Raw genomic sequence first — 72089 nt, forward strand, 5'->3', positions numbered from 1 at the left:
TCAGCCGGGAGGCACAAGACGGCCATCAAGCCATCCGGCGTAGATCAGACAGTACCAAAATAAAATAAAATCGTGTGACCCCAATTTAGTCTTCAGTCAACAGATGTGTGACCCCTCTCGTACCTTGTTGTTGATCTCTTAGTGTATTTCTTCGGATCAAAGAGATATGTCGTTCTTAACATTATGTGTTATCTGCATCTTCAAACACACCGTCTTCTGACTCACCGCAGTTGCTCCAACAAGGGAAGCATACACCAGAAGGGAGCTACAGTCCCCACTCAACAGTTCATTGCATCAAATGCGCGTGCCCGACATGGACAGCCACAACAACTGCAGGGCCATCGACAAGTCAGCACATGATGCTCACTCCTATGGATGGCAGCCAGATAGGTTGTACCCTCATCTTACTTGTGTGTAACATTTATGGCTTTGTTATTCATCTAAGCACGGAAAATAGATCATCACATTTCACTGTATATTCATGCTGATCTCTAACGGGTCTTGTTTAGGAGTTCATGCTATTCCATAGTTCAGCTAAGATACTTGTTCTTTAGGTAACGATGTTCCATAGTTATCATCCATCAGCCAATGCTATCCCACAGGCTGGTGATTATAGTATTATACCACTTATAGTATTACCTTTGTTGTTCTTTAATACTTTTGTGTGCCATCTAGTTAATCTCGAGTACAAACGATACATATTCTGTAGCTTTCATCTCTGTTCTCCCTTTAGTTTATGAGACTTGTTGATGCTAGTTAACCCCAGTCCTACTATTTATGTCGTCTCCTACAGGCACTCATTTACATAAATCTAACTACTAGTTGTCTTCCATGCATGGCAGATATAATTGCACACACTGATATATCCACAAGAACCTCACGGAGCAATGTAAAGGCCAATAAACTTGTTGTCAATGATACCCAATATGATGGAACATGTAAAGGCAGTTCTTCAAAAGACTTGCAGAAAGATGATGAATTCTCTTCACCCCACAACGTCCTTGCTGTAACTTGGCCTGTGATATGGGTACAACATGCATATAATGTCCTGGAGTGTATCTACTCTGTTGCAATGCCATGTGCTTAGCATGCTGATCATGCATGTAAATTAGTCATGCCTTCCTGTTTTTCAGTACCTATTCCATTCATGATAACTTGTTTTCAAATTCAAGTACTGTCATTCTACTCTATCGCAATGCCATCTGCTTAATTTGGACATCATGCTTCTGAATATCTTATGCATTGTTATTCATCAGTATGTACTTCATCTGTCTGCCATACCATGTTTTTTTACATTGAAGTGATGTTCTAGTGCTCTGTTGCAATGACATCTTAATTTCCCAATCATACACGTGTATGTTGCCTTAGTTATTTCTGTACGTATTCCGCTAGCATATAGTTTTACATTCAACTAGTTTCTTTTGCTGTGTTGTCCTGTCGTATCCCTAGCTCTTACACCATACTCCCTCCGTCCGGATTACGTGTTGCCGAAATGGATAAAAAAGGATGTATCTAGAACTGAAATACGCCTAGACCCATCCATTTTTTCCGGATGGAGGGAATACATGACAATATGTCATGCCTTTCTATTCTTCAGTACCTATTCCATCTCTCTATTGTCGCATGTTTTATAATTAAAGCACCATTCTTCTATACAAGGCATGCAAGGGGAAGACGACTATGTTAGAATCTGAAGGGTTATAGACAAGGCCTTTGCAAAAGATCCAAACGCCAGGAGATAATAAACCAACTCCAGTTTTTATAGATACTGCTCCAGTACAGAGAAACCCAACTCGTACTGATAATAAGCAGACTCCAGTGGCCAAAGAACTAGTCCGCTCCAATCCAGCAAAAATATGTCAACTCAATTCTAAGAAGCATGTGCGTATCCTTGCATCATGAAATTTTATAGCATGCTGATCATATTTTCTACATGTTTCTTACCCATATCTCTTTTAGAAAATAAGCTTAACAGATAGAAGAATTTCTGCAATGGTATCATTTATGAGGAAAGATTCTTGCAGGAATTCTCTGTGCTCCAGTGTAGATGTAAGTACCTGTTGTATATCACTATATTTTTACATCAGCATGTATTTTGTTAATCAGCGTGAATCCAACCTTTATTTGATCTAAATTTAGTTGTAGCAAAATGTATGATTAAAGGCCACAATGTAGATTTTTGTAAGGAAAACTGCCTGGTAGTTTTGCATCCTGAGCTGCATGAGTGTACTATCTCATATCAGTGGGTTTGAATACTTTGGTTCCGCAGTGGGTTTTTCAGTGTTTTTTTACTGTGTTGTCCTGTCGTATCCCTAGCTCTTACATCATACTCCCTCTGTCCGGATTAAATGTTGCAGAAATGGATAAAACTGGATGTATCTACTCTGGATGGAGGGAATACATGTCAATATGTCATGCCTTTCTATTCTTCAGTACCTATTCCATCTCTGCTGTAGCATGTTTTATAACTGAATCACCATTCTTCTATATAAGGCATGCAAGGGGAAGACGGCTATGTTAGAATCTGAAGGGTTACAAACTAGGTCTTTGCAAAAGATCCAAACGCCAGGAGATAATAAACCAACTCCATTTTTCATAGATACTGCTCCAGCACAGAGAAACCCTACTCCCACTGATAATAAGCAGATTCCAGTGGCCAAAGAACTAGTCCGCTCCAGTCCAGCAAAAGAATGTCAACTCCATTCTAAGAAGCGTGTACGTATCCTCGCATCATGAAATTTTATAGCATTCTGATCATATTTTCTATATGTTTCTTACCCATCTCTCTTTTAGAAAATAAGGTTAAACGATAGAAGACTTCCTCCATTGGGATCGTATTCGAGGAAAATATCTTGCGGGAATTCTCTGTGCTCCAATGCTGATGCAAGTACCTGTTGTATATCATTATATTTTTACACCAACATCTATTTTGTTAATCAGCGTGAATCTAACCTTTATCTGATCTAAAATTAGTTGTAGCAAAATGTTAAAGGCGCCAATGTTGATTTTTGTAAGGAAAACTGCCTGGTAGTTTTGCATACTGAGCTGCATGAATGTACTATCTCATATCACACACATTACTGAATTGTAGTGCTTCTCTGGTTGCCCATTCATTCATTGTGTCAATGTTGCTTTCGTACTACCTTACCTGGCTGATGATAGCTATGCCATATTGTGTTAATTTGGTTAGGCTAGTTGCCCAAACGTTTGTTATGTCAATGTTGCTTTCCTATTATCTGACTTGGCCAATGATAGCAATGCTAGTGTGTTAATTTTGTGCAGGCTGCTGAAGATAAGAAGACAAACTCTGAAAACAGCAAGGCAACCCCATTGTTTCTTTCCAGTAAATCTAGGCCAGGTAATATGGCAATAAATCATGATTAATCTGTTTGGTTCCCATCCTAATTTATGTTATGATGCAGTGGTCGAGACACTCTCCACTATTAATAATTCAAGCCTGCCAAAATCGACATCTAAATCTGTTCAATATCCTCTGTCTCGACTGCAACAGAATAAATGTATGTTTGTGAACCAATTAATTGCTGAAGCAATGATGGAAATGGTGGATGAATCAGAGGTGCAGAGTCGTGCAACACAACAACTGATCATTGTTTTCAGAGACAGTGTAGCAAAGCAGAAAGAACTTGCCCACATGCTTATGGGCGTCATCTGTGCTGAGGTTGCAGATTGTGACATTGTAGATGGTTAGGTTCTGCTCATTTATTTGCACTGGCATCAATCTTTGATTGCCCAGTGGATGTAATTTCCTGTAATATATGGTGGATGTGCAATGTTATTCCCTGTATGCCGTACCTTTGCATGATCGGTTTTGGTCCTGTGCATAATTGCTCGTCGTAATGGGCTCAAATTATCTAATTTGGCCTAAAGACATGTACGAACTTTAGTGGGCCCATTAAGTTAATGGGCCGTTACTAGGCCGAAAGTTAATGGTCGTCCCTCATACCTCCCGGGTCGTTAACAGGCCGACATCGAAGCGGGCAATAGGTGGCCCCAGTTTATTTCACGGGCCGTTAGCAGGCCGTTACTAAGTTTGGGCTACATATGGCCCAACTATACTATAGGCCTTTAGCAGGCCGAAAGAGACATTGGGCTTGTACTGGACCATGAAGACCATGGGCCGCTAAGAGGCCGAAAGTCAGGTCGTATTGTAAATGGCCCAACTGTGTTGTGGGGCTTTAGCAGGCCGAAAGAGAAACCGGGCTGGTATTGGACCATGAAGGGCATGGGCCGTTAAAAGGCCAAAACTTAGGTCCGACTACAAATGGCCCAACTCATTTATGGTCCGTTAATGGGCCGAAAGGCACACAGGGCCGGGAATTGGCCCAACACTTAAATGGGTCGCTAAAAGGCCAAAACTCAGGTCCGACTACAAATGGCCCAACTGATTTATGGGCCGTCAACAGGCTGAAAGTGACACCGGGCCAGAAAATTGGCCCAACACTTAAATGGGCCGCTAAAAGGCCGAAACTTAGGTCCGACAACAAATGGCCCATCAGATTTATGGGCCGTCAACAGGCTGAAAGACACACCGGGCCGTAAACTAGCCCAACATTTAAATGGGTCGCTAAAAGGCCGAAAGATGTACATCCTGAAAATTGGCCCATCCATTAAATGGGCCGTTAACAGGCCGAAATCTCATCGGGCCGATATTGCACCCAAATATATAGCGGGCTGTTAACGGGCTCGAACTAGCGATGGGCTGCAATGGTGTCAAATCTTTAACGGGTCGTTGACGGGCCAAATTGGCACATCTCGTATGGGCCGTGGGCTTAAATGGACCTGACACAAGTAGGCCTAATATGGGCTGGCCTGCTAATTTTTACTGGGCCGGCCTTTTCACAGGAATGGGCCTCTGTTGGGCCGTGCCACATGTCGACATATCATAGATGCCTTCCGTCCAATGAGTGGATGACATCTGTCCCAACGATGAGCCGACACGTGTTTCCTCCAGCCAATGATGATTTTACACATGGAAAATCCCCATTGGTCGGGGTTGTTAACGGGTTATCGGATCCAAAACCCGACCCAATAGCTTAACGGCGTTCCATTACGGTGGATGCCACGTGTCAGTCACCCTTGTCGAAAGCACTTCTGTGACGCGCGATTTATCGTCATGGAAGTGGACACTTCCATGATGATAATTTTGGTAATGTCATGGAACACTTCTACAACAGCACAGGTATGACTATCTTGATTATGTCATAAATTTGTCATGGATGTACATGCATGACAAAAAACGCGACCTATTGTGACAAACACGTATCATCACGGAAGTGTATTTTTTTTTGTAGTGTAAGTGCATATGATCCAAGTAGAGAAAGTATGTTAGCTCATGCCTCTCCCTCATATAAAATTGCAAGGATGATTACCGGTACTTGTTATCGATTGCCTAGGTACAAATGACTTTCTTGTTGACAAAAGCTATCCACTTTTACTACCTTGCATTTTATTCATGGTTTTATTCTCGCAAAGTACTCGTAGTTTTATTCTCACAAATTAGTTTCATACTTGTTTTCGGTAAAGCAAACGTCAAGTGTGCGTAGAGTTGTATCGATGGATGATAGAACTTGAGGGAATATTTGTTCTGCCTTTAGCTCCTCGTTGGGTTCGACGCTCTTATTTATAAAGAAGGCTACAAATGATCCCCTATACTTGTGGGTTATCACAACTTCAGTTGTTTGGTAGTCTATATTGTTGAGACATTCCATACCGTAACCATGAGGCTTGTTGTGAGATGCTCTGCTTTGTGAGGAGCTTATACCCCAACCTGCCCCAAATGGGAAAATATTTTTACCACGGCATGTTGACGCCGTTCCATGATAGCATGTCAAGTTTCGTAAATTTCAGATGCATTTTCGATTTACTAGAATTTAAAAACCATGTATCTCAATGTTAGAGGCTGAGCGACGGTGTAGCAAGGTGTTTGACATTCATTCCCATTTATTGCATGGGACTTAAGAATGCAACCAAGGACACACATTTGAATTTTGAAACCATTTATATGTACTAGAGCATGTGCATGTAGTTCAAATTTTAATTATGCACATAAAAGCATAGAAAACTCAATTAATGTATAAAAATGTCCAAGCGGACCCCAAAAATCCCAAAAATTGACACAACACTCCTGTTGTTCTATGTTGACACTAGAAAAATTTTTGAAAGCAAGAAGAGGCAATGAATATTGTTTCGTCCCCAAAGGTGGCACGTTCCCTATCGAAACCATCACGATTGTTGTGAGAAGCTCTGGTTTGCGAGAAGCTTATACCCAAACATGCCTCAAATGGGACAATATTTTTACCACGACATGTTGATGTTGTTCCAGGATATCATGTCAAGTTTCATGAATTTCAAACGAGTTTTTGATTTATTAGAATTTTATAATCATGTATCTCAATGTTAGCGGCCGAACAACGGTGGCAAAGGTGTTTGACATTCATTCTCGCATGGGACCTAAGCTTGCAATTGTCAGTGTCAAAACTGGCGGATCTCGGGTAGGGGGTCCCGAACTGTGCATCTAAGGCTAGTGGTAACAGGAGGCGGGGACACAATGTTTACCCAGGTTTGGACCCTCTCTATGAAGGTAATACGCCACTTCCTGCTTGATTAATCTTAATGAATATGAGTATTACAAGAGTTAATCTACCACGAGATCGTGATGGCTAAAACCCTAGAAGTCTAGCCTATATGATTGTGATTGCCTCTACGGACTAAACCCTCCGGTTTACATAGACATCGGAGGGGACTAGGGTTATACAAAGTCGGTTACAGAGAAAGGAATCTACATATATGAATCACCAAGCTTGCCATGCACGCAAAGGAGAGTCCAATCCGGACACAGGAAGAAGTCTTCTGTCTTGTATCTTCATAGCCCGACAGTCCGACCCATGTTAATAGTCCGGCCGTCCGAGGACCCCTTAATCCAGGACTCCCTCAGTAGCCCCCGAACCAGGCTTCAATGATGAGGTGTCCAGCATGCAGATTTTCTTCGGCATTGCAAGGCGGGTTCCTTCTATGATTACTTCAAAGTACCTGACTTAAAGAGCAGTATCCAGCTTATCATTTAATGTCGCGCTCATCGGCTTCTACACCTTCATGATTTCAGCTTCCATGTGTCGAGCGAATACGAGAGGTCGGGGCATTTTTGCACATACCACCCTGACCATGTGAGAAAGTTGTCTATTTAAAGAGATGGGGATCTTCAGATCCAGTCCATACCAAGCGCGGAATCCTCAGAGCTTGCCAGCAGAAACCACCCCAACATGGTTAGCGCTCCTAGCTCTTCCTCCCACCCTCACGGCCCCAAAAAAGGCGACTAGGAAAAGTGTTCCGTATCCCACAATCAGCTAGTGAAGCTGCAGACACAGGAATTTCTTCCTCCCATAGATCTAGTACCCATTCGAGCCGGATTGGCTTCCTTCGATGGCGGGGCGCAGGCGGAGAATTTCCCCAACCCATCCAGGGGGGAACGAGTATTCCTTGTTCCCTACTTGTTGAGAGGTGTCGGATTCCAATCCATCCATTCCTCCGAGGGCTTCTGGAGTATTATGGCCTCCAACTGCATAATTTCACTCCCGCTTCCACCTTGCACATTGCGGGTTCCATTGCTCTTTGTGAGCTTTTCCTGGGTTGGGAGGCCCATTTTGAACTATGGAGGAAACTCTTTTGCCTCGTCCCTCGTAATCAAGAGGGATCATTATTTCAAGTGGGTGGTGCCGAGGTATGGCGCATCGCCGGGACCGGATACCTGTCCGGCACGCCAAAGAAGGCATCCGAAGAATGGCCTTCCGAATGGTTCTATATTGAGGACGTCTCCCTTCCTGACCTAGTCCGAAGGGGTCTTCCCGAATTTTGAAGTGCTCCGTTGGAGAAACGCTACAGCTGGCGCCCCCAGAGCCTCAGGGAGGAAGATAGCACGGAGGTCCGTCAATTGATGAGCAAGACAAAGACACTCGCCCGATCCGTATTGTTAATAGTGGAGGTTATGACGACATCCATAGTCCGGGGGGGGGGGGTTCCAGCCACTCCAATACAGAGGGCATCCCATGTGGCACTATAACGGAGAAGATGACGCCACCCGCTGCGGTCGGAAGGGGTCATAGTTGACAATGGATGCACATCGGTAATATATACCGGGGTATGCGTGGAAACTAGGCGTAGGGGTCATAGTTGCTTGAATAGACAAGTATCCGGTTAGCTATGTTATATTACATTTTTATCATAAGAAACATCTTGCAGAGAGAATAGTTCCGTTAAGGGTTCCTTTCCCTGGGTCAGCATGCGTTAACGTGCATGCCCGAACTGCGATTGAAAAATCATAGCACACGTATCATCTGGGGATTCATAGTGTAACGAGTAAAAAACATATTTAGTCCGCCGATCGAATATTCCCTTAAGAACACTAGCTTTCGGTTTCACCCAGTCTGAGGTACACATTTGGATGACCCGGCAGTAACAATCGCAGAGGTGCTCCCTTAATGCCCTAGCCGAACTAACGGGAACGTAGGGCATAAGCACAGGAGCCATGCAACCCAGCTTGGCCAAAACTTAAGTCATATTGATGCATATAATGGCGAAGAAAAGGTACATACGCGGAAAAGGCACATATGTGGTGAGCTTGATTCTCGAATAATAATAATAATAATATGCTTCTGTATAAGAAGCCCCGAGGTACAATTGACAAACATATTTGAGAATGTGTGCGTCGTAGGTGTACGGGTTAGCCGCACGATAGCTATAAGGCTAAAGAAAAAAAAGAAAATGTGAAAAGAGAGGAAAATAAATAATGGAAACAAAAGGGAAAAAGGAGACGAACGAAGAGTCTAGCGCTAGGCATAGAATCTTCGGAGTCTGGCCGCGTTCCATGGGTTCGGCTCTAGGAGATTGTCTTATGCATCCCGCAGGTGGTACGCTCCTCCGGTGAGGACTTCGTCAATGATGAAGGGAACCTCCCACTTGGGCTTGAGTTTGTCCTTTTTCTTCTCCGTCAAGCATAGAATGAGTTCACCAACATTATAAGTCTTGGCCCGTACTTCTCTGCTTAGATATATGCGGGCCTATTGTTGTTAAATTGCGGAAAGGGCTTTTGCGATGTCACACTCCTCCTCCAGGGCATCTATGCTATCCTGTCGATCAAGCTCGACCTCTCTCTCTTCATACATGCGCACTCGAGGTGAATCATGAATAATGTCGCAGGGTAACACAACCTCTGCGCCGTACACCATGAAGAAAGGTGTATATCTGGTAGAGCGATTGGGCGTTGTCTGCAGCCCGCAGAGTACAGAGTCGAGCTCCTCGACCCACTGCTTGTCTGATTCTTTCAAAGACCGCACTAGTCTGGGTTTAATTCTGCTCATAATAAGACCATTGGCTCGTTCGACATGGACGTTGGATTGTGGGTGATAGACGGAGGCGTAATCGAGCCTAATGCCCAGATGAGCACACCAGGTTTTCACCTCATCGGCTGTGAAATTGGAGTCGTTATCGGTGATGATGGTGTGTGGAATACCGTAATGGTGCACAACACCGGATATGAAGTCTATCACTGGTCCGGCTTTGGCCGTTTTAACTGGTTTGGCTTCTATCCACTTAGTGAATTTATCCACCATGACCAACATATATTTTTTTCTTATAGCTTCCTCCTTTAAGGGGTCCGACCATATCAAGCCCCCAGACCACAAAAGGCCAAGTGATGGGGATTATTTGTAGAGCGGTGGGTGGCATGTGGATTTGGTTGGCAAAAAGCTGGCATCCGATGCAATGTTGGACAAGGTCCTGTGCATCTGCTCGGGTCATCGGCCAATAGAAACCTATATGGAAGGCCTTGCTTACAAGGGCCTGAGCTGCGACATGGTGACCACTGAGACTGGCATGAATTTCAGCCAAGAGCTGCCGCCCTTCTTCCTCGGAGATACATCTTTGAAGTACTCCGGGAGCACTTTTCTTGTAGAGTTCTCCCTCGTGAACCTTGTAGTCTTTAGAGTGCCGCATAATGCAGCGCGCCTCATTCTGATCCTCAGGGAGTTCTCTCCTGTTAAGGTAGGCCAAGAAGGGTTCGGTCCATGGGGCAATGACTACCATGATGAGATGTGCCGACAGTGTAATTTCGGTGGCTGAGCCCCCGATGATGTCGGTGTGTTCGGAATCTAGGGTTATAGTCGGATCCGGATTGGTGTTGCCGCTCTCCCCTTGCCACACCATGGATGGCTTGAAAAGCCTTTCCAAAAAGATGTTAGGTGGGACAGGGTCGCGCTTGGCGCCGATGCGAGCCAGAACATCCGCCGCTTGATTACTTTCTCGAGCCACATGGTGAAACTCGAGCCCCTCGAACCGAGCCAACATTTTGAGAACGGCATTACGGTAAGCAGCCATCTTTGGATCTTTGGCATCGAAATCTCCATTTATTTGAGATATTGCAAGGTTTGAATCCCCGCGCACTTCTAGGCGTTGTATGCCCATGGAGACGGCCATCCGAAGACCATGCAATAAGGCCTCGTATTCGGCTGCATTGTTGGAGTCCGTGTATAATATTTGGAGTACATACTGAACTGTGTCTCCAGTAGGGGACGTCAGGACAACGCCTGCTCCTAAGCCTACCTGCATTTTGGATCCATCGAAGTGAATGATCCAGTTGGAATATGTGCCGTACTCTTTAGGGAGTTCGGCCTCTGTCCATTTAGCGATGAAGTCAGCCAGTACTTGGGATCTAATGGCCCGGCATGGTTTGTATGTTATGTCGAATGGGAGGAGCTCAATGGCCCACTTAGCAATTCGGCCCGTGGCGTCGCGGTTGTTTATTATGTCATTGAGTGGTACCTCGGAGGCCACTGTTATTGAGCACTCTTGAAAGAAGTGTCATAGCTTCCGTGATGCCATGAAGACCGTGTACGCTATTATTTGGTAATGAGGGTACCGGGATTGGCATGGTGTGAGGACAGTGGATACGTAGTATACCGGCTTTTGAAGCCGGAATTTATGTCCGTCCTCTTCCCGTTCGACGGCGAGCACCGCACTTACGACTTGGTGTGTGGCCAATATGTATAATAACATGGGTTCGCCGATATTCGGTGCGGCCACGATTTGGTTGCTCGCTAGAGGAGCCTTTATTTCTTCCAGTCCGGCTGTTGCCGCGTCCGTCCACTCGAAGTGATCACTGCGTTGGAGCAGGCGATAGAGTGGCAATGCCTTTTCTCCTAGTCTGGAGATAAAGCGGCTTAAAACTGCCACACATCCGGATAGTTTTTGGACTTGTTTAAGATCTGTTGGCGTGGCCAACTGTGACAAAGCTCGAATTTTAGACGGGTTCGCCTCAATTCCCCTATTGAAAATGATGAAGCCCAGCAGTTTTCCAGCGGGAACGCTGAAAACACACTTTTCCGGATTGAGCTTAATGTCATATGCACGGAGATTGTCGAATGTAAGACGCAGATCATCTATTAATGACTTGACGTGTCTAGTTTTGATGATGACGTCATCCACATATGCTTCAACTGTCTTGCCGATTTGTTTCTCAAGCTATGTTTGGATCATGCGTTGGTAGGTGGCGCCGACATTTTTAGCCAAAAAGGCATAGTGTTGAAGCCGAAAGGCCCGCATGGGGTAATAAATGCTGTTGCGGCTTGATCGGATTCCTTCATCTTGATCTGATGGTATCCGGAGTATGCGTTGAGGAAACACAATGAGTCGTGTCCTGCAGTAGTGTCAATAATCTGATTGATGCGGGGGAGGGGAAGGGATCCTTAGGGCAGGCCTTGTTGAGGTCTTTGAAATCGACACACATGCACCAGGATTTATCCTTCTTTGGTACCATTACCAGGTTTGCTAGCCAGTCCGGGTGTTTTATTTCTCTGATGAATCCGGTCTCGAGTAACTTGGCTAGCTCCTCACCCATGGCTTGTCATTTGGGTTCAGAAAAGCGCCGCAATGTTTGCTTGACCAGCTTCTATCCCTTCAGTATGTTTAGGCTGTGTTCAGCCAGCCTGCATGGGATCCCTGGCATATCAGCAGGGTGCCAGGCAAATATGTCCCAGTTTTCTTGTAGGAATGCCCGCAGTGCGGTGTCAGCTGTGGGGTCCAGTTGTGCCCCGATGGATGCTGTCTTCTTGGAGTCCGTTGGGTGGACTTGGAATTTGACTATTTCGTACGCTGTTTAAAGGAGGTGGATTTGGGTCGCTTATCAAGGATCATGTCGTCCCTATCCACCGTGGAGCACAACACCGTTAATTCTTCGGCCGCGAGGGCTTCAGACAATGCCTCAAGGGCCAGGGATGCGGTTTTGTATTCGGCGCGGAGTGCTATGTCCGGATCACTGGCAAGAGTGATAATACCATTGGGCTCAGGAATCTTGAGCTTCATGTACCCGTAATGGGGTATAGCTTGGAAGCTTGCAAATGCATCTCGCCCTAATAAGGCCTGATATCCACTGTTGAAAGGGGCCACTTGAAAGGTTATTTCTTCGGACCGATAATTCTCCGGCGTGCCGAATACCACATCAAGTGTGATTTTTCCCGCACATCGCGCCTCCCGACTGGGAATAATTCCTCGGAAGGTCATGCTAGTTTGCTCAATGCGGCTCCTGTCTATTTCCATTTTGTTGAGAGTCTCCTCGTAAATGAGGTTTAGTCCGTTGCCGCCGTCCATGAGCACTTTGGTAAGCCGAAAGCCGTCCACGATTGGACTAAGGACCAATGCGGCTGGTGCACAGACTGTCCTGAATTTTGGTTCGTCACTGGCATTGAAAGTTATGGCCATGTCATTCTAGGGGTTTATTGCTACGACTTGGCAGACCTTGGCGAGGCTGCGGAGTGCCCTTTTGTGCCTATTGTTTGAGGCGAAAGTCTCGAAGACCGTCAATACTCTGAAGTCGTCGTTCTCCGTGGGATGTTACTCTGCGGTATTTTTGGTGAGGAGATCCTCGCCGCTCTTGGCCACTTGCCGGAGTATCCAACATGTTCTAAGGCTGTGGGTTGGTGTGGTATCCGACGTTGTATGTATTTTGCATGGCCTATCGAGCCATCCCTCCAGAATGGTTCCGCGCCCCGTAATGGGCTTTGATTTCTTTACTATTGGCTCGGTCGACCGATGAGGGTGCGTCCTTTTTGTCCGGACGAGGGGTTGAGTGGAAACCAGTGGCTCCCAAGAAGTTGCCTGAGTTTTCTAGGCGCTTTCCATTGCGCAGTACTTCTGTAGTATGGTTGCCAGGTCAGCGGTTGATGGCATTGAGGATTCCCTTGTCCGTGCAATTTTTGCAAAACAATGAGATTGCGTCTTCATCGCGGCAGTCTTTGATCTTGTCTTTGAAAATGAGGAATCTGGCCCAAAAGTGATGGACTGTTTCTTGAGACTGTTGTCTGATGTGGATAAGATCGCATGTATCTGGGTGGGTGGGTGGATTTAACTTCGAACCCTAACCCAATCTGGGATCCGGAGTTTGAGAAACGTCCAAGCTTAATTGTTCGGGCTCCGGGATATCAACCAATTTTTCAGGCCCACAGTCCGACTCTAGGTTCGGAGTATGGAGCACGTCTTCTCGCGGATAGGTATCTGGCTCTGTGAGCTCGGAAATCCGAACATAGTTCATCCTCAATATAGAGGAAGAGTTGTTGTATTGATACTGCTATCTGATGGGTGATCGATGGAGATTCAATTTCTCTCTGATCGGGTTTAAGCCCAATCCGACCGTAGTCTATAGCGACTGATACATCTCCAACATATCTATAATTTTTGATTGTTCCATGCCATTATATTACCCATTTTGGATGTTTATGGGATTTACTTTACACTTTTATATCATTTTTGGGACTAACCTACTAACCAGAGGCCCAGCCCGAATTGCTATTTTTTTTGCCTATTTCAGTGTTTCGAAGAAAACGAATATCAAACAGAGTCCAAATGGAATGAAACCTTCGGGAGCGATCTTTTTGGAACAAACGTGATCCAGGGGACTTGAAGTGGACGCCAAGCAACAGAGGAGGAGGCCACGAGGGTGCCCGGCATGCCCCCTAGTGCTGGGCACACCCCCACCCTGGTGGGCCCCTCGAGCGTCCACCAACCTACTTCTTCCTCCTATATATACCGACGTACCTCGAGAACATCAGAACAGACCACGAAAACCTAATTCCACCGCCGCAACCTTCTGTATCCGCGAGATCCCATCTTGGAGCCTTTGTCGGCGCTCCGCCGAAGGGGGAATCAACCACGGAGGGCCTCTACATCATCTCCAAGGCCTCTCCGATGAGTTGTGAGTAGTTTACCACAGACCTTCGGGTCCATAGTTATTAGCTAGATGGCTTCTTCTCTCTCTTTGAATCTCAATACAAAGGTCTCCTCGATCTTCTTGGAGATCTATTCGATGTAACTCTTTTTGCGGTGTGTTTGTCGAGACCCGATGAATTGTGGGTTTATGATCAAGTTTATCTATGAGAAATATTTGAATCTCCTCTGAATTCTTTTATGTGTGATTAAGTTATCTTTGCAAGTCTCTTTGAATTATCAGTTTGGTTTGGCCTACTAGATTGATCTTTCTTGCAATGGGAGAAGTGCTTAGCTTTGGGTTTAATCTTGCGGTGTCCTTTCCCAGTGACAGCAGGGGAAGCAAGGCACGTATTGTATTCTTGCCATCGAGGATAAAAATATGGGGTTTATATCATATTGCATGAGTTTATCCCTCTACATCATGTCATCTTTCTTAATGCGTTACTCTGTTCTTTATGAACTTAATACTCTAGATGCAAGCAGGAGTCGGTCGATGTGTGGAGTAATAGTAGTAGATGCAGGTAGGAGTCAGTCTACTTGTCACGGACGTGATGCCTATTGAAGGAAATATGCCCTAGAGGCAATAATAAAGTTATTATTTATTTCCTTATATCATGATAAATGTTTATTATTGATGCTACAATTGTATTAACCGGAAACATAATACATGTGTGAATACATAGACAAACAGAGTGTCACTAGTATGCCTCTACTGGACTAGCTCGTTAATCAAAGAGGGTTATGTTTCCTAACCATAGACATGAGTTGTCATTTGATTAACGGAATCACATCATTATGAGAATGATGTGATTGACTTGAACCATTCCGTTAGCTTAGCACTTGATCGTTTAGTATGCTATTGCTTTCTTCATGACTTATACATGTTCCTATGACTATGAGATGATGCAACTCCCGTTTATCGCAGGAACACTTTGTGTGCTACCAAATGTCACAACGTAACTGGGTGATTATAAAGGTGCTCTACAGGTGTCTCCGAAGGTACTTGTTGAGTTGACGTATTTCGAGATTAGGATTTGTCACTCCGGTTGTCGAGGAGGTATCTCTGGGCCCTCTCGGTAATGCACATCACTATAAGCCTTGCAAGCAATGTTGCTAATGAGTTAGTTATGGGATGATCCATTACGTAACGAGTAAAGAGACTTGCCGGTAACGAGATTGAACTAGGTATTGAGATACCGATGATCTTATCTCGGCAAGTAACATACCGATAACAAAGGGAACAAACATATGTTGTTATGCGGTTCGACCGATAAAGATCTTCGTAGAATATGTAGGAGCCAATATGGGCATCCAGGTTCCGCTATTGGTTATTGACCAGAGAAATGTCTCGGTCATGTCTACATAGTTCTCGAACCCGTAGGGTCCGCACGCTTAACGTTTGTTGACGATATAGTATTATATGAGTTATTTATGTTGGTGACCGAATGTTGTTCGGAGTCCTAGATAAGATCACAGACATGACGAGGAACTTCGGAATGGTCCGGAGATGAAGTTTAATATATGGGATAATGTTGTTTGGTCTCCGAAAGGGTTCCGGAATTCACCGGAAGGAGTTCCGGATGTTTCCCAAAATGTTTGGGTATGAGAACACGTTATTTGGGCCAAAGGGGAAAGCCCACAAGGTTTTTGGAAAGTGCAAAAGGAAGTTTTGCGGAGTCCAGGGGCCAGACGCCAGGGTCCCTGACGTCTGGGTCTAGACGCCGGGAACCCTGGGGTCTGGCCCTGGAGTCCAAGAAGGACTCTTGCCTTTCCGGGGAAACCGACTTTGTGGAGGCTTTTACTCCAAGTTTCGACCCCAAGGCTCAACATATAAATAGAGGGGCAGGGCTAGCACCAAAGACACATCAAGAAACACTAAGCCGTGTGCCAGCAACCCCGTCCCCTCTAGTTTATCCTCCGTCATAGTTTCCGTAGTGCTTAGGCGAAGCCCTGCGAAGATTGTTCTTCACCAACACCGTGACCATGCCGTCGTGCTGCCGGAACTCATCTACTACTTCGCCCGTCTTGATGGATCGAGAAGGCAAGGACGTCATCGAGCTGAACGTGTGCAGAACTCGGAGGTGCCATGCGTTCGGTACTTGGATCGGTCGGATCGTGAAGACGTACGACTACATCAACCGCGTTGATAAACGCTTCCGCTTAGCGATCTTCAAGGGTATGAAGATACACTCCCCCTCTTGTTGCTATGCATCACCATGATCTTGCGTGTGCGTAGGAATTTTTTTGAAATTACTACGTTCCCCAATAGTGGCATCCGAGCCTAGGTTTTATGCGTAGATGTTAAATGCACGAGTAGAACACAAGTGAGTTGTGGGCGATACAAGTCATACTGCTTACCAGCATGTCATACTTTGGTTCGGCGGTATTGTTGGATGAAGCGGCCCAGACCGACATTACATGTACGCTTACGCGAGACTGGTTCTACCGATGTGCTTTGCACACAGGTGGCTGGCGGGTGTCAGTTTCTCAAACTTTACTTGAACCGAGTGTGGCTACGCCCGGTCTTTGAGAGGTTAAAACAGCACTAACTTGAAGAACTATCGTTGTGGTTTTGATGCGTAGGTAAGAACGGTTCTTGCTAAGCCTGTAGCAGCCATGTAAAACTTGCTACAACAAAGTAGAGGACGTCTAACTTGTTTTTGCAGGGCATGTTGTGATGTGATATGGTCAAGGAAATATGCTATATTTTATTGTATGAGATGATCATGTTTTGTAACCGAGTTATCGGCAACTGGCAGGAGCCATATGGTTGTCGCTTTATTGTATGCAATGCAAACGCCCTATAATTGCTTTACTTTATCACTAAGCGGTAGCGATAGTCGTAGAAGCAATAGTTGGCAAGACGACAAAGATGCTACAATGGAGATCAAGGTGTCGCGCCGGTGACGATGGTGATCATGACGGTGCTTCAGAGATGGAGATCACAAGCACAAGATGATGATGGCCATATCATATCACTTACATTGATTGCATGTGATGTTTATCTTTTATGCATCTTATCTTGCTTTGATTGACGGTAGCATTATAAGATGATCTCTCACTAAATTTCAAGATGAAAGTGTTCTCCCTGAGTATGCACCATTGCCAAAGTTCGTCGTGCCCAGACACCACGTGATGATCGGGTGTGTGATGACCCACAAGTGTAGGGGATCAATCATAGTCCTTTCGATAAGTAAGAGTGTCGAACCCAATGAGGAGCAGAAGGAAATGATAAGCGGTTTTCAGTAAGGTTTTCTCTGCAAGCACTGAAATTGTAGGTGATAGATAGTTTTGTGATAAGATAAATGGTAACGAGTAACAAGTAAATAAAGTAAACAAAGTGCAGCAAGGTGGCCCAATCCTTTATGTAGCAAAGGATAAGCCTGGACAATTTCTAATAATGAGAAAGGACCTCCCGAGGACACATGGGAATTATCGTCAAGCTAGTTTTCATCACGTTCATATGATTTGCGTTCGGTACTTTGATAATTTGGTATGTGGGTGGACCGGTGCTTGGGTACTGCCCTTACTTGGACAAGCACCCCACTTATGATTAACCCCTATTGCAAGCATCCGCAACTACAAAAGAAGTATTAAGGTAAACCTAACCACAGTATTTAACATATGGATCCAAATCAGCCCCTAACGAAGCAACGCATAAACTAGGGTTTAAGCTTCTGTCACTCTTGCAACCCATCATCTACTTATTACTTCCCCATGCCTTCCTCTAGGCCCAAATAATGGTGAAGTGTCATGTAGTCGACGTTCACATAACACCACTAGAGGAAAAGACAACATACATCTCATCAAAATATCGAACGAATACCAAATTCACATGACTACTAATAGCAAGACTTCACCCATGTCCTCAGGAACAAACGTAACTACTCACAAACCATATTCATGTCCATGATAAGAGGAGTAATAATATGCATAAAGGACCTGAACATATGATCTTCCACCAAGTAAACCAATTAGCATCAACTACAAGGAGTAATCAACACTACTAGCAACCCATAGGTACCAATTTGTGATTTTGATACAAGATTGGATACAAGAGATGAACTAGGGTTTTGAGAGGAGATGCTGCTGGTGAAGATGTTGATGGAGATTGACCCCCTCTTGATGAGAGGATCGTTGGTGATGACATTGGTGATGATTTCCCCCTCCCAGAGGGAAGTGTCCCCGATAGAACAGCTCCGCTAGAGCCCTAGATTGGTTCCACCAAGGTACCGCCTCGTGGCGGCGGAGTTTCGTCCCGTAAGCTTGCCCATGATTTTTTCCAGGGTAAAAGCTCTGATATAGCAGAAGATGGACACCGGGGGCCCACCAGGGGGCCCAGGAGATAAGGGGCGCGCACTGTAGGGGGGGGCTCTACTCTCCTGGATAGGGTGTGGGCCCCTTGGTGTATTTCTTTCGCACAAAAATTCTTATTAATTCCAAAAAGTTGTTTCATGGAGTTTCAGGACTTTTGGAGCTTTGCAGAATAGGTTTCCAATGTTTGCTCCTTTTCCAGCCAGAATTCGAGCTACCGGCATTCTCCCTCTTCATGGTAAACCTTGTAAAATAAGAGAGAATAGCCATAAGTATTGAGATATAATGTGTAATAACAGCCCATAATGCAATAAATTTTGATATAAAAGCATGATGCAAAATGGACGTATCAACTCCCCCAAGCTTAGACCTCGCTTGTCCTCAAGCGGAAGCTGAATCGAAAAATATGTCCACATGTTTAGAGATAGAGGTGTTGATAAAAATAAAATAAGGACATGAGGGCATCATTATCATTCTTATAACAACAACATATATAGATTTTATCATATGATTTCTTATGCTCAAGCAACAATCAATTCACAATGTCATGTATGGTTCAAAAACTTCATTGGGAACTAACAAACTATAATCTCAGTCATTGAAGCAATTTCAATTTATCGTAACATTGGAAAGAGTCAACAATAGAGCTTTTCAGCAAGCTCGCATACTCAACTATCTTGTAGTCTTCTATAATTGCTAACACTCACGCAATACTTGTGGTTATGGAGTTTCAGATGGACACTAAGAAAGATAGGGGCTTGTTGTGTTGCCTCCCAACGTATTCACCTTTAGGTGATGTCAACAATAATAGCCCATGCTAACTAACATCCAATTGGATATATATATGTCATGATCTTTCAAACACGAGGAGCTTGCCAAAGGATAAAGTGAAAAAGGGAAAGGTGAGGATCACCTTGACTCAAGCATAAAGTAAAAACATAAAGTAAAAGATAGGCCCTTCGCAGAGGGAAGTAGAGGTTGTCATGTGCGTTTAGGGTTGATGCACAAAATCTTAATGCAAACGAACGTCACTTTATATTGCCCCTTGTATGTGGACCTTTATTATGCAGTCCGTCGCTTTTATTACTTCCACAACAAGATCATACAAAGCTTATTTTCTCTGCACTAATAAGTCATACATAATTAGATAGCAATTTTTATTGCTTGCAACATGACAACTTACTTGAAGGATCTTACTCAATCCATAGGTAGGTATGGTGGACTCTCATGGCAAAACTGGGTTTAAGGGAATTTGGAAGCACAAGTAGTATCTCTACTTGGTGCAAGGAATTTGGCTAGCATGAGGGAGAAAGGCAAGCTCAACATGTTTGGAAGGTCAATGACAATATACTTTAACTAAGATGCGTGAAAACATAAACCATTACGTTGTCTTCCTTGTCCAACGTCAACTCTTTTAGCATGTCATACCTAATGAGTGCTCCCAATTATAAAAAGGTGTCCAAGATAATATATTTGTATGTGAACCCCTCTTTCCTTATCACTTCCTATTAATTGCAACGATGACCAAAACTACATTCATCAACTCTCAACAATTTTTATGCCTCATACTTTCTATGTGTGAAGTTATCACTATCCATAAGATCAATATGAACTCTTTTATTCTTTCTACTTTCTGAAGATCATAGTAACTTAGCAAAGCCCTTGACTCAACACTAATCTTTATTATAGATAGCTCACGGACTTGATTACAAAAAGAGATCACAAAGCAAAATTCAAACTACTTGATATCAAAACTTCAATCTACTAGATCGAGATACTACTAAAAGGATCAAACTAAATAAAGCGGTAAAGATAGGAGTGTGATGGTGATACGGTACCGGGGCACCTCCCCCAAGCTTGGCAGTTGCCAAGGGGAGTGCCCATACCCATGTGGTTTTTTCTTCTTCACGGTTGGTGTTATGATCTTCTTGGCGATGATGCCCTTCAGGATACGGTTCTCCTCCTCGAGCTTGTTGACTTGTTGTTTGAGGTCCATAATTTCTTTACGGAGCTTGCCCGTAACGGCCAAAGCTCCTTTTACCCAAGGATGCTGCATAGCTTCTGGAGAACAAGTGAAACTCTTTTTCATATTTTCATAAGAAAGAAATCTGAAGTTGGAAGGGGTGACTGAAGTAGGGATAGCCAGGCTAGGTTGTTCTCCCATGGAGAATTCTTCTTGGAGACGAGAGGTAACTTCTTGATCCTCCTCCATGGCATCTATCCTTTTCAAATCAGCCTCCATCTCATCCCCCGTTGATGGTCCAAAGTCATAGGCATCACTATTTGCTCCTAAACCCGGTGTTGGGTGAGACACCCGACTCTCCCCGACGGACTACTGAGAAGAAATCTTGCTTTATTCTGCAACAGGAACAGCTCGAAACGAAAACAGAGGATATTTACATGGTACGATGGTCAAAATCTTTGGGAGTATATATAATGAATTTTTACCGAGCAAAATACGTAACATGCAAGAAAACGGAGTCTGGGAGGCACACGAGGTGCCACGAGACAAGGGGGCGCGCCCAGTAGGGGGGGGGCGCCCTCCACTCTCGTGGGGGGCATTGGAGTTGTTTTGGAGTCGGTTTACTTACCGTACCACATACCTATTCCTTTTCGGAGTCTGGAACATTCTGGAAAGTGTCCCTTATGTATTCCTCAGGGGTTACGGTTTTAATGATATTAGTTTCAACATTGATAGGATTACCTGAAATATAATGTTTAATTCTTTGACCGTTTACAACCCTCGGACTCGTGCCTTCGAAGTTGTTGATTTTTATGGCACCAGAACGATAGACCTCCTCGATAACATAAGGACCTTCCCATTTTGAGAGAAGTTTTCCTGCAAAAAATCTTAAATGAGAGTTGACTAATAATACACAGTCTCCTACGTTAAACTCACGCTTTTGTATCCTCTTATCATGCCAGCATTTGACTTTTTCTTTGAATAGCTTGGCATTCTCATACGGTTGGGTTCTCCATTCGTCAAGTGAGCTAATATCAAACAACCTCTTCTCACCGGCAAGTTTGAAGTCATAATTGAGCTCTTTAATAGCCCAATATGCCTTATGTTCAAGTTCAAGAGGTAAATGACATGCTTTTCCATAAACCATCTTATATGGAGACATACCCATAGGATTTTTGTATGCAGTTCTATAGGCCCATAACACATCATCAAGTTTTTTGGACCAATTCTTTCTAGATCTATTCACAGTCTTTTGTAAAATTAATTTGAGGTCTCTATTGCTCAACTCTACTTGACCACTAGACTGCGGATGATAAGGAGATGCAATTCTATGATTGACATCATACTTAGCAAGCATCTTACGGAAAGCACCATGAATAAAATGTGAACCACCATCAGTCATAAGATATCTAGGGACTCCAAACCTTGGAAAAATAACTTCCTTAAGCATTTTAATAGAAGTGTTATGATCAGCACTACTAGTTGGAATAGCTTCTGCCTACTTAGTAACGTAATCAACAACAACTAAAATATGTGTATAACCACTAGAGGCAGGAAAAGGTCCCATATAATCAAAGCCCCAAACATCAAACGGTTCAATAACAAGAGAATAATTCATAGGCATTTCTTGACGTCTACTAATGTTACCTATTCTTTGACATTCATCACAAGATAAGACAAACTTACGAGCATCTTTGAAGAGAGTAGGCCAATAAAAACCAGATTGTAGTACCTTGTGTGCAGTTCTGTCTCCAACGTGGTGTCCTCCATAGGATTCAGAGTGACACTTGCATAGGATATGTTCCTGTTCATGCTCAGGCACACAACGTCTAATAACACCATCTACTCCTTCTTTATAAAGGTGTGGGTCATCCCAGAAGTAATGTCTTAAATCATAAAAGAACTTTTTCTTTTGCTGGTATGTGAAACTAGGAGGTATAAATTTAGCAACAATGTAATTAGCATAATCAGCATACCAAGGAGCAGTACGAGAAGCATTAACGACCGCTAATTATTCATCAGGAAAGCTATCATCAATAGGCAGTGGGTCATCAAGAACATTCTCTAACCTAGACAAGTTATCTGCAACGGGGTTCTCAGCTCCCTTTCTATCAATAATGTGTAAATCTAATTCTTGGAGCAAGAGAACCCATCTAATGAGTCTAGGCTTAGCATCTTTCTTTTCCATAAGATATTTAATAGCAGCATGATCAGTGTGAATAGTAATTTTGGAATCAACAATATAAGGTCTAAAATTATCACATGCAAACACAACTTCTAAGAACTCTTTTTCAGTAGTAGCATAATTTCTCCGGGCAGTATCAAGAGTCTTACTAGCACACTGGATAACATTCAATTTCTTATCAACTCTTTGCCCTAGAACAGCACCTACAGCATAATCACTAGCATTGCACATAATTTCAAAAGGTAAATTCCAATCAGGTGGTTGAACAATAGGTGCAGGGATCAAAGATTTCTTAAGTATTTCAAATGCTTCTACACAATCATCATCAAAGACAAAAGGAATATCTTTTTGCAATAAATTAGTCAGAAGCCTAGAGATTTTAGAAAAGTCCTTAATGAACCTCCTATAAAAACCGACATGACCAAGGAAACTTCTTATACCTTCTATGTCCTTGGGACATGGCATCTTTTCAATAGCATCAACTTTGGCTTTATCAACTTCAATACCTCTCTCGGAGATCTTGTGCCCCAAGACAATTCCTTCATTAACCATAAAGTGACACTTTTCCCAATTCAGGACGAGACTAGTGTCTTCGCATCTCTGCAAAACTCGATCAAGGTTGCTCAAACAATCATCAAAAGAGGATCCATAAACGGAGAAATAATCCATGAATACCTCACAAATCTTTTCACAAAAATCATAGAATATAGCCATCATGCATCTTTGAAAGGTAGCAGGTGCATTACATAAACCAAAAGGCACACGTCTACAAGCAAAAGTACCAAAAGGGCAAGTAAAAATAGTTTTAGATTGATCCTTCGCTGACACAGGTATTTGAGAGAAGCCAGAATAACCATCTAGAAAGAAGAAATGTGTGTTTTGGAAAGTCTTTCTAGCATTTGATCAATAAAAGGTAAAGGGTAATGATCTTTCTTAGTAGCTTTATTTAACTTACGGAAATCAATTACCATCCTATCACTTGTAATAATTCTTTGCAGGATCAATTCATCTTTATCATTAGGAACAACGGTAATACCTCCCTTTTTAGGAACACATTGGGCAGGGCTTACCCATTCACTATCAGCAACAGGATAAATAATACCTGCCTCAAGGAGCTTTAGTATCTCCTTTCTTACCACTTCCTTCATCTTGGGATTTAATCGTCTTTGAGGATCTCTAACTGGTTTGGCATCTTTTTCCACTATAATTTTGTGTTGGCATAATGTGGGACTAATGCCCTTAAGATCATCCAGAGTATATCCAATAGCTACTCGGTGCTTCTTCAGAGTTTTCAATAATCTTTCTTCTTCTTTCTCTAAAAGGTTAGCACTAATAATAACAGGATATATTTCCTTTTCATCAAGATAAGCATACTTAAGATTATTAGGTAATGGTTTGAGTTCAAACACGGGATCACCCTTGGGTGGAGGGGGATCCCTAAGAATTTCAACAGGAAGGTTATGTTTCAGCATAGGTTCCTGTTTAAGGAACACTTCATCTATTTCCCTTCTTTCCTTCATAAACATATCGTTTTCATGGTCTAGCAAATATTGTTCTAACGGATCAGTAGGAGGAACAGCTAAGGAAGCAAGACCAATAATCTCATCCTTACTAGGTGGTTCCCTATCACGAGGTTGTCTATGAAAGTTAGCAAAATTAAACTCATGAGACATACCATCTATGCCAACTGTGATAGTATCTTTTTCACAATAAATCTTAGCACTAGCTGTATTCAAGAAGGGTCTACCAAAAATAATGGGACAAAAATCATCTTGTGGGGAACCAAGAACAAGAAAATCAGCAGGGTATTTAACCTTCCCACACAAAACTTCAACATCTCTAACAATCCCAAAGGGTTTAATGGTATCCCTATTAGCAAGCTTAATAGTAACATCAATGTCTTCTAATTCAATGGGTGCAATGTCATGCATAATTTCTTGATATAAGGTATAAGGTATTGCACTAGCACTGGCACCCATATCACATAAGACATGATAACAATGATCTCCTATTTTAACAGAAATAACAGGCATGCCTACGACAGGTCTATGTATCTTAGTATCTGGTCTAGCAATATTAGCAGATTCATCGCAGAAATAAATAACATGCCCATCTAAATCATCATCCAAGAGATCTTTGACCATAGAAATACTAGGTTCAACATTGATTTTCTCAGGAGGTGTATAAGTCCTAGTATTACTCTTACGAACAACAGTCGAAGCTTTAGCATGATCCTTTATCCTAACAAAAGATTCACATAAAGAAGCTACTATCTCAGAGTCAAGTCCATACTTAGCGCTAAATCCACGGAAAGCATCGGTATCCATAAAAGATTGAACACAATCGAACTTAGGTGTTATACCTGAATCCTTACCATCGTCCGAACCCCAATCTTTAGAGTTGCATTTAATTCTTTACAATAAGTCCCATTTGAAATCAATAGTCTTCAGCATATAAGAACCAGCACAGGAAGTATCGAGCAGGTTGCGATTATCAAAAGAAAGCCGAGCATAAAAAATTTGAATAATCATTTCCCGGGAGAGCTCATGATTGGGGCATGAATATAACATTGACTTAAGCCTCCCCCAAGATTGAGTGATGCTTTCTCCTTCGCGAGGCCAGAAATTATATATGTAATTACGATCACGATGAACAAGATGCATAGGATAGAACTTCTGGTGAAATTCCAACTTCCATCACTTATAATTCCAGGATCCCGTATCATCACATAGCCTATACCATGCCAATGCATCTCCCTTCAAAGATAAAGGGAAGACCTTCCTTTTGACAACATCATCGGGAATACCTGCAAGCTTAAATAATCCACAAACTTCATCCACAAAGATAAGGTGTAAATTCGGATGCAATGTTCCATCTCCTGCAAATGGATTAGCTAGCAGTTTTTTTATCATACCCGAAGGAATCTCAAAGTAAATATTTTCATAAAGTTCAGTAGGTTGAGGAGCAACTCTTTGCTCTTCTGGTCGGGGTGAAGATACCCCGAACAAAACTCTCAAAGGATTAGTTTCCATAGTGACAAGTAACAGAAAATTTCAGCACACTATATAAATGTTTCCTTACCAAGTTCCACCCACCAAAAGCGCTACACTCCCCAGCAACAGCGCCAAAAAAGAGTCTTGATGACCCACAAGTGTAGGGGATCAATCATAGTCCTTTTGATAAGTAAGAGTGTCGAACCCAACGAGGAGCAGAAGGAAATGATAAGCGGTTTTCAGTAAGGTTTTCCCTGCAAGCAGTGAAATTGTAGGTGATAGATAGTTTTGTGATAAGATAAGTGATAACGAGTAACAAGTAAATAAAGTAAACAAAGTGCAGCAAGGTGGCCCAATCCTTTATGTAGCAAATGATAAGCCTGGAAAATTTCTAATAATGAGAAAGGAGCTCCCGAGGACACATGGGAATTATCGTCAAGCTAGTTTTCATCATGTTCATATGATTCGCGTTTGGTACTTTGATAATTTGGTATGTGGGTGGACTGGTGCTTGGGAACTTCCCTTACTTGGACAAGCATCCCACTTATGATTAACCCCTATTGGAAGCATCCGCAACTACTAAAGAAGTATTAAGGTAAACCTGACCATAGCATTAAACATATAGATCCAAATCAACCCCTAACGAAGCAACGCATAAACTAGGGTTTAAGCTTCTGTCACTCTAGCAAGCCATCATCTACTTATTACTTCCCCATGCCTTCCTCTAGGCCCAAATAATGGTGAAGTGCCATGTAGTCGACGTTCACATAACACCACTAGAGGAAAAGACAACATACATCTCATCAAAATATCGAACGAATACCAAATTCACATGACTACTAATAGCAAGACTTCACCCATGTCCTCAGGAACGAACGTAACTACTCACAAAGCATATTCATGTTCATGATCAGAGGAGTAATAATATGCATAAAGGATCTGAACATATGATATTCCACCAAGTAAACCAATTAGCATCAACTACAAGGAGTAATCAACACTACTAGCAACCCACAGGTACCAATTTGTGGTTTTGATAGAAGATTGGATACAAGAGATGAACTAGGGTTTTGAGAGGAGATGGTGCTGGTGAAGATGTTGATGCAGATTGACCCCCTCTTGATGAGAGGATCGTTGTTGATGATGTTGGTGATGATTTCCCCCTCCCGGAGGGAAGTGTCCCCGGTAGAACAGCTCCGCCAGAGCCCTAGATTGATTCCGCCAAGGTTCCGCCTCGTGGCGGCGGAGTTTCGTCCCGTAAACTTTCCCATGATTTTTTCCAGGTAAAAGCTCTGATATAGCAGAAGATGGACACCGGGGGCCCACCAGGGGGCCTAGGAGATAGGGGGCGCCCTGTAGGGTGCGCCCTCCACTCTCCTGGACAGAGTGTGGGCCCCCTGGTGTATTTCTTTCGCTCAAAAATTATTATTAATTCCAAAAAGATGTTTAGTCGAGTTTTAAGACTTTTGGAGCTGTGTAGAATAGGTCTCCAATGTTTGCTCATTTTCCAGCTAGAATTCCAGCTGCCGGCATTCCCCCTCTTCATGGTAAACCTTGTAAAATAAGAGAGAATAGCCATAAGTATTGAGATATAATGTGTAATAACAGCCCATAATGCAATAAATATTGATATAAAAGCATGATGCAAAATGGATGTATCAGTGTGATATGCTCTACGTCCTTCTACAACGGCTGCAAGCCAGTTTTGCACACGCATAATACTCAGGTTAAACTTGACGAGCCTAGCATATGCAGATATGACCTCGGAACACTGAGACCGAAAGGTCGAGCGTGAATCATATAGTAGATATGATCAACATAGTGATGTTCACCATTGAAAACTACTCCATTTTGATACGTCCATTTTGCATCATGCTTTTATATCAATATTTATTGCACTATGGGCTATTATTACACATTATACTCTCTTATTTTACAAGATTTACCATGAAGAGGGGGAATGCCGGCAGCTGGAATTCTGGCTGGGAAAGGAGCAAACATTGGAAACATATTCTGCACTGCTCCAAAAATCCTGAAACTCCACAAAACCTATTTTGGAATTAATAAGAATTATTGAGCGGAAGAAATACATCAGTGGGCCCACACCCTGTCTAGGAGGGTGGGGGCGCCCCCCCCCCCTACTGGGCGCCCCTGTCTCCTGGGCCCCCTGCTGGCCCCCCGCTGTCCATCTTCTGCTATATGAGGGCTTTTACCCTGGAAAAAATCGTGGGCAAGCTTACGGGACGAAACTCCGCCACCACGAGGCGGAACCTTGGTGGAACCAATCTAGGGCTCTGGCAGAGCTGTTCTGCCAGGGACACTTCCCTCCGGGAGGGGAAATGTCAGGACCCCGATCCTAAGTCACACCGATCTAGCATGTAACACATCATATCACTTTGTGGCCTCACGCACAGTATTCCCACGGGTGCCACCTTACCTGGCCCGGGACCGTTTGCGCCTTTTGGCTCACGTATATGATAGTGCCGCTAGCATCCATATGACAAAGAACCCGGGCTGACATGGCTAGTCGTGAACCCAAAGTGGCACCAACTTACGGGGACAGGCATACATGACCCAACAACGAACGTGTCGGTCATCAGCGAGTGAATCCGGGCTGTAGCACTGGGCTAGCAGGACTCCCGTGAACCGGGCTATAGCGGGCTAACAGGACTCCAGAATTCATCGCGTGACATTTCCCCGAGGGGACAGACACAGGAACGAAGAAGGACACATGCCGGCCAGCCTAAGTGTTCCAGAGCAGTAGCAAGCTACCATGGCTCAGTGGAAACACTAGGAGACATTTCCCGGTAAGAGAGGCTACTAAGGATAAACAACTAGATAGTTAGATCCCACGCATACCAAGCATTTCAATAACATACACACAATATGCTCGATATGTGCAAATATAACATGGCATCACAACATAACTCTACAACTCAAGTATTTTATTCACTAGGCTCCAAGGAGCGAGATATTACAAACATGGTCTCATGACCCAACATTCAGAGCATACAAGTCAAAGCACAAGCGGAAGCTTAACATGTCTGAGTACAGACATCTAGAAATGAAAAAGGCTGAGAAGCCTGACTATCTACCAGATCCTGCCGAGGGCACAAGATCGTAGCTGAGGTAACAAGCTAAACGTCGAAGTCCACGTGGAACTACTAATGAGACGGAAGTCTCTCTGCAAAAACATAAAATAGGCAAACGTGAGTACAAATGTACCCAGCAAGACTTACATCAGAGCTATCTACATATGCATCATTATCAACAAAGGGGGTGGTGGGGTTTAACTGCAGCAAGCCAGCTTTGACTCGGTGGCTAACCTGAACTACAACTGCAAGTAACTCTTTTGAGGTGGCGCACACGAGTCCACATATTCACCATATCAATACACCACTATGGATCCGCTCCCGTCTCCCTACGAGAACGCCATCCATAGCACTCACGCTTATCTTGCGTATTTTAGAGTATCCACTTCAAGTTATCTATGAACTGTACAGGCAACCCAGAGGTCCTTTACCGCGGACACGGATATTCGAATAGATAATGTTAACCCTGTAGGGGTGTACTTCTTCACACACGCTCTCACCACTTACCGCCGTTTACACGACATGTACTCGGCAACCTTCAAGTGGAAGCCCAGCGAGGGTGTCGGCCACGACCTGACTAACCACACAAGTCTCTCATCCAGGTTTATCACCTATTCGGGTTCCATCCACAAGGAGATCTGGCCGGGGTGTCCCTCACGGCCCCAAAAGATGTTTGCAGGGTTCCCAAGTCCACCATCCGGGTGCCACTTGGTACACCAGGCCACTGTGCCTAGTCTGTCCCAAGCCCACCTGTACCGGGTGCCACTTGGTAGACTACTAACACTACCTACAAACACCAGAAACTAGTTGCAACTCCTGGACAGAGATCAAGTTGATTAATAAGCCGAGAGATCTTGGAGCGCCAAGAGCCCAATGTGTGGTAGTAACTGTTCATGGATCACAAACACAAAACTCAGTTCCTGAGGACGGCTGCAATGAGACAACCCACCATGTACTCCTACATGGCCTCTCACCGCTACCTTTACCAAATCGTGTTCACACACTTAGCTCTCAATAGTAGGACATGTTCACACACCTCCGATTCATCCCCGATGAATCAGACCTGACTCAACTCTAAGCAATAGCAGGCATGACAAACAAGCATGAATGATTAGGCACATCAGGGCTCAAACAACTCCTACTCATGCTAGTGGGTTTCATCTATTTACTGTGGCAATGACAGGTCATGCAGAGGATAAAGGGGTTCAACTACCGCAGCAAATAATGGTTGTATCGTTGTTGTCCTAATATAGTAAAATAGAGCAGGAGCGAGAGAGTGGGATCGTATCGAAATGAACAAGGGGGTTTTGCTTGCCTGTCACTTCTGAAGATAGTATAGTTCTTCATCGGTGTCATCGATCACATCGTCGGTACACGTCTACTGAGAGGGGACAAGCACCGACAAACAAAGAAGAAACACAATCAATGCAATGCAACAATACGATGCATGAATGTGACATGGCAATATGCTGTGGTTTGTGCTAATGCAACTAAAACCAGATTACATGAAGTTGGTTTGAATACAAGATTCAAATTCAAACTCCACATGTGGTTATTTAAATGCCATTTAATGATTTGTGCTAAACAGCAGCTCTAACTTGTTCTAACATGCATGAAAATGGTACAGATGGATAGACTGGATTTTTCTGATAATTTTTCATATATAAATTATTTCATTTGGAGTTACGGTTGAATTTATATGATTTTTAGAAGTTTATACTATTTTCTGGAATTTCTGAATTATTTTAAATCCAGAAATCAAATACTGCGTCAGCATTGCGTCAGGGTGATGTCAGCAGGTCAAAGGCGCCAGACCAGGTCAAACCTGACGGTTGGGGACCACATGTCAGTGTAGCAACTAACTAACAGGGTTAGTTAGTGTTACGTTAGCACTAACCTAGGTTAATTAGGGCCTGGGCCCACTGGTCAGTAACTAACCTAACTAACCTAGATAGGATTAGCCCTAACTACTTGGTTAGCTGGGTGGGGCCCGCATGTCAGTGAGAGAGAGGGGTCAAACCTCTGGCTAGCCGGGGTCAAACCTCGCCGGTCAACACGGTCAGCCCACCGGTGTTTAGCCGCCGGCGACGACAGAGACGGCAGGGCGGCTCGGAAATGCTCTACAGGGCACCATTCGATGCGCGGGTTGCACCTATGGGTTCCTGGGAGTGAGGCGCATCCATTGGTGGCGGTGGTAGGAGCTGCGGTGGTCGGGATCGACGGCGGCGGCCGGAGTTCGGGTGCTCGCGGTTTTGGTGCTACGGCCTGCGAGAGGACCAGCCGTTTGCACCTACGGGGTCTACGAGAGCTCACGAGCCTAATGGAGGTACGCACGAGACCATTTGGTCACCAGAGCCTCGTCGGCGACGAGTTCGTGCGGCGGCGTGGTTCGGTCTTCAAGGGGGCGACAACTACAGCAAGAAATCGAGGCGGGGAAGAGGGGGATTCGGTGCGGAAGCTCACATCGGTCACTCAGAGAAGCTCAGACGGCTCGGGGAGGCGTTGGGGACGGCGTACGGTCACCGGCGATCTTGGTGCAGAGGCGGCGGGGTCGATCTCGATGGCGAGGCTCCACTGCTTCCGGAGATGCGTGGCTTGTCGAGGAGGAAGAGGGGGGGGACGAGGCGGAGCTTCTTGGCGCGTAGGCAAGGCGTGGGGTGGCCGGTGGCCGCGGTGGCAGCAAGCGCGGCGGTGATGGCGTTCGGTGGCTGCGTGCGAGAGAGACAAAGGAGGGGAGAGGAGGAGTGGACATGCCAGAGGGGGTTGGGGGGGTTGCGTGGCGTCTCCAGCCAGCCCCCAGCGTCGGCGGAAGCAGGAGGTGGCTCGGGCGCGTGCCAGTGCGCGGCGGCCATGCGCCTCTCGTCCTTCTGGTAAGAGGTTGGTGGTGACTGGCACCGGTGGTGGGCTGGGCCAACTCCTGGGCCGGCCAGCTGCAGTGCTGGGCCGCACAGAGCAGGGCCTCTCGGCTATAGGTAAGCGCCAGGTAACTCTCTCTCTCTCTCTTATTTCTGTTTTCTATTTCTGACATATGTTTTAATTTGGTTTTTGAACCAAACTAATTTTGTTGCTTCTGATAAATTTTGTAGGGACTAAAAAGGATTATTCCAAAGCCCCTCAACAAAAAATCAGAATTATTGCAGCAATAAATTATTTAAAGTATTTATTTGCTCCAATTCAAAATACAATATGTGTTAATTCAACAATCCAAAATGTCATGCAAAAATGTGCATCACCTCTGGTTGCTGTTTCCAGCATTTCCAAAAATGATGAACATTTTTGAAGGCCATTTGGCTTCACTGAAAAATATTTTAGTTGAACCTGGTGGATTCCTTTTTAATGCTAGGGTTTGAACATCCCCCATTTCAAGTTTCAAAAGAATTTAAACATGATGCATGGAAGCTAAAGCAAAGACAAGCAAGGCCTGAACTGGGGATGTGACAACTAACCCCCACTAAACAAAAATCTCGTCCCGATATTCAAGCGTAGGGTAATAAGACACAGGGACACATGCTAACACGATCTTCATGATCCAGGTTGCACTTCATAAGGACGCTGACTCTATCACCATCTTTATCTTGATGTCTTGCTCCGAGAACTCCAACCGACATGGCAACGAGAGGAGAAAGAAAGCTCTAGAAGGATCGATCTTCTCGAAGGCCGAACAACTCGGGATTAACTCACGGAGTGGGACAAATGAAGAGGGTTCACTAGGTAGACAACAATTCCACGCTTAAAAGGGTGGTGAACGGTTGTCAATGTAGCGAGGAGTTGAGTTGCCATGATACCATAACGAGACATCTTGGAGGAGGTGACTCGTTGAGTCATCTCTTAAGTGGCAAAAAGAATTACCTTTGAAATAGAGATCATTGAAACTCTTTATACCAGCCTGAGGAAAAAGATCACAATTGATCGTTTGAAGCAATTCGAAGGAATGGCATACTCAGTTTTGGAATGGAACTATGGTTATAGATCAATCGACAAATGGAAGGCACAATCCGACTGATTCCGAAGATATAACCTAGTGTCTGAGCGTGCTCTTAAGAACTTGAGCATTTCCGTATTCATCAAGGTTTTACCAACATCCGTGCCGAGGATCCTGGCAACACAACAAACTAACATGATGAACAGTGATGGACGATGCAGATGCAACGGAAGATAACCTTCTCAGATTTCACCTTAGCGGGGCCAAGGGATCAAAATCCGGATGATCGACCGAGAGACATTTAGCACTCCGCTTCTAATGTTCTCCTTGATGTTCTACATACCACAGTCATACTTTAAGCATTAACGTTGCCATCAAGTATAGGTCGGACTTCGGAAGACAAAGGATTTATAAGGAACACTTCTAGAAAAGTCACATGCAATCCTTATAGAGAAGATGGGAAAATTGCTCATTCAAGATACTACAATAATAGATCTTTCGGCTAGGTGTGTCGGCCAAAACATCAACCTTGCCAGAGCCTACATCACAGATCTTGGAAAAGTACCAACCATCACATCTGCCTGAGATTCAAATCCGGTTGGTGACAGGATATTCCAGACTCATCAAGTCTAGAAAGAAAGATGAAAGTTTGCAACACAAATCGACGAGATGACGTTGCGAGATTCTCGGGAAATGATCTACGATAGCAAGCTCCAAAACATGAGCTGTTTCTGCTACATACATGTGAACACACTATCCAAGACAAGCATGACCACATAGAAGTCTTACCATAAACACTACCGAGTTCAGGTCGGGAACCATCATCAATGATAGCGAAGTCTCCACGCGTGGAAGTCCAAAGAGTTCACCTTAGACAGACTCCTTTATCTCTGAACAACTCAATCAATGGCTTGATGTGCTAGGGATACATATGGAATGAAGGTTGCAAGTCTCCAAACCACAGAATACTTCGCACGTATGCATGACTGATTTGGGATGATTCCAAAGGAGGCAAAACAAACTTTCTCGAACTCACGGTGGCAACTTGCACCAAATGCACATGAATTCGAGGAAGTCACTTCTTCCATCCAAGCATAAGCTTCATGAACGGAACGCGAAGGCATTGCTTATAAAATTTTCAACACTAGGTTGATGTTCAACATGAATCATGGGGGAGACAAAATGCTGCTGATGGACTCAACAACAACTCATCGGAATTTCCATATCACTGGACTTCCACCATCATGCGAACACGGGGGTAGCATTGGTCAGACCAAAAAAAATATAATGATGTATGCTCGAGGGATCGACCACGAGTAAGACAACATTATGAACATCGTTGGTTCTAATTTGATTTGACGATAGGCCATACTCAAATCAAAGATGGGGTAAGACAATAGGTCCAACAACTGATCACAAGGACCAATTGATGAAGATATCATCTTTCTTCAACACACACACACACACACATAAAGATATCCCTTAACATGAACTAAGTCAGACAAGCTTTTATCTTCCAACTCTCCAAGTTGTTGTTTAGCTTGACCAACTAGCTCAGGGGTATCCCACACAGATTCTTGGAGAAGGGGTGGTTTACAAGAAACCATCTTGATCACGAACTAAACATAGCGATCAGGTGACAACGTGGTAATACTTCCGAGAAGATATTCGGAAAATCACAAACCATCGATATGTTAATAAGCTCGAGAACAACCTTGCTTTTCAGGGCAAGACGATATGATCACAAGAGTGAGGCACTGGCACAATCCTAACTCATTGATCGAGGAATGCACCGGAAATAAGGACTAGGTAGCATGATCAACCTTAGGGCGAAGATTCAAAAATCAACACGCTAAGAATGAGGTTACTGTCCACTTAACTACCAAGCAACAGAGTTGCTAACAGTATTGATTTTACGCATCATGATTCACTTGTCGACATTCTGGTTGCAACAACACGGAACCGACGATTGAATAATGATGGCAAGAAGTATCACTACGTCAAGAATTTATAAGAGAAGGTGAAATTCTCATGACATTCCTGGCATAAAGTGGGTAATACTTCAAGGTAGAACAGAATCAAAAGCTGGATCAGCATTTTGATCTGCGGAATACAACTGCTTTGACCCAATCCTAGAAATGGATGAGGTACTGGAGTTTGTTTCTCCTAGTCATTCCGGAGTAGAATGGCTCGACGGACCACAAGAGTAATAGGCATTGATAACACGAATGCATAATCACTCCTGACTATCAATTGATAGACGGGGTCGGAATACAACTAAAGAGGGACAACTCAAAGGAACATATGATTTTCTGAGTCATGGATGCATAGATAAATATATCGAGCAAAGCTCATCATATTTCTCCCGGATAACCCATGCAGAAGGGTAGAACTGGTAGAGTAACATCATAGAATCGAGAACTCGTCAAGAGCACTCTAGTTGTGATCTTTCGGTTCGACGAGGAACTACTGCCATAAGTAGTTCATGGTATTTGGAAGATCGATATACCATGGACCTCAAGGACTAATGCAAAGGTTACTAATAACCTAAAGGAACTAGCAACACTATCAACATGAAGTAAGTAGGGTGAATCTTGGTTCGAAAACCCAGGAATAGAATACCTACTACTAAGTGGCATTACGGGATGCTCTCGAGAATGATGGCCAGAATCTCACACTAGGAACACAAAACATGGCTAGGTTACCTGGTGATCCTCTAAGACACCTAGGGTCATAATACTAGCTCCAACATATATGTCGAGGCAACATAGTACCTTAACTCAGCAATATAGTGTGGTTAACCTGGCCAAGGAGACAATGGAAATAGGAGGAAGGGATTTGCAAATGCATCAGACTATTTAGAAACCTAGGATGACTCAGACAGCATAACGGCTGTAAATGCTCGAAAAGATTGGAGAGATGCTACAAAAATGGTGGCATAAACACTCGATCATCATAATATCAAGGTTCTGAGATCAACTATGAACAGACAGAAGATAGTTGGAACTGAACTCAAGCTTAGAACCATCAATCCTATAAGTCTACGGATTAGTAACACGTGATCCTGATAGAAAGAAGAGAAAGCCTAGTTCCTTAACCCCGTAGGAAAGATATGATGACTCAGATCAAAAGGCATAAGATACAGGAGTAAAAAGAGCCTTATGTTCCATCCCACAATCAATTCCCTTATATAACTAAAGAATTTCTAGACTCAACTTCGACCAGTTTGGCTTGGTAATCCTACAGGCAGTCAGGCTCTGATACCAAAGCTGTCAGGACCCCGATCCTAAGTCACACCAATCTAGCATGTAACACATCATATCACTTTGCGGCCTCACACATGGTATTCCCACGGGTGCCACCTTACTTGGCCCAGGACCGTTTACGCTTTTTGGCCCACGTATATGATAGTGCCGCTAGCATCCATATGACAAAGAACCCGGGCTGACATGGCTAGTCGTGAACCCAAAGTGGCACTAACTTACGAGGATAGGCATACATGACCCAACAACGAACGTGTCGGTCATCAGCAAGTGAATCCAGGCTATAGCACTTGGCTAGCAGGACTCTAGTGAACCGGGCTGTAGCGGGCTAACAGGACTCCAGAATTTATTGTGTGACATTTCCCCGAGGGGACAGACACAGGAACGAAGAAGGACACATGTTGGCCAGCCTAAGTGTTCCGCAGCAGTAGCAAGCAACCATGGCTCAGTGGAAACACTAGGAGACATTTCCCGGTAAGAGAGGCTACTAAGGATAAACAACTATATAGTCAGATCCCACACATACCAAGCATTTCAATAACATACACACAATATGCTTGATATGTGCAAATATAACATGGCATCACAACATGACTCTACAACTCAAGTATTTTATTCAATAGGCTCCAAGGAGCGAGATATTACAAACATGGTCTCATGACCCAACATTCAGAGCATACAAGTCAAAGAACAAGCGGATGCTTAACATGTCCGAGTACAGACATCTAGAAATGAAAAAGGCTGAGAAGCCTGACTATCTACCAGATCATGCCGAGGGCACAAGATCGTAGCTGAGGTAACAAGCTAAACGCCGAAGTCCACGTGGAACTACTAATGAGACTGAAGTCTCTCTGCAAAAACATAAAATAGGCAAACATGAGTACAAATGTACCCAGCAAGACTTACATCAGAGCTATCTACATATGCATCATTATCAACAAAGGGGGTGGTGGGGTTTAACTGCAGCAAGCCAGCTTTGACTCGGTGGCTAACCTGAACTACAACCGCAAGTAACTCTTTTGAGGTGGCGCACACGAGTCCACATATTCACCATATCAATACACCATTATGGATCCGCTCCCGTCTCCCTACGAGAACGCCATCCATAGCACTCACGCTTATCTTGCGTATTTTAGAGTATCCACTTCAAGTTATCTATGAACTATACAGGCAACCGAGAAGTCCTTTACCGCGGATGCGGCTATTCGAATAGATAATGTTAACCATGCAGGGGTGTACTTCTTCACACACGCTCTCACCACTTACCGCCGTTTACACGACATGTACTCAGCAACCTTCAAGCGGAAGCCCAGCGAGGGTTCGGCCACGACCTGACTAACCACACAAGTCTCTCGTCCAGGTTTATCGCCTATTCGGGTTCCATCCGCAAGGAGATCCGGCAGGGGTGTCGCTCACGGCCCCAAATGATGTGTGCAGGGTTCCCAAGTCCACCATCCGGGTGCCACTTGGTACACCGGGCCACTGTGCCTAGTCTGTCCCAAGCCCACCTGTACCGGGTGCCACTTGGTAGACTACTAACACTACCTACAAACACCAGAAACTAGTTGCAACTCCTGGACAGAGATCAAGTTGATTAATAAGCCGAGAGAGCTTGGAGCGCCCGGAGCCCAATGTGTGGTAGTAACTGTTCATGGATCACAAACACAGAACTCAGTCCTGAGGACGGCTGCAATGAGACAACCCACCATATACTCCTACATGGCCTCTCACCGCTACCTTTACCAAATCGTGCTCACACACTTAGCTCTCAACAGTAGGACATGTTCACACACCTCCGATTCATCCCCGATGAATCAGACCTGACTCAACTCTAAGCAATAGCATGCATGACAAACAAGCATGAATGAGTAGGCACATCAGGGCTCAAACAACTCCTACTCATGCTAGTGGGTTTCATCTATTTACTGTGGCAATGACAGGTCATGCAGAGGATAAAGGGGTTCAACTACCGCAGCAAATAATGGTTGTATCGTTGTTGTCCTAATACAGTAAAATAGAGCAGGAGCGAGAGAGTGGGATCGTATCGAAATGAACAAGGGGGTTTTGCTTGCCTGTCACTTCTGAAGATAGTATAGTTCTTCATCGGTGTCATCAATCACATCGTCGGTACACGTCTACTAAGAGGGGACAAGCACCGACAAACAAAGAAGAACCACAATCAATGCAATGCAACAATATGATGCATGAATGTGACATGGCAATATGCTGTGGTTTGTGCTAATGCAACTAAAACCAGATTACATGAAGTTGGTTTGAATCCAAGATTCAAATTCAAACTCCACATGTGGTTATTTAAATGCCATTTAATGATTTGTGCTAAAAAGCAGCTATAAGTTGTTCTAACATGCATGAAAATGGTACAGATGGATAGATTGGATTTTTCTGATAATTTTTCCTATATAAATTATTTCATTTGGAGTTACGGTTGAATTTATATGATTTTTAGAAGTTTATACTATTTTCTGGAATTTCTGAATTATTTTAAATCCAGAAATCAAATACAGCGTCAGCGTTGCGTCAGGGTGATGTCAGCATGTCAAAGGCGCCAGACCAGGTCAAACCTGATGGCTGGGGCCCACATTTCAGTGTAGCAACTAACTAACAGGGTTAGTTAGTGTTACGTTAGCACTAACCTAGGTTAATTAGGGCCTGGGCCCACTGGTTAGTAACTAACCTAACTAACCTAGATAGGATTATCCCTAACTACTTAGTTAGCTGGGTGGGGCCCGCATGTCAGTGAGAGAGAGGGGTCAAACCTCTGGCTAGCCGGAGTCAAACCTCGCCGGTCAACACGGTCAGTCCACCGGTGTTTAGCCGCCGGCGATGATAGAGATGGCAGGGCGGTTCGGAAATGCTCTACAGGGCACCATTCGATGCACGGGTTGCACCTATGGGTTCCTGGGAGTGAGCGCATCCATTGGTGGCGGTGGTAGGAGCTGCGGTGGTCGGGATCGACGGCGGCGACCAAATCAGCGGCGGCCGGAGTTCGGGTGCTCGCGGTTTTGGTGCTACGGCCTGCGGGAGGACCAGCCATTTGCACCTACGGGGTCTACGAGAGCTCACGAGCCCAACGGAGGTACGCACGAGACCATTTGGTCACCGGAGCCTCGTCGGCGACGAGTTCGTGCGGCGGGGCGGTTCGGTCTTCAAGGGGGCGACGGCTACAGCAAGAAATCGAGGCGGGGAAGAGGGGGATTCGGTGCGGAAGCTCACATCGGTCACTCGGAGAAGCTCAGACGGCTCGGGGAGGCGTCGGGGACTGTGTACGGTCGCCGGCGATCTCGGGGCAGAGGCGGCGGGGTCGAGCTCGATGGCGAGGCTCCACTGCTTCCGGAGATGCGTGGCTCGTCGAGGAGGAAGAGTGGGGGACGAGGCGGAGCTTCTTGGCACGTAGGCAAGGCGTGGGGTGGCCAGTGGCCGTGGTGGCAGCGAGCGCGGCGACGATGGCGTTCGGTGGCTGCGTGCGAGAGAGACAAAGGAGGGGAGAGGAGGAGTGGACAGGCCAGAGGGGGTTGGGGGGGCTGTGTGGCGTCTCCAGCCAGCCCCCGGCGTCGGAGGAAGCAGGAGGTGGCTCGGGCACGTGCCAGCGCGCGGCGGCCACGCACCTCTCGTCCTTCTAGCGAGAGGTTGGTGGTGACTGGCAGCGGTGGTGGGCTGGGCCAGCTCCTGGGCCGGCCAGCTGCAGTGCTGGGCCGCACAGAGCAGGGCCTCTCGGCTGTAGGTAAGCGCTAGGTAACTCTCTCTCTCTCTCTCTCTCTTATTTCTGTTTTCTATTTCTGACATATGTTTTAATTTGGTTTTTGAACCAAACTAATTTTGTTGCTTCTGATAAACTTTGCAGGGACTAAAAAGGATTATTCCAAAGCCCCTCAACAAAAAATCAGAATTATTGGAGCAATAAATTATTTATAGTATTTATTTGCTCCAATTCAAAATACAATATGTGTTAATTCAACAATCCAAAATGTCATGCAAAAATGTGCATCACCTCTGGTTGCTGTTTCCAGTATTTCCAAAAATGATGAACATTTTTGAAGGCCATTTGGCTTCACTGAAAAATATTTTAGTTGAACCTGGTGGATTCCTTTTTAATGCTAGGGTTTGAACATCCCCCATTTCAAGTTCCAAAAGAATTTAAACATGATGCATGGAAGCTAAAGCAAAGACAAGCAAGGCCTGAACTGGGGATGTGACAACTCACCCCCACTAAACAAAAATCTCGTCCCGAGATTCAAGCGTAGGGTAATAAGACACAGGGACACAAGCTAACACGATCTTCATGATCTAGGTTGCACTTCATAAGGACGCTGACTCTATCACCATCTTTATCTTGTTGTCTTGCTCCGAGAACTCCAACCGACATGACAACGAGAGGAGAAAGAAAGCTCTAGAAGGATCGATCTTCTCGAAGGTCGAACAACACGGGATTAACTCACGGAGTGGGACAAGTGACGAGGGTTCACTAGGTAGACAACAATTCCACGCTTAAAAGGGTGGTGAACGGTTGTCAACGTAGGGAGGAGTTGAGTTGCCATGATACCATAACGAGACATCTTGGAGGAGGTGACTTGTGGAGTCATCCCTTAAGTGGCAAAAAGAATTACCTTTGAAATAGAGATCATTGAAACTCTTTATACCAGCCTGAGGAAAAAACATCACAATTGATTGTTTGAAGCAATTCGAAGGAATGTCATACTCAGTTTTGGAATGGAACTATGGTTATAGATCAATCGACAAATGGAAGGCACAATCCGACTGATTCCGAAGATATAACCTAGTGTCTGAGCATGCTCTTAAGAACTTGAGCATTTCCGTATTCATCAAGGTTTTACCAACATCCGTGCCGAGGATCCTGGCAACACAACAAACTAACATGATGAACAGTGATGGACGATGCAGATGCAACGGAAGATAACCTTCTCAGATTTCACCTTAGCGGGGCCAAGGGATCAAAATCCGGATGATCGACCGAGAGACATTTAGCACTCCGCTTCTAATGTTCTCCTTGATGTTCCACATACCACAGTCATACTTTAAGCATTAACGTGGCCATCAAGTATAGGACGGACTTCGGAAGACAAAGGATTTATAAGGAACACTTCTAGAAAAGTCACATGCAATCCTTATAGAGAAGATGGGAAAATTGCTCATTCAAGATACTACAATAATAGATCTTCCGGCTAGGTGTGTCGGCCAAAACATCAACCTTGCGAGAGCCTACATCACAGATCTTGGAAAAGTACCAACCATCACATCTGCCTGAGATTCAGATCCGGTTGGTGACAGGATATTCCAGACTCATCAAGTCTAGAAAGAAAGATGAAAGTTTGCAACACAAATCGATGAGATGACGTTGCGAGATTCTCGGGAAATGATCTACGATAGCAAGCTCCAAAACATGAGTATTTCTGCTACATACATGTGAACACGCTGTTCAAGACAAGCATGACCACGTAGAAGTCTTACCATAAACACTACCGAGTTCAGGTCGGGAACCATCATCGATGGTAGCAAAGTCTCCACGTGTGGAAGTCCAAAGAGTTCACCTTAGACAGACTCCTTTATCTCTGAACAACTCAATCAGTGGCTTGGTGTGCTAGGGATACATATGGAATGAAGGTTGCAAGTCTCCAAACCACAGAATACTTCGCACGTATGCATGACTGATTTGGGATGATTCCAAAGGAGGCAAAACAAACTTTCTCGAACTCACGGCGGCAACTTGCACCAAATGCACATGAATTCGAGGAAGTCACTTCTTCCATCCAAGCATAAGCTTCATGAACGGAACACGAAGGCATTGCTTATAAAATTTTCAACACTAGGTTGATGTTCAACATGAATCATGGGGGAGACAAAATGCTGCTGATGGACTCAACAGCAACTCATCGGAATTTCCATATCACTGGACTTCCACCATCATGTGAACACGGGGGTAGCATTGGTCAGACCAAAAAAATATAATGATGTATGCTCGAGGGATCGACCACGAGTAAGACAACATTATGAACATCGTTGGTTCTGATTTGATTTGACGATAGCCCATACTCAAATCAAAGATGGGGTAAGACAATAGGTCCAACAACTGATCACAAGGACCAATTGATGAAGATATCATCTTTCTTCAACACACACACACACACACATACACACACAGAAAGATATCCCTTAACATGAACTAAGTCAGACAAGCTTTTATCTTCCAACTCTCCGAGTTGTTGTTTAGCTTGACCAACTAGCTCAGGGGTATCCCACACAGATTCTTGGAGAAGGGGTGGTTTACAAGAAACCATCTTGATCACGAACTCAACATAGCGGTCAGGTGACAACCTGGTAATACTTCCGAGAAGATATTCGGAAAATCACAAACCATCGATATGTTACTAAGCTCGAGAACAACCTTGCTTTTCAGGGCAAGAAGATATGATCACAAGAGTGAGGGACTGGCACAATCCTAACTCATTGATCGAGGAGTGCACCGGAAATAAGGACTAGGTAGCACGATCAACCTTAGGGTGAAGATTCAAAAATCAACACGCTAAGAATGAGGTTACTGTCCACTTAACTACCAAGCAACGGAGTTGCTAACAGTATTGATTTTACACATCACGATTCACTTGTCGACATTCCGGTTGCAATAACACGGAACCGAGGATTGAATAATGATGGCAAGAAGTATCACTACATCAAGAATTTATAAGAGAAGGTGCAATTCTCATGAAATTCCTGGCATAAAGTGGGTAATACTTCAAGGTAGAACAGAATCAAAAGCTGGATCAACATTTTGATCTGCGGAATACAACTGCTTTCACCCAATCCTAGAAATGGATGAGGTACTGGAGTTTGTTTCTCCTAGTCATTCCGGAGTAGAATGGCTCGACGGACCACAAGAGTAATATGCATTGATAACACGAATGCATAATCACTCCTGACTATCTGAGTAATAGGCATTGATAACACGAATGCATATTCACTCCTGACTATCAATTGATAGACGGGGTCGGAATACAACTAAAGAGGGACAACTCAAAGGAACATATGCTTTTTTGAGTCGTGGATGCATAGATTAATATGTCGAGCAAAGCTCATCATATTTCTTCCGGATAAACCATGCAGAAGGGTAGAACTGGCAGAGTAACATCATAGAATCGAGAACTCGTCAAGAGCACTCTAGTTGTGATCTTTGGGTTCGACGAGGAACTACTGCCATAAGTAGTTCATGGTATTTGGAAGATCGATATACCATGGACCTCAAGGACTAATGCAAAGGTTACTAATAACCTAAAGGAACTAGCAACACTATCAACATGAAGTAAGTAGGGTGAATCTTGGTTCGAAAACCCGGGAATAGAATACCTACTACTAAGTGGCATCACGGGATGCTCTCGAGAATGATGGCCAGAATCATCACACTAGGAACACAAAACATGGCTAGGTTACCTGCGATCCTCTAAGACACCTAGGGTCATAATACTAGCTCCAACATATATGTCGAGGCAACATAGTACCTTAACTCAGCAATATAGTGTGGTTAACCTGGCCAAGGAGACAATGGAAACAGGAGGAAGGGATTTGCAAATGCATCAGACTATTTAGAAACCTGGGATGACTTGGACAGCATAACGGCTGTAAATGCTCGAAAAGATTGGATACATGCTACAAAAATGGTGGCATAAACACTCGATCATCATAATATCAAGGTTCTGAGATCAACTATGAACAGACAGAAGATAGTAGGAACTGAACTCAAGCTTAGAACCATCAATCCTATAAGTCTACGGATTAGTAACACGTGATCCTGATAGAAAGAAGAGAAAGCCTAGTTCCTTAACCCCGTAGGAAAGATATGATGACTCATATCAGAAGGCATAAGATACAGGAGTAAAAAGAGTCGTACGTTCCATCCCACAATCAATTCCCTTATATAACTAAACAATTTCTAGACTCAATGTCGGGGAGGCTGATTCCACCAACACCTATGGGGACAGGGCCCCTTTCGGTTTGGTGAGGGCGGAGGCCGCACAAAGAGCGGATCGAGGCGGTACACGCGAGCGGCTTTTACCCAGCTTCGGGCTGCACGGATGCGTAAAACCCTACTGCTGCTTGTTTGTGTATATTGAATCCTTGCTCAGGAGCGATGGACGCTATCAGACTGAGCGTGGGAGTGTTTCTGGTGGTCCCGAATGAGCCGAACCGGCCGAACCCCCCTTCTTCGTTGCGCCTGGGCCTCCTTTTATACTTTCAAGGGGTCACCGACAGGTGGCAACGTAGACTAGAAGGGTAAAAATGGAATAGGATGCGATAGGTACAGCTACCGCTACTGTAGACACAGTGCACCCTACCTAACTCTGACGGCAGGGGACAAGGTCATTGAATGTTGTCTGAGTTGCCTAAACAGTGCAAAAAGTGACCGTTAGGAGCGCCACCATTTGCCACGATGGCCTTCTCTTCATCTCTGCTTGCCACCGCGCACCCCTAGCTGCACAGCCTCCTGCCACGTGTGCTTGGGAGAGTCCTAGAGCGACACGTTAGCAGGTGTGCTGGAGCGCGGGCACGAAGTGGGGGTTTCCCGCGGTAAGCTCCTTGCCGCGGTCGTTGTCTTGTCGTGTTTGGGAGCTTGTTGCTCGCCGGGCCTTGCCGGGACGCAGGGCGCGTCGCGGCAAGCTTTCTTGGTATGCCTTGAGTGGCCTTCCCGGCAAGCTCCTCTTGCCGGGGTCTTGTCTCTTCCCGGCAAGATCCTCTTGTCGGGGCCTGGGTTGGCCTTCCCGGCAAGCTCCTCTTGCCGGGGCCTTGGTTGGCCTTCCCGGCAAGCTCCTCTTGCCGGGGCCTTGGTTTGAGTACTTTGTTCTTGAATGGTCTTCAAGGGAACCGCGGAGGGTCTTGGCGGTCACCCGGCAAGCCTTGCCGCGGGATGCTGCGACTGCCCGTGCACAAGTTTGGGGTACTAGGGTACCCCTACTCTAGTACACCGACAGGAGCCCCCGGGCCTGGGCCATACACGGTGCCGAGCGCTGTTGGGCCAGGCCCAAAACAGTGCACGGGCACGCGTGGCCTAGGTCACGCCGCATATCTCTCCGCTCCCACCGCGCACGCCCAGAACGGCACGCATCAAACGCAGCGTCGTGGGTGACGCGGGCGGCGTGCGCAGGGCTAAGCCCCTCGAGCATGCGTCAGGCCACGATGATGGGGACGGTTCACGCCCTCCTCCCTAAACGGAGGTAGGCGTGGGGGTGTGGTGCATTTACTGGATGGGGCCGGTGCGCGGTTTTCGGGACGTCCACTCCCCGCGATCACGAGGCGGAGCGGGGCTGCCTCATCCGTCGCCTTGGTTCTGCATCCCCGTCACGCGGCTCCCATGCGCTTGGAGTCGCGGACGGTGGAAGTGGGAAACTTGGCCGTCGCGAGCAGAGGCAGCGGGTTGGCCCCGACTCCCTGCTCTTCCCGTGCCTTGATTCACTGAGCGGGGCGGCCGAGCCCCCACCTCGCTCCTTTATAAAGAGTTGGGAGGGGAGCACAGAAACCCGCACTCTCTCATCTCCTCCTTTCTTCAGCTTCAGCTCCCCTTTCTCTCATTCGCCATGGAGAAAGGGAACCCGGGCCCTTCATCGATGGCGGCGAGGGTCGCTGCCAGACAGCGCATCTCTCCCTCTCCCGCGCCCGTGGTGGCAGAGCCAGCTATAAGGGGAAGAGGGAGGGGGCGAGGTCGCGGACGAGGTCGAGGACGAGGTCGAGGCGCTCGAGGAAGAGGCGGGCGGGGCGGCTTGCCTGCTTCGCCTCCGCCGGCGGCTCCTCCCCCCACGGCGGTCCATATAGGGGACGACCCTTGTGAGTTCTTCGTCAAGCTGCACCGGGCGCCTCGTCGTCGCCTCCGGCTTCCAGCTCCGTTTGCGAGCGCGATGGAGTTGGACCCGCCCGAGACACTGAGACTGCACATGAGGGGCTGTGGGATCAGCAGCACGCGAGTCCATGTTGTATTCCCAGCCCCTAATGTGATGTATCTTGATCGAGGGTGGAAGACGTTCGCCCGTATCCACAGCTTGATGGAGGGGTTTACCCTCCATTTTAAGTTGATGGAGGGCGATCTTCTCTCCGTCAAGGTCTTCGGGTGTTTCGGCACTCGGGCGAAGTGCTGCGTGGACAGCTCCTCCGACAGCGAAGGCTCCTCCTCGAGCGAGAGTGACGAGGAGGAGAGCGACAGCGACGACGAGGGTAGCGGGCGGCGAGGTGGCGGGTCCGACTAGGCGTCGGGCGCCGCTTCGCGCGGCACCGGTGACCCCATCATCCGTGTCGCCGGCTCCTTGAACTCCCCGGGGTCGTCTCCTTGGGCGGCTGGCGTAGGGAGGCTGCGGAAGGGGAAGAGGGCTGGCGACAAGATCGTCAGGTCGGAGTACGAGGGCGTGGTGCCCTCGACAGCGTGCTGACGTCCTGCCGCCCCGTCTTCGAGCCCCACTTCCAGCGCCGCCATCGCCGTCCAGCCTTCGGATGGCCCCCGGGATGTTCTCTTGGTGTCTTCTGGCACCCGTAGCTCGCCTAGGCGCTCCTTTTGCCCTTTTCGCCTCCTTGACCTGCCTCCTAAATAGAGGGACAGGAAAGGGATTACGGGCATCTTATCTTTTTAATTTGTAAGCCTTCGAGCCTTAGCTGTATCTAAAACTTGTAATCCTCTCTTTCATGTTTTTCATCCTCTATGGACTATACCTGAGTTGGATGTTTTTTTAATGAAAAGGGGATGCTGGCCGGGTTATTTGTCTCGTGAGTTGAACCCACGCCAAGGAGCAAATCCTTGGTATCCCTCGGACAGACATTTCATCTCCCGGCAACAGGCCCTGCCGCCTTCCCACGTTGCTCGACCTTTCTCATGCCTTTGACGGAGGCGGGAACGAGGTGGGTGCGGTCTCCTTGTTTCATCCCTTTGCTGCCGCAACTACGACCAAACTTGGCCCCGGGAACGAGCCCCAGGGCCTAGAGTTGAGGGAGCACGACAGTTTTCGGGAAGAAACGCGTTTTCGCATTCCCCAGTCCATAAGAGGATGCATGATGAGGGATGAAAGACTTATCTGATATTGCAGCCCCCGGCAACTCTGGTTTGCCGTGGATGATTCTTGGCACTCGCAGCCCCCAGTGATACTGGCTTGCCGGGGCCCAGGTGCCGTCCGTTTTCTTCTTTTCTTGTCGCTGCCAGTCATGTCATGGGAACACTTTATTAGAGGCGCGACAAGTTATCTTTGTAATATAACTCTATTTTAGGCAAAAAAATTGTTGTGTTACTTCCTTTACTCGACTCTTGGCTTTGTATGGTTCTGCCCTACGCTTTCTAGGGAAACTTGCCGGTGCAGGCACCCTTGCCACGAGTGCCGAGTGCGGAACTTCAGCAGCCTGCTGGCGGGGTCGCTACCGACAAGCAACCTTGTCGCAACTAGTTGCGGCTCACTTAAGTTGTTGAGCGGACTCGAAACAAAGTAAGGGCGCTAGCGGCTCACTTAAGTTGCTGAGCGGACTCGAAGCAAAGTAAGGGCGCTAGCAGCTCACTTAAGTTGTTGAGCAGACTCGAAACAAAGTAAAGGCGCAACTAGCTACGAGTTGGTTCCTCCGCGCACAGGTTTTCCATATAAAGCACGGTCGTTCAAGGAAAATAACTCAAAAACTTAAAAAACTGATTGCTCAGGCTTTAGCAACTTAGCTTTTTTGTCGTCTGCTTCCCGGCAAGGAGAAACTTTCTTGAACGGCCTGGTCCACACCATTATCTTCTCCTCCCCCCCCCCCCCGGTAAACCTTGTGGGCGAGGGAACCTTCCTTCTTTTGAGAAAGAAACAGAGAAATAAAGTAATGATATGGAGCCTTGGGCTCGTTATCGCTTATCGGGGTCTAGTGCTGCACAAAGTGTCAGATAACATATGCGAAAAATGATTATAGCATAAAAAACTGACAAGATGTGCGGGGCACATGAGCTTTATTGGTGCACGGGGTCTGCGCCTGGCTTTGTACAAAGGATTACATGCAACAGCGGCAAGACTTGTACAAAAGGTGGTTGCCGGAAAAGCTTCCGGCAACCGCGCCTTACGGGTAAAACTTAGGAAGATGTTCAATGTTCCAGGAGTTGCTCACTGGAATGCCATCTTCGGTCTCAAAGCGGACAACGCCGGGCCTAGTGACTCGTTTCACCCGATAAGGGCCTTCCCACTTCGGCGTCAACTTGTTGGAATTCTTGGCGGACTGAACACGCCGAAGAACAAGGTCGCCTTCCTCGAAGCTCCTGGCTTTAACTTTGCGGCTATGGTAGCGACGCAAAGCTTGCTGGTAGCGAGCGGCTCGCACAACATCCTGGAGACGGTCTTCCTCGAGGAGCAGCGCGTTATCTTGTCGCAGCTGCTCTTGCTCAAGCTCATCATAAGCGAGCACTCGAGGCGACCCGTAAACGAGTTCCGTGGGGAGAACTGACTCCGCTCCGTAGACTAGAGCGAAGGGTGTCTAGCCAGTGGCTCGATTTGGCGTCGTCCTGATCGACCAAAGAACCACCGGCAGCTCCTCGCTCCAGTTTCTTCCGCACTTGTGCAGCCTGTCAAAAGTTCTGGTCTTGAGGCCTCGCAGCACTTCAGCATTTGCCCGCTCTGCTTGACCGTTGCTTCTCGGATGAGCAACAGAAGTGAAGAAGACCTTGGCGCCAAGGTCTTGGACATACTGCATGAAGGTGCGGCTCGCAAACTGCATGCCGTTGTCGGTGATGATCCTGTTAGGAACCCCGAAACGGCAAACAATCGACCTGAAGAACTTGACTGCTGACTGTGTTGTCACCTTCCTCACTGGTTCCACTTCCAGCCACTTTGTGAACTTGTCGATTGCAACGTACAAGAACTCAAAGCCCCCGACAGCTCGGGGGAAGGGGCCGAGGATGTCGAGACCCCAGACCGAAAATGGCCAGGATAAAGGGATCGTCTGGAGAGCTTGAGCTGGCTGGTGTATCTGCTTGGAATGGAACTAGCGCGCTTCACACTTGGTTACTTGTGCAGTTGCATCCTGGAGGGCTGTCGGCCAGAAGAAGCCTTGTCGGAATGCTTTGCCGGCAAGTGCTCTTGCGCCAATGTGGTGACCACATATGCCTCCATGTATCTCTGCCAACAGCTGTTGTCCATCTTCCCGGCAAATGCACTTCAATTTCACACCGTTGAGTCTTATTCTGTACAGTGTGTTGTCGACAAACTTGTACATACTTGACTGCCAGGCTACTCTTTCAACTTCTTCTTGCTCTTCGGGAAGCTCTCCTGTCTGAAGGAAACGGACAATCTGCTGCGCCCATGCTGGAGCTTGTGGCTCGACAACAAGGACTAAAGGCGTATCTGTTGCTGCGGGAACATCCGCTTCTACGGCAAGAACCTGCGGCTCTGCCGGAGCGTGATATTCCCCGGCAAGCTTGCCAGAGCAAAACTTGTCGGGAGCGTCTGCTTCAACGGAACAAACCAAGAGGTTCGCCGGAGCAGACTGCTCCTCAGCACTCTTGGCGTCGATCTTGGTGACCTTCTTGGCGGCGGCTTCGGGAAGCTCTCCCGGAAAGTAGTCATCAGAAACCAACTTCCTCTTCTTATTCTGTCCAGTTGATGGTGTCACAGATGGTTGAGTCAGCTTGAGCACAAAGATCCCTGGTTCCATAGGCAACTTTAGTGCAGCGCACTTTGACAGGCCATCAGCAATGTCATTTCGAGCTCGTGGAACGTGTTCCATTTGCAGGCTGTCAAAGTGTTCTTTTAGCTTTCTCACTTCATCAACATAAGCTTCCATCAATGGACTCTGGTAGTTCTTGTTTACTTGGCGGACGACAAGCTGCGAGTCACCCCTTACAATGAGTTTCTTGATCCCAAGGTCGGCTGCGATTCTGAGGCCAGCAAGCAAACCCTCATACTCTGCAGTATTGTTTGTTGCTTGCTCCTTGGGAAAGTGCATCTGGACTACGTACTTGAGGTGCTCTCCGGTGGGTGCGATAAGCAGCACGCCAGCACCGGCACCTTGCAGCGAGAAGGCACCATCAAAGTACATCAGCCACTCTTTGCTTGTCTCCTTGACGGGGATGCTTGTCACCGGAATTTCTTCGTCTGGGGTTGGCGTCCACTCTGCTATGAACTCTGCCAATGCCCTGCTTTAGATCGTTGCAGTGCTCTCAAACTTGAGGCCAAAGCTTGACAGTTCCAATGCCCACTCGACAATCCTGCCTGTTGCTTCTGGATTCTGCAGTATCCTCTTCAGCGGAAAGCGAGTGACAACTGTGATCTCGTGTGCCTGGAAGTAATGGCGCAGCTTTCTCGAGGCCATGAGAAGGCCGAAAAGCAATTTTTGCACACCAGAGTACCTCGACCTAGCCCCCTGGAGAAGGGAGCTGACAAAGTAAACTGGGCGCTGCACCATCTTCTTCTGCACCTCCTTGCACGTCTGCGCAGATTCATCTTTGTCGGGACCAGAGCTTGTCGGAGAAGCCCCCTGCTTGTCGCTGGATTCACTTGTCGCGGTTGCTGGCTCATCGTCCGCCTCCCTCTCCGCTACTAACGCAGCACTAACCACTTGATTGGTTGCCGCCAGATATAGCGGCAACTTCTCTTGTGGCTTAGGTGCGACAAGTATTGGAGTGGAGGACAGGTACCTCTTCAAGCCCTGCAGCGCGGCCTCCGCTTCCGGAGTCCATTTCATTGGACCTGCCTTTTTCAATATTTTGAAAAACGGCAGGGCGCGCTCAGCAGACTTAGAGATAAACCTGCTGAGAGCAGCCACGCAACCGGCAAGCCTTCGCACATCCTTGACGCGCTTCGGTGCTTCAATCTGCTCGATGGCCTTGATCTTGTCGGGGTTGGCTTCAATTCCCCGCTGAGACACAAAGAACCCGAGAAGCTTGCCGGAAGGGACTCCAAACACGCACTTCTCGGGGTTGAGCTTGAGGTTGATCTTGCGCAGATTTGCAAAAGTTTCTTCTAAATCTTGGATCAGGGTAGCCTTGTCCTTGCTCTTGACCACTATATCATCCATGTAGGCTTCCACATTTCTGTGTATCTGTGGCTCAAAAGCGACATGGACCACCCTTGCAAATGTTGAACCAGCATTCTTCAACCCAAAGGGCATCCGTACAAAACAGTATGTGCCGCAAGGGGTGATAAATGCGGTTTTCTCTTCATCCTCTTCTGCCATGAAGATTTGATGGTATCCTGAATATGCATCAAGAAATGAAAGCAAATCACATCCAGCTGTGGAGTCAACAATCTGGTCAATGCGCGGCAAGGGAAATCGATCTTTGGGACAAGCTTTATTGACATCAGTGAAGTCTATACAAAGCCTCCATTTCCCGTTCGCCTTGCGCACGACTACAGGATTGGCCAACCACGTGGGATGGAGCACTCCTCTGACAAGGCCTGCTGCTTCCAATTTCCTGATCTCTTCTGCAATGAACTCTTGGCGCTCCACTACCTGCTTCCTGACTCTCTGCTTGACGGGCCGCGCATGGGGACAGACGGCAAGGTGGTGCTCGATTACTTTCCTGGGAACACCGGGGATATCAGACGGTTGCCACGCAAACACGTCGACATTCGCCCGCAGGAAAGCAATGAGCGCGCTTTCCTATTTGGGGTCAAGCGTGGCACTGATGGTGAAGGTACCACCAGTGTCGTCCTCCTTGGCGGACACCTTCTTGGTCTCGGGTGGAGCTGCCATCGTCTTCTTGCACTTGCCGGTGGAGCTCGATGGTGCGTCCTCGACGGTAGCGCAGCACTCCGAAGAGGTGCGCTTGCCGGAGTGGGCATCAGAGCTCTTGCCGGACTTTGTCTTCTTCTTCCCCCCGGGAGCTTCAGCGGCAAGTGTGTTGCGATCAGCTGCGGCTGCTGCTTCCCGGTAGATCTTGTCGGCGCAGATAAGGGCATCCTTCTTGTTGCCGGGGACAGAGATGACACTTATCGGACCTGGCATCTTGAGCATGTTGTATGCATAGTGAGAGGCTGCCATAAACTTGGCGAGCGCTGGACGGCCAAGGATCCCATTGTAGGGTAATGGAAAATCGGCAACGTCAAATGTGACCCTCTCAGTTCTGAAGTTCATCTCGCTGCCAAATGTGACCGGCAGCGTGATCTTTCCCTTCGGCTTGCTTCTTCCCGGGCTGATTCCTTGGAATGTGCCGGTCTCCTCGAGCTCGCTGTCAGGGATCTGGAGTTTCTGAAGGACCGCGGAGGAGATCAGATTCAAGCCGGCCCCGCCGTCTACTAGCATCTTCGTGACCTTGAGGTTGCGGATAGTTGGTGAAACCAACATCGGCAAGCACCCGACCGCAGTTACGTGATCAGGGTGATCCTCAATGTCGAAGATGATAGGCGTGGTGGACCATTTCAGAGGCTTACGTGATTCTACGGATGGTTCCGCTGCATTAACCTCCCGCATCCACTGCTTGAGTTGGCGGTGCGAAGTATACAGAGAGGCGCCACCGTCAACGCATAGGACCTCTGTGGCTTTCTGAAATTCCTGCTCGTCGGCCTCATCATCATCCATGTCTTCATCGTCGTCGTCATCTTCATCCTTGTCGCGGCCGCGGGGAGGTCTGTCTCCTTGCCGCTGCTTGGCCTTGCCGCGGCGTCCTCCTCGGCCGGGACGTTTCTTGCCGGATCCACCAGCACCTTCCTGGGCCTTCTCCTTGTCGCGTCGCTCGTATTCAGCTTTCTGTAGCTCAACGAGCTACTCAACCTTCTTGCAACTCTGGAGATCGTGCCCCTTGGTGCGGTGGATCTTGCAATACTGCTTGCCGGAGCCATCCTGCTTGTCGGCGGCCGCCACAGGCTGGGCCTCCTTGCCGAAGCCACCATCTTTAGTTCCCTTGGCGCCACCTCCGTTGCCGGACTGCTCGACAGCTAGCACTTCCTTGCCCTTTTTCCTTCTGTTGTTCCGCCGCCGGCCTTTCTTTGCCGGGGCGGCATCCTCACTGTCAGATCCTCCTGCTCTTGTATCCTCTCCGGGGAGCCTCCTCCCCTCTTCAGCGCATGCACACTTGTCAGCCAGGGCGTAAAGCTCGCTGACGTCTCTGATCTTACACATCGCCATCTCCTCCCTCATCCTTCGGTTTCGCATGTTCTGATGGAACGCGCTAATGATCGCGGCGGGGTGGACGTCTGGGATGTTGTGCTGTACACGGCTGAATCTCTGAATGTACTTGCGCAGTGGTTCTCCTTCCTTCTGGGTGAGCAGATGAAGATCGTTCTCTTGGCCATGTGGCTTGTGGCCGCCTGTAAAGGCGCCGACAAACTGATGGCATAAATGTGCCCAAGAGGAGATGGAATTGTCCGGCAAGTGCATGAGCCAGGACCTGACGTTGGGCTTGAGTACCAGTGGGAAGTAGTTGGCAAGGATCTTGTCGTCCCGTCCCCCGGCAGCCTGCACCGCGATGGTGTAGATGCTGAGAAACTCCGACAGATGCGTCTTGCCGTCGTACTTCTCTGGTACGTCTGGTTTGAAATTCTTTGTGCTGGGCCACTGGACTTGCCGTAGCTCACGGGTGAATGCAGGACAACCTACCGCGTACGGCAGATCGCCTGGTTCCCCTGGAGCATGCATGTCAACAGAGGGCCCAGCGCGCTTGTCAGATTGACGTCGCGCTTCTCTTCGGCGCTCGATGCGGGTCCGAGCATCTTCTTGTTTTCGTTCATGGATAACTTGGCGCTGGTCGCGACGAGCTCGTGGGTCCGACGACGCGGTGGAGCCGCTGTCGGGGTGGACCCGGCGAGTCGGCGATTTTGGCCTTCGTAGTGGAGAGTGCATGGAAGTCGCACCTCCCCTGGTCTTGTTGCCATCGGCTCGCGCCTGGCTGTCTTGCCGCGGCAGCGAGGTGCTTGGTTGCCGCACAGTGTCGCCGTTGGCGAAGCCGATGAGGCTCTGGATAGTGGCCCTCCATTCGTCGGTCTTGTCCGCCGTCGGAGGGTAATCTAGGAGTAGCTGGGCCCGCGCCAAGGCTTCCGCCGGCGTGGTGGGCGGCAGAGGTGAACGGTGCGAGGAGCGGGACATGCTCGGACTCCTAACCAAGTTAGAAGGAGCAGTGTCCCGTCCAGGCGACCGCACCTCGCTGGGGCCAGCATGCTGGCGTGCATGCTGGTCTTGAACGCCACGCGAACCACCAGCTTGATCTTGGGCCAGCGGACGTATGGTGCTGCGAACGCTATGACGTTGCTGGTCCCGCGCCTCCTGAGAGGGGCGAGGTGCGCGCATGGACGCCGAGGTCTGCGCGGCCTTGTCCTTGGACTTGGCAGCGCTGTGGGCACCCTCGTCGATGTCCATTCTTCCGCCGGCGTCCACTCCACCGTCCGCCTGCTCCGGAGGTGGTGGAAGCGACGCAGACGGGGCTGTTGCCCCCGAAGCCTTCTTCTTCGGTGGCATGTCGGTGAAGACGATGAAGATTTAGCTCGCGTGCAAGCCGAATCGGGTTCGCACGATCTCGACGCCCCCTACCTGGCACGCCAGAGATGTCGGGGAGGCTGATTCCACCAACACCTATGGGGACAGGGCCCCTTTTGGTTCGGTGAGGGCGGAGGCCGCACAAAGAGTGGATCGAGGCGGTACACGCGAGCGGCTTTTACCCAGCTTCGGGCCGCACGGATGCGTAAAACCCTACTGCTGCTTGTTTGTGTATATTGAATCCTTGCTCAGGAGCGATGGACGCTATCAGACTGAGCGTGGGAGTGTTTCTGGTGGTCCCGAATGAGCCGAACCGGCCGAACCCCCCTTCTTCGTTGCGCCTGGGCCTCCTTTTATACTTTCAAGGGGTCACCGACAGGTGGCAACGTAGACTAGAAGGGTAAAAATGGAAAAGGATGCGGTAGGTACAGCTACCGCTACTGTAGACACAGTGCACCCTACCTAACTCTGACGGCAGGGGACAAGGTCATTGAATGCCTGTCTGAGTTGCCTAAACAGTGCAAAAAGTGACCATTAGGAGCGCCACCGTTTGCCACGATGGCCTTCTCTTCAGCTCCGCTTGCCACCGCGCACCCCTAGCTGCACAGCCTCCTGCCACGTGTGCTTGGGAGAGTCCTAGAGCGACACGTTAGCAGGTGTGCTGGAGCGCGGGCACGAAGTGGAGGTTTTCCCGCGGTAAGCTCCTTGCCGCGGTCGTCGTCTTGTCGTGTTTGGGAGCTTGTTGCTCGCCGGGCCTTGTCGGGACGCAGGGTGCGTTGCGGCAAGCTTTCTTGGTATGCCTTGAGTGGCCTTCCCGGCAAGCTCCTCTTGCCGGGGTCTTGTCTCTTCCTGGCAAGATCCTCTTGTCGGGGCCTGGGTTGGCCTTCCCGGAAAGCTCCTCTTGCCGGGGCCTTGGTTGGCCTTCCCGGCAAGCTCCTCTTGTCGGGGCCTTGGTTTGAGTACTTTGTTCTTGAATGGTCTTCAAGGGAACCGCGAAGGGTCTTGGCGGTCACCCGGCAAGCCTTGTCGCGGGATGCTGCGGCTGCCCGTGCACAAGTTCGGGGTACTAGGGTACCACTACTCTAGTACACCGACACTCAACTTCGACCAGTTTGGCTTGGTAATCCTACAGGCAGTCAGGCTCTGATACCAAAGCTGTCAGGACCCCGATCCTAAGTCACACCGATCTAGCATGTAACACATCATATCACTTTGCGGCCTCACGCATGGTATTCCCACGGGTGCCACCTTACCTGGCCCAGGACCGTTTGCGCTTTTTGGCTCACGTATATGATAGTGCCGCTAGCATCCATATGACAAAGAACCCGGGCTGACATGGCTAGTCGTGAACCCAAAGTGGCACTAACTTACGGGGACATGCATACATGACCCAACAACGAACGTGTTGGTCATCAGCGAGTGAATCCAGGCTGTAGCACTGGGCTAGCAGGACTCCGGTGAACCGGGCTGTAGCGGGCTAACAGGACTCCAGAATTCATCGCGTGACATTTCCCCGAGGGGACAGACACAGGAACGAAGAAGGACACATGCCGGCCAGCCTAAGTGTTCCGGAGCAGTAGCAAGCTACCATGGCTCAGTGGAAACACTAGGAGACATTTCCCGGTAAGAGAGGCTACTAAGGATAAACAACTAGATAGTCAGATCCCACACATACCAAGCATTTCAATAACATACACACAATATGCTCGATATGTGCAAATATAACATGGCATCACAGCATGACTCTACAACTCAAGTATTTTATTAAATAGGCTCCAAGGAGTGAGATATTACAAACATGGTCTCATGGCCCAACATTCAGAGCATACAAGTCAAAGCACAAGCGGAAGCTTAACATGTCTGAGTACAGACATCTAGAAATGAAAAAGGCTGAGAAGCCTGACTATCTACCAGATCCTGCCGAGGGCACAAGATCGTAGCTGAGGTAACAAGCTAAACGTCGAAGTCCACGTGGAACTACTAATGAGACTGAAGTCTCTCTGCAAAAACATAAAATAGGCAAACGTGAGTACAAATGTACCCAGCAAGACTTACATCAGAGCTATCTACATATGCATCATTATCAACAAAGGGGGTGGTGGGGTTTAACTGCAGCAAGCCATCTTTGACTCGGTGGCTAACCTGAACTACAACTGCAAGTAACTCTTTTGAGGTGGCGCACACGAGTCCACATATTCACCATATCAATACACCACTATGGATCCGCTCCCGTCTCCCTACGACAACGCCATCCATAGCACTCACGCTTATCTTGCGTATTTTAGAGTATCCACTTCAAGTTATCTATGAACTGTACAGGCAACCCAGAAGTCCTGTACCGCGGACACGGCTATTCAAATAGATAATGTTATCTACTTCTTCACACACTCTCTCACCACTTACCGCCATTTACACGACATGTACTCGGCAACCTTCAAGCGGAAGCCCAGCGAGGGTGTCGGCCACGACCTGACTAACCACACAAGTCTCTCGTCCAGGTTTATCGCCTATTCGGGTTCCATCCGCAAGGAGATCCGGCCGGGGTGTCGCTCACGGCCCCAAACGATGTGTGCAGGGTTCCCAAGTCCACCATCCGGGTGCCACTTGGTACACCGGGCCACTGTGCCTAGTCTGTCCCAAGCCCACCTGTACCGGGTGCCACTTGGTAGACTACTAACACTACCTACAAACACCAGAAACTAGTTGCAACTCCTGGACAGAGATCAAATTGATTAATAAGCCGAGAGAGCTTGGAGCGCCCGGAGCCCAATGTGTGGTAGTAAATGTTCATGGATCACAAACAAAGAACTCAGTTCCTGAGGACGGCTCCAATGAGACAACCCACCATGTACTCCTACATGGCCTCTCACCGCTACCTTTACCAAATCGTGTTCACACACTTAGCTCTCAACAGTAGGACATGTTCACACACCTCCGATTCATCCCCGATGAATCAGACCTGACTCAACTCTAAGCAATAGCAGGCATGACAAACAAGCATGAATGAGTAGGCACATCAGGGCTCAAACAACTCCTACTCATGCTAGTGGGTTTCATCTATTTACTGTGGCAATGACAGGTCATGCAGAGGATAAAGGGGTTCAACTACCGCATCAAATAACGGTTGTATCATTGTTGTCCTAATGCAGTAAAATAGAGCAGGAGCGAGAGAGTGGGATTGTATCGGAATGAACAAGGGGGTTTTGCCTGCCTGGCACTTCTGAAGATAGTATAGTTCTTCATCGGTGTCATCGATCACATCGTCGGTACACGTCTACTGAGAGGGGACAAGCACCGACAAACAAAGAATAAACACAATCAATGCAATGCAACAATATGATGCATGAATGTGACATGGCAATATGCTGTGGTTTGTGCTAATGCAACTAAAACCAGATTACATGAAGTTGGTTTGAATACAAGATTCAAATTCAAACTCCACATGTGGTTATTTAAATGCCATTTAATGATTTGTGCTAAGCAGCAGCTATAAGTTGTTCTAACATGCATGAAAATGGTACAGATGGATAGATTGGATTTTTCTAATAATTTTTCATATATAAATTATTTCATTTGGTGTTACGGTTGAATTTATATGATTTTTAGAAGTTTATACTATTTTCTGGAATTTCTAAATTATTTTAAATCCAGAAATCAAATACTGCGTCAGCATTGCGTCAGGGTGATGTCAGCAGGTCAAAGGCGCCAGCCCAGGTCAAACCTGACGGCTGGGGCCCACATGTCAGTGTAGCAAGTAACTAACAGGGTTAGTTAGTGTTACGTTAGCACTAACCTAGGTTAATTAGGGCCTGGGCCCACTGGTCAGTAACTAACCTAACTAACCTAGATGGGATTAGCCCTAACTACTTAGTTAGCTGGGTGGGGCCCACATGTCAGTGAGAGAGAGGGGTCAAACCTCTGGCTAGCCGGGGTCAAACCTCGCCAGTCAACACGGTCAGCCCGCCGGCGTTTAGCCACCAGCGACGACAGAGACGGCGGGGCGGCTCGGAAATGGTCTACAGGGCACCATTCGATGCGCGGGTTGCACCTATGGGTTCCTGGGAGTGAGGCGCATCCATTGGTGGCGGTGGTAGGAGCTGCGGTGGTCGGGATCGACGGTGGCGACCAAATCAGCGGCGGCCGGAGTTCGGGTGCTCGCGGTTTTGGTGCTACGGCCTGCGGGAGGACCAGCCGTTTGCACCTATGGGGTCTACGAGAGCTCACGAGCCCAACGGAGGTACGCACAAGACCATTTGGTCACCGGAGCCTCGTCGGCGACGAGTTCGTGCGGCGGCGCAGTTCGGTCTTCAAGGGGGCAACGGCTACAGCAAGAAATCGAGGCGGGGAAGAGGGGGATTCGGTGCGGAAGCTCACAGCGGTCACGCAGAGAAGCTCAGACGGCTCGGGGAGGCATCGGGGACGGCGTACGGTCACCGGCGATCTCGGTGCAGAGGCGGCGGGGTCGAGCTCGATGGCGAGGCTCCACTGCTTCCGGAGATGCGTGGCTCGTCGAGGAGGAAGAGGGGGGGGGACGAGGCGGAGCTTCTTGGCGCGTAGGCAAGGCGTGGGGTGGCCGGTGGCCACGGTGGCAGCGAGCGCGGCGGCGATGGCGTTCGGTGGCTGCGTGCGAGAGAGACAAAGGAGGGGAGAGGATGAGCGGACAGGCCAGAGGGGGTCGGGGGGTTGTGTGGCGTCTCCAGCCAGCCCCCAGCATCGGCGGAAGCAGGAGGTGGTTCGGGCGCGTGCCAGCGCGCGGCGGCCATGCGCCTCTCGTCCTTCTGGCGAGAGGATGGTCGTGACTAGCAGCGGTGGTGGGCTGGGCCAGCTCCTGGGCCGGCCAGCTGCAGTGCTGGGCCGCACAGAGCAGGGCCTCTCGGCTATAGGTAAGCGCCAGGTAACTCTCTCTCTCTCTCTCTTATTTCTATTTTCTATTTCTGACATATGTTTTAATTTGGTTTTTGAACCAAACTAATTTTGTTGCTTCTGATAAATTTTGCAGGGACTAAAAAGGATTATTCCAAAGCCCCTCAACAAAAAATCAGAATTATTGGAGCAATAAATTATTTATAGTATTTATTTGCTCCAATTCAAAATACAATATGTGTTAATTCAACAATCCAAAATGTCATGCAAAAATGTGCATCACCTTTGGTTGCTGTTTCCAGCATTTCCAAAAATGATGAACATTTTTGAAGGCCATTTGGGTTCACTGAAAAAAAATTAGTTCAACCTGGTGGATTCCTTTTTAATGCTAGGGTTTGAACATCCCCCATTTCAAGTTTCAAAAGAATTTAAACATGATGCATGGAAGCTAAAGCAAAGACAAGCAAGGCCTGAACTGGGGATGTGACAGGAAATCATCACCAACGTCATCACCAACGATCCTCTCATCGGGAGGGGTTAAATCTCCATCAACATCTTACTAGCACCATCTCCTCGCAAAGCCCTAGTTCATCTCTTGTATCCAATCTTCTATCAAAACCACAAATTGGTACCTGTGGGTTGCTAGTAGTGTTGATTACTCCTTGTAGTTGATGCTAATTGGTTTATTTGGTGGAAGATCATATGTTCAGATCCTTAATGCATATTATTACTCCTCTGATTATGAACATAAATATGCTTTGTGAGTAGTTACATTTGTTCCCGAGGACATGGGTGAAGTCTTGCTATTAGTAGTCATGTGAATTTTGTATTCGTTCGATATTTTGATGAGATGTATGTTGTCTTTTCCTCTAGTGGTGTTATGTGAACGTCGACTACATGACACTTCACCATTATTTGGGCCTAGAGGAAGGCATTGGGAAGTAATAAGTAGATGATGGGTTGCAAGAGTGACAGAAGCTTAAACCCTAGTTTATGCATTGCTTCGTTAGGGGCTGATTTGGATGCATATGTTTAATGTTGTGGTTAGGTTTACCTTAATACTTCTTTTGTAGTTGCGGACGCTTGCAATAGGGGTTAATCATAAGTGGGATGCTTGTCCAAGTAAGGGCAGTACCCAAGCACCGGTCCACCCACATATCAAATTATCAAAGTACGGAACACGAATCATATGAATGTGATGAAAACTAGCTTGACGATAATTCCCATGTGTCCTCGGGAGCTCCTTTCTCATTATTAGAAATTGTCCAGGCTTATCCTTTGCTACATAAAGGATTGGGCCACCTTGCTGCACTTTATTTACTTTATTTACTTGTTACTCGTTACTATTTATCTTATCACAAAACTATTTATTACCTACAATTTCAGTGCTTGCAGTGAAAACCTTACTGAAAACCGCTTATCATTTCCTTCTGCTCCTCGTTTGGTTCGACACTCTTACTTATCGAAAGGACTACGATAGATCCCCTACACTTGTGGGTCATCAAGACTCTTCTCTCGCACCGTTGCCGGGGAGTGTAGCGCTTTTGGTGAGTGGAACTTGGTAAGGAAATATTTATATAATGTTCTGAAATTTTCTGTTACTTGTCACTATGGAAACTAATCCTTTGAGGGGCTTGTTCGGGGTATCTTCACCCCGACCAGAAGAACAAAGAGTTGCTCCTCAACCTACTGAACTTTTTGAAAATATTTACTTTGAGATTCCTTCGGGTATGATAGAGAAACTGCTAGCTAATCCATTTGCAGGAGATGGAACATTGCATCCCAATTTACACCTTATCTTTGTGGATGAAGTTTGTGGATTATTTAAGCTTGCGGGTATTCCCGATGATGTTGTCAAAAGGAAGGTCTTCCCTTTATCTTTCAAGGGAGATGCATTGACATGGTATAGGCTATGTGATGATACGAGATCTTGGAATTATGAACGATTGAAGTTGGAATTTCACCAGAAGTTCTATCCTATGCATCTTGTTCATCGTGATCGTAATTAAATATATAATTTCTGGCCTCGTGAAGGAGAAAGCATTGCTCAAGCTTGGGGGAGGCTTAAGTCAATGTTATATTCACGCCCCAATCATGAGCTCTCTCGAGAAATGATTATTCAAAAAATTTATGCTCGGCTTTCTCTTAATGATCGCAACCTGCTCGATACTTCCTGTGCTGGTTCTTATATGCTTAAGACTATTGATTTCAAATGGGACTTATTGGAAAAAATTAAATGCAACTCTGAAGATTGGGGTTCTGATGATGGTAAGGAGTCAGGTATGACACCTAAGTTTGATTGTATTAAATCTTTTATGGATACCGATGCTTTTCGTGGATTTAGCGCTAAGTAGGGACTTGACTCTGAGATAGTAGCTTCTTTCTTTGAATCTTTTGCTACTCATGTTGATCTCCCTAAAGAGAAGTGTTTTAAATATAATCCTCCTGTTGAAGTGAAAGTAGTTGCACCTATTACAGTTGAAGAAAAGACTATCACCTATAGTGATCCTATTGTTCCTACTACTTATGTTGAGAAACCCCCATTTCCTGTTAGGATAAAGGATGATGCTAAAACTTCGACTGTTGTTCATAAGAGTAATACTAGGACATATACACCTCATGGGAAAATCAATGTTGAACCTAGTATTGCTATGGTTAAAGATCTCTTGGATGATGATTTAGATGGGCATGTTATTTATTTCTGTGATGAATCTGCTAATATTGCTAGACCAGATACTAAGATACACAGACCTATCATAGGCATGCCTATTATTTCTGTTAAAATAGGAGATCATTGTTATCATGGTTTATGTGGGTGCTAGTGCTAGTGCGATACCTTATGATCTATATAAAGAAATTATGCATGACATTGCCCCCACTACAAAAAAAAGACACATCTGTGACATTTTGGGCCGAACGAAAAAAAATTGTCATACATATGACACTTCTATGATGATTGTCGGTGTCAAAACCGGCGGATCTCAGGTAGGGGGTCCCGAACTATGCGTCTAGGCGGATGGTAACAGGAGACAAGGGACACGATGTTTTACCCAGGTTCGGGCCCTCTTGATGGAGGTAAAACCCTACATCCTGCTTGATTAATATTGATGATGTGTGTTACAAGAGTAGATCTACCACGAGATCAAGGAGGCTAAACCCTAGAAGCTAGCCTATGGTATGATTCTTGTTCGTCCTACGGACTAAAGCCATCCGGTTTATAGAGACAACGGAGAGGGCTAGGGTTACACAGAGTCGGTTACAATGGTAGGAGATCTACATATCCGTATCGCCAAGCTTGCCTTCCACGCCAAGGAAAGTCCCATCCGGACATGGGACGAAGTCTTCAATCTTGCTTCATAGTCTTGGAGTCCGGCCGATGATGGTAGTTTGGCTATCCGGACACCCCCTAGTCCAGGACTCCCTCAGTAGCCCCTGAACCAGGCTTCAATGACGACAAGTCCGGCGCGCATATTGTCTTCGGCATTGCAAGGCGGGTTCCTCCTCCGAATAATCTATGGAAGATTGTGAACACCAGGATAGTGTCCGGCTCTGCAAAATAAATCCCACGCACCAGTGTAGAGAGAATAATATTTACACAAGTTCAATCTGCTGACGTATTTGGTGGCGTGACGTCACACCACTACCAAGCCTTTACGTGAATCATTTTTATTGTACCACCTCAGCGTGCTTAGCGAAGCGGTTTCCTTGGCACGTCTTGTCGAAGCAGAGATCGTGTTCCCCTTATTCCGGGATTCCCATCAATACGGACGTGGGTAACCCAACCACGCCATTGATTGTGGTGCTTGGGAGATAAGCGAGTTTTATCAGGCCGGTGGGGACCCATGTTTTTGTCCGCCCATATAAGGGGATAAAGATCCAACCCTTTTACCTGCACCTTCTTCCTCCTTGGCTTATCCATCTCCGCGAACTCGAGCTCCAGCGCCCAAGTCCGCACATCTCACCTCAACCTCCTCCAACTATGTCCGGAGCGGGAGGCAAGTGGATGGCCTCCTCCGTCACGGAGGGGCACATCCAGAAGCTGCGCGGTGCCGGATATTTGTCCAGCAACATCGCGCATCCGCTCCCCGATGAGGGAGAGCTCATCCCCACCCCCAGGCCCCATGAGAGGGTAGTATTTCTTCCCCATTTCCTTCGCGGACTGGGCTTCCCACTCCATCCCTTTGTCCGGGGGCTCATGTTCTACTACGGCCTGGATTTCCATGATCTGGCCCCGAATTTCATCCTCAACATCTCGGCGTTTATCGTCGTGTGTGAGGCCTTCCTCTGCATCTAGCCCCACTTCGGCTTGTGGCTCAAGACCTTCAGTGTCAAGCCGAAGGTTGTGAAGGGAAGCCAAGCGGAGTACGGAGGCGCCATGGTGGGCAGGATGTCCAATGTTACTTGGCTTGAGGGAACTTTCGTGGAAACCATTAAGGGGTGGCAACCGGGGTGGTTCTACATCACCGAGCCGCGTGACCCTGAATGGGCAGCGGCCCCCGAATTAAGATCTGGCATCCCCACACGACTCACCTCCTGGAAAGAGAGCGGCCGTACATGGGGTGATTCGGAGGAGCTGACCAGACTCCAAGCCTGCATCCAAAAGCTAGTGGATAAGAAGCTCAAGCTTGTCAACGTAGTCCAGGTCATGCTCATCTGCCGGATTCTCCCGTGCCAACAACAGGGCTTCAACATGTGGGAGTTCGATCCAGCGCAGCACCAGACTTTGAGCGGGCTCTTCGACACTACGTACGAAGATGTTTGGAAGGTGCTGTTCAAGGGCACCGAGGCTCCCGCATTCGCTACCGAAGATCGCGGATTCAGCTCGCAGCGTCTGGCTGACGAGGTAAGTGATTTTGTCCTTTACGGGACGCTTGTTTTCCATAGTTTGACTCTATGCGGGATCTAAACTCCCTCTCCTTTGACAGTACTGGCTGGCGAAGGCCGAGCAGACTATCTGTCCGGCCCCATTGCCAGAGGACCCAACGGACGCCCGTTTAACGGGGCTGCTAGCTCCGGCACCCCACGTGGTGCCGGAGAAGAAGGCCAAGAAGAAGGCCACGGGGACTCGGAAGAGTTCCCATTTTCAGGTGTTATCGGATGATGACTCCGAGGCTGACTCCTCTCACAAAGGCGAGGAGGAGAAGAAGAAAGCCTCTCCCCCAGCGGGGGGAGGGAAGAAAAGGAAGGCCTCCCCAACGAGAGAGGCCGAAGGGTCCAAGAAGGGAAAAACTCTTTCCCCGGACTGCTCCGCCAACGCCAGTGACGATGACGAGGACTGGCCCCCAAGGGCCAAGCCCCTGGTGAGATCGTAAGTATCCGGACTCCCGAATAACTTCATGGTTTTTCTTTTCACCGCATAATGTCTTTCTAATGCCGCATACAACCCTGCAGTCCGCCCAAGGACGATCTTCCCGCTTCGTCGAGCGGGTCCTTAGGTGCGTCGGATATGGATTCTCTTCCGACCGCCTCCACCCCCCGTGATGCGGACGATGCCAAGATGGGATCCCGGGAAGGGACCCACCAGGAGGAGGAGGCCCCGGAGGTGTCGCAGAACAACCTCCCGGACTTTGCACCGGACTCGGCCCCGGAACCCATAGCAGTTCCGGAGTCCGGCGGGCGGCCCCTTCGTAAGAAGGGCAAGACCGTGATGCCGGCAGCCTCTGTCCAACCGGAGGCGCCGGATAGCTTGTTGGAGGCGCTCAATGGCGCCTCCATCGAAGAGGAACACCGCACTGTTATGAGTGCGGTGATTCAGAAGGTTCAGCTCGCCAAGAGCGGGCTGACCGAAGCCTGCAGCAGCCTTCTAACAGGCTTTGAGGTAAGAATTTTGATATATGTAAAATAGTACTGCATAGACAGTAGCCCCTGATGCTCGGTTCAGTGTTCGGAAAGAAAAGCCGGACTGAGGATCTAAAAAGATATACGCGGGAGTCATAAAAAATATGTCAATACGGGATTGCAGGCTGCATTGCTGACCTCTGCCGCATTGACTGCGGAGGTCAATGCTTTGAAACAAAGCCTCGAGCGGTCCGAGAACGAGCTCGGCCGTGCCAAGAAGCAGCTCGAGGACAAGGAAGGTGAGTAACACCTTATTAAAATTGTACCTTACAGAAAAGGGTTTTGGTTGCAAGAAGAATGACAAGGATAACGTGGGTATTGCAGGGGCCACTAACGAGGTGGCGACCCTGAAGGAGGCGGTGGCCGCGGCCGAACGCAATGCAGCCGCGAAGCGCACCGAGCGAGAGAAGCAGGAGGCGCGGGTGGCGGAGGTACAGCAAGAGCTCCAGGATCTCGTGGAAAAACATGAGAGCCTGGAGCGTGACTCGAAGACTCGAGAGTCTGAGCTTGCATCGGCTCTTGAGAGTGCCAAGGCCGCTAAGGCCGAAGCCTACAAGGCCCTCCAAGAAATCAAGGCGTTGAATAAAATAGCGGCAGGTAAGGCATTTTTCATGCAAAGTAAGCATGTGAGTGTTAATTACCTGTTATTTACCCGAATTCAGAGCTCTCCAGGAGCATTTGCAGATCTTCCTCGCAGCGTGTCCGATGCTGCCGCGTTCTACCGGGCCGAGGAGGGGAGCTCGACGGAGAAGGTCTTCTGGTCTCAGTATGCTAAGGCCGGACATCTGGTGCCCCTTAGCGACCAGCTGAAGCAGCTGGTCGAGCTCCACAAGGTGGCCTAACAGGCCATGAAGGGCCTCATAGTTCGGTTGCGGCCTAAGGAGGCCATGCCTGGGAGCTACTTCGGCCTGGTGCGGCGGCTGGTGGATGCGTGCCCGTGGGTTGAAGTCATCAAGCGCTCCGCCTGTATTGAAGGTGCCCGTCGGGCCCTTGCCCGCGCAAAGGTGCACAGGGGCAAGATGGATGCCCAGAAGCTTGTGACGGACCCGCCACCGCAGGGCAAGGAGCATCGCACGCCCGAGATGTATTATAAGAGTGTCCTGAAGGGTGCCCGCATTATTGTGGGTGAGTGATCCAAAGATGTAATATTTGAGTAGACTCACATTTTGTTATCCTGTGCGCTGAAAACTTAGTTCATATGCGCTAAGCAACGCTTGTTAATTTAAAATATTACCTTCTGTGCGGCTATTTATCAAATCCGAGAGATGGCAATCGTCGGCTTCAGCCCCCATGCCACGAGTGCTGGGGTGTTCGAGATAAACTTGAGCACTCTTGTTCCCATTTTTGGGTCCATCTAGGGAGGCGCTCAACACAACGAACAAGGCAACCGGACTTATAATGCTTGAACACTCTCACTTAGCCATAGAATTCTATAATTTTAAATTTCGGCGAAGCCCCTAGTCTTCGGAAGGCCGAATTTGGGGCGCTGTCCACGCCTGGGCCGGACAAAGCTGGCTCCTCGCTCTAAGCGGCATAAGTCTTTAGGGACTCGCAGAAAACCTCTCGAACAGCGACCGGCTCTCGCCTCATCATGATGGTCAGTTTTAGCTTTCTCCACTGAGGCGCTCGCCCAGCTCAACTGGGGCGCAATCGCAGTGGTTCTCCCAGTGCTACCTTAGTCGATACAACGGAATGTAAGGTACGAAAACATGGGAGCCAGGCAAACCCAACTATTGACCCAAGACATGATTCGGAGCCGATGCATATAATGCTATAAGTTCGGGGTGCCGCACTTGTGAAAGTGTTCGGACTTATCACACCATGATGCGGGAAACATAAGCCCCTGGTGTATTTAGCCGTACCAAAATGTACGGATGCAACATGTCATAAATGAACATATGTATAAGAAAGAAATGCAATTGGAAGCAAAAAGGTGCTGCAATACTTATTCAAGAAAAGACTGTTGTGAATGCAGAACGATACAAATGGTGTGATAAGCAAGGGATGGGACTATGAAACATGTCCCCCTCCAGGGGGTAGGCTGCGGAATGGTGTATAAAACAAATTTAATGCTCGTAATGGAGACCACCTAGATATTCGTTGTAGCCTTTCTCCTTCCCTGGCTGTTGCATCGTGAGTTCGGCAGGTCTGCTGCCGGACAGGGCCTCTGACGAACGGAGTCCTGTGGGTAAAAAAAAGAGAAAAGAAAAAGAAAAAAAAAGAACGACACACTTGAGAGCCCCTGGTGTGGTTGAGCCGCATTCTGGGCCTATCGTGGTCGTGCCCCTCTCCCCATGCCCATGGTATCTCCAAAGCGTAATGGTGTACGCGAAGGACCTGTCTTGATGTTCTGCAGGGGCTGGGGTTGGGGCCGCACTGATACGCGTGCTCGGAACGTGCCAGGTGGTCTTGTTGTAGGTTACTCCGGGCGCGTTTAGCCGTGTCCGGTCGCTTAACGGCCGGACTCGAGAATTGCCTTAAGAGGCTGCACTGTACTTCTGCCGCGAGAGCCGCTGTATGTTCCTCCTTTCGGAGAGAGCGTTCAGTATTTCTGTTGACCGTGCTGACTCCTCGAGGGCCTGGCATCTTGAGCTTCAGGTATGTGTAGTGCGGCACCGCGTTGAACTTTGCAAACGCGGTACGTCCGAGCAGAACATGATAGCCACTGCGGAACGGAACTATGTCGAAGATTAACTCCTCACTTCGGAAGTTATCCAGGGATCCAAAGACCACTTCCAGTGTAATTGAGCCTGTACAATTGGCTTCTACACCTGGTATGACGCCTTTAAAGGTTGTCTTGGTTGGTTTAATCCTTGAGGGGTCTATGCCCATTTTGCACACTGTATCCTGATAAAGCAGGTTCAGGCTGCCGCCGCCGTCCATCAGGACTCTGGTGAGGTGAAATCCATCGACGATTGGGTCTAAAACCAATGCGGCGAATCTGCCGTGGTGGATGCTGGTGGGGTGGTCCCTTCGGTCAAAAGTGATCGGGCAGGAGGACCATGGATTGAACTTCGGGGCAACTGGCTCCATCACATATACATCCCTGAGTGCATGCTTCCGCTCCCTTTTGGGTATGTGTGTTGCGTATATCATGTTCACCGTCCGCACTTGTGGGGGGGAAACCCTTCTATCCTCTATTCTTCAGCGGTCAGGTCTCTTCCTCGTCATCGCTATGCAGCCCCTTGTCGTTGTTTTCGGTAATTAACTTGCCTGGCTGCTTGAATACCCAACAGCCCCTGTTGGTGTGGTTGGCTGGCTTTTCGGGGGTGCCGTGTATCTGGCACGAGCGGTCGAGTATTCGGTCCAAATTGGACGGACCCGGAGTAGTTCTTTTGAATGGCTTTTTCCGCTGACCAGGTTTAGAGCCTCTGAACCCGGCATTGACTGCCGTATCTTCACTATTATCGCCGTTAATGCGGCATTTGTTTTTGTTGCGACGCGACCTGCCATTACGGTCCTTGATATCCGGACTGCCAGAATTTTTGCTGAGGTTGTTGCTGCGTGCTAGCCAGCTGTCCTCACCCGCGCAGAAGTGGGTCATGAGTGATGTGAGGGCTGCCATGGATTTCGGCTTTTCCTGTCCCAGGTGCAGGGCAAGCCACTCGTCGCGGATGTTATGCTTGAAGGCCGCGAGGGCCTCCGCATCCGGACAGTCGACGATTTGGTTTTTCTTGGTTAAGAACCGTGTCCAGAATTGTCTGGCCGATTCGTCTGGTTGCTGAATTATGTGGCTTAGGTCATCAGCGTCTGGTGGTCGCACATACGTGCCTTGGAAGTTATCGAGGAATGCAGCTTCCAGGTCTTCCCAACTCCCGATTGACTCTGCTGGCAAGCTGTTAAGCCAATGCCGGGCTGGTCCTTTAAGTTTGAGTAGGAGATATTTGATGGTGTGAAGATCGTCACCACGGGCCATGTGGATGTGGAGGAGATAGTCTTCGATCCAAACCGCGGGGTCTGTTGTGCCATCGTAAGATTCAATATTCACGGGTTTAAACCCTTCAGGGATTTGATGATCCATTACTTCATCTGTGAAGCATAGTGGGTGTGAGGCGCCTCTGTACTGGGCGATATCACGACGCAGCTCAAAAGAGCTTTGTCTATTTTGTTCGGCCCGGCCGGACTTACTGTGTCCGACGCGATGGTTGTCGTCGCGTATCATGGGGCGCCCACGCGATCCATAGATCGATCTTGATTGTCTTGCCTTATCCTCCAATATATCTCGCAAGTGCGGAGCGTTCCCCTGTGGCCTTGTGCTTTTCGAGCGATGCCGGGGTACTGTTCTAGTGAAGGGCCTAGAGGCCTCTCTGTCGCGACCACGGGGTGGTCGGTCAGCCGTATTGTCTGTTGGTGATGCGGGTTCATACACCTCCTCCTCTAATCGGGGGAGCAGGTTGCATTTAGGGTAGCTTTTGGAGGGGCGTTCGAGCTCATTCTCTTCGGCCGCGAGGACTTCAGTCCATCTGTCGGCTAGCAGATCTTGATCATCTCTAAGTTGTTGCTGCTTTTTCTTGAGACTGTTCGTCGTGGCCATAAGCCTGCGTTTAAAACGCTCTTGTTCGACGGGATCCTCAGGCACGACGAATTCGTCGCCGTCGAGGCTTGCCTCGTCTCCGGAGGGAGGCATATAATCCTCTACCTCTTCTTCTGCCACTCTCTCATGAGGGCTGGCGTCTCCGTCCTCCTGTGCTGAATCTTGCTGGAGTGGGTTGTCTTCGGCACTGTCTGGGGTGTTATTATCTCCAGTGTCGGAATCTTCATTCTTGTTGTGGCGGGATTTAGAGCGGCGCCACTGACGCCAGCGCTTAGGCTGTTTCTTGGAGGGGTCATCCTCCGTTGTTCCTTCGCCATTCCCATCCTTTGGGATATCCACCATATATATGTCATATGATGAGGTGGCTTTCCATTGCCCGGTAGGCGCTGGTTCTTGGTCGTCTCCGGCATCGTCGTCCATACCGTCGATGTCTTCGGAGTCATAGTCTAGCATGTCGGTTAGATCGTCGACAGTGGCTACTAAGTGGGTGGTAGGTGGGCTTTGAATTTCTTCGTCGTCCGCATCCCAACCGTCCTGACCGCAGTCCGGCCAGGGCTCTCCTGATAACGAGAGATACCTTAGCGAACTCAAGATGTCGCCGAAAGGTGAGTGTTGAAAGATGTCCGCAGCGGTGAACTCCATGACCGGCGCCCAATCGGATTTGATTGGAGGGGGCGCGGGAGGTTTGGAGTCCGGCAAGGAGTCCGGCGCCTCGGAGTCACGAGCTTCATGAGGGACAAGGTCAGTGTTCGGCTCTATCGCCGTAGAGGTTGCAGCCCCCCAGGCGGTGTCTAGCCATCCGTCCTTGGTCTGCGCAGCCGGCTCCGAATTGAAGATCGGAGCGGACTCGAGTGCGGCCTCTAGGATATTGTCCGGCTGCAGAGCTAAATCATGCTCGTCACGACAGTGCGGCACACTCGGCTGTGGCTCGAATCCATCGAGGATCAAGTCCCCGCGGATGTCAGCCGTGAAGTTCAAACTTACAAATACCTGACGGCCAGGGGCATAGCTTTCGATCTGCTCCAGATGGCCAAGCGAATTGGCCGGCAGTGCAAAGCCGCCGAATACGAAGATCTGTCCGGGGAGGAAGGTCTCACCCTGGACTGCGTCGTTGATGATGATTGAAGAAGCCATCGAGCCTATCTGTGACGACACAGAGGAACTCTCAATGAAAGCACCAATGTCGATGTCAAAACCGGCGGATCTCGGGTAGGGGGTCCCGAACTGTGCGTCTAGGCGGATGGTAACAGGAGATAAGGGACACGATGTTTTACCCAGGTTCGGGCCGTCTTGATGGAGGTAAAACCCTACGTCCTGCTTGATTAATATTGATGATGTGTGTTACAAGAGTAGATCTACCACGAGATCAAGGAGGCTAAACCCTAGAAACTAGCCTATGGTATGATTCTTGTTCGTCCTACGGACTAAAGCCATCCGGTTTATATAGACACCGGAGAGGGCTAGGGTTACACAGAGTCGGTTACAATGGTAGGAGATCTACATATCCGTATCGCTAAGCTTGCCTTCCACACCAAGGAAAGTCCCATCCGGACACGGGACGAAGTCTTCAATCTTGTATCTTCATAGTCTTGGAGTCCGGCCGATGATGGTAGTTCGGCTATCCGGACACCCCCTAGTCCAGGACTCCCTCAACGATAATTGTGACAGAACCCGGTATCATCATAGATGTGGTGGGCTCCTACTTCTATGACAAAAAATCATGACAAAAAATGGGCTTTTCGTCCTGGGCGGGCCGGAGACGCAGTTGCATGACGTTCTTTGGGCCGTCCATGACGGAAAAAACCATGGTAGAAGCGAGGGGTAGAAAAATTTCGGGGAGGTGCCGGTCACGGTGGGAGGTCGAGGGTCGAGCGATGCGCATTTCTCCCGTACACGTATGCGCGTGTGTGCGAGGTGTTGGCTCTAACTGAACCGGAGCGAGGCGTTGGGCTCTAACTGAACCCGAGCGATTGCACTGCAGGCTACGCCTTACTGAACCCGGGCGATCGATCGATGGCTGTTAACTGAACCCGTTGGAGCGATTCCTTCGCTACTGCTGCTAACTGAAGCCGATCGATTGGATGAATAGTGTGCATTGTGGGAGGGGGGTTGGATGAACAGTGAGCGGTGGCGTTGCCTCTGGATGAACATGACCCCGTGGTGTGGAGGGTTGGATGAACAGTAGACGATGGAGGGGTGGCCATGGAGGGGTGGTTGAACAGGACCCCGTGGTGTGGAGGGCTGGATGAACAGTAGATGGTGGAGGGCTGGATGAACAGTAGACGGTGCAGGGGTGGTTGAACAGTAGCCGGTGGAGTAGCACGCAGTGGAGGCTGGATGAACAGGAGCCCGTGGAGGCTGGAGGAGGTCGACGGTAGCCCGTGGAGGTTGGAGGAGGTCGACGATGGAGATCAACAGTATCCCGTGGAGT

Source organism: Triticum aestivum, chromosome 7B (genome assembly GCF_018294505.1).
Source record: "Triticum aestivum cultivar Chinese Spring chromosome 7B, IWGSC CS RefSeq v2.1, whole genome shotgun sequence".
NCBI classification, from domain to species: Eukaryota; Viridiplantae; Streptophyta; class Magnoliopsida; order Poales; family Poaceae; genus Triticum; species Triticum aestivum.